The 63,322-nt window shown below is 35.0% G+C and overlaps 5 protein-coding genes across 5 annotated transcripts; 4 read left to right on the plus strand and 1 right to left on the minus strand.

Annotated features, from left to right (window-relative positions):
• The first annotated feature begins 3,557 nt into the window (after positions 1-3,557).
• LOC116019968 (putative wall-associated receptor kinase-like 16) lies at positions 3,558-7,287 on the plus strand. Its single transcript, XM_031260375.1, has 3 exons — positions 3,558-4,450; positions 4,999-5,166; positions 5,981-7,287. The coding sequence occupies exons 1-3, from the start codon at positions 3,577-3,579 to the stop codon at positions 7,183-7,185; spliced, it is 2,247 nt and encodes a 748-aa protein (XP_031116235.1). The 5' UTR covers positions 3,558-3,576; the 3' UTR covers positions 7,186-7,287.
• An 11,099-nt stretch (positions 7,288-18,386) lies between these two features.
• Positions 18,387-20,811, minus strand: LOC116019585. Its single transcript, XM_031259858.1, has 5 exons — positions 20,762-20,811; positions 20,223-20,705; positions 19,891-20,159; positions 18,855-19,689; positions 18,387-18,453 (listed from the first exon to the last, which is right to left on the minus strand). Exons 1-5 carry the CDS (start codon positions 20,809-20,811, stop codon positions 18,387-18,389), a joined length of 1,704 nt encoding a protein of 567 aa, XP_031115718.1.
• Positions 20,812-23,873: 3,062 nt separating this feature from the next.
• Positions 23,874-27,139, plus strand: LOC116019586 (putative wall-associated receptor kinase-like 16). The gene is made up of 3 exons (XM_031259859.1): positions 23,874-24,735; positions 25,580-25,798; positions 25,896-27,139. The coding sequence occupies exons 1-3, from the start codon at positions 23,874-23,876 to the stop codon at positions 27,098-27,100; spliced, it is 2,286 nt and encodes a 761-aa protein (XP_031115719.1). The 3' UTR covers positions 27,101-27,139.
• Positions 27,140-37,756: 10,617 nt separating this feature from the next.
• Positions 37,757-42,514, plus strand: LOC116021021 (wall-associated receptor kinase 2-like). The gene is made up of 3 exons (XM_031261613.1): positions 37,757-38,660; positions 40,856-41,062; positions 41,164-42,514. The coding sequence occupies exons 1-3, from the start codon at positions 37,811-37,813 to the stop codon at positions 42,369-42,371; spliced, it is 2,265 nt and encodes a 754-aa protein (XP_031117473.1). The 5' UTR covers positions 37,757-37,810; the 3' UTR covers positions 42,372-42,514.
• Positions 42,515-55,650: 13,136 nt separating this feature from the next.
• On the plus strand, positions 55,651-58,635 carry LOC116019587 (putative wall-associated receptor kinase-like 16). The gene is made up of 3 exons (XM_031259860.1): positions 55,651-56,525; positions 57,175-57,339; positions 57,434-58,635. Exons 1-3 carry the CDS (start codon positions 55,667-55,669, stop codon positions 58,633-58,635), a joined length of 2,226 nt encoding a protein of 741 aa, XP_031115720.1. The 5' UTR covers positions 55,651-55,666.
• The last annotated feature ends 4,687 nt before the right edge of the window (positions 58,636-63,322 follow it).

Genomic DNA, 63,322 nt, shown 5'->3' on the forward strand with positions numbered 1-63,322 from the left:
TATATATATATATATATATATATATATATATATATATATATATATATATATATATTTATTTATTTATTTATTTATTTATTTATTTATTTATTTATATAATATAATATATACATATAAAATTATAGTTTATTTTTAATTGAAACATGAATTTAAAATCAAACAGGTAAAATTTGAGCTCAAAACCGAACTCGAACTCGAGTTCAACCCTAATCTTGAGCTCGAATTCAAGCTCGAACTCGAGCTCGAACAATCGAGCTGCTTGAGCCGAACTCGAGCAGCTCGAAAATTGGCGAGCTCGAGCTTGAGCATCAATTCTTGAGCTCGAACTCGAGCCGAGCCTTCCTTAACGAGCTCGAGCTTGAGTCACCCTATGCTCGAGCTCGGCTCGACTCGTTTACATCCCTATCATATCTTATACACTATATATATGAATATAATCTCAGTCAAAGACTTCGACTGAGATTATATGGCTGTAATTGGGACTTCGATTGAGATTATATTCATATATACAGCGTATAAGACGAGAAATACGAGTAATAAAACACTAAACAGGTGAACGGACAATTTTACCCCTTCATTTGACCTCAACTTAACCAAAATTTGACGAAAGGACTAACATTGGAAAGAATTTAAAAGTTAAGGGACTTAAATTGTCCAAATTAAAAGTCGGAGACTAATTTTAGAAAAGAGTTTTTTCCCAAAATGGTCCCTCGACTATTGCTCATTCTCAATTTTGCATTTCGACTTTCAATTGCACCAAATATGGTCCCTCGACTTTCAAAAACTCACCCAATTTGGTCCTCAATTACATATTCCGTCAAATCAGTGTTAAAATGGAGGGCATTTTCGTCCATTTACCTATTGTTAGCCTAATAAACATTGAGAAATAGTTGAGGGACCATTTTGAGAATAGTCAAGGGACCATTTTGGGAAAAACTATTTTATTTATTTCATTTTTGTTTATTTTCATTTTTTAGACTCTATAAAATTAGAATTTCTATACATTTTTTCTTACAAATATAAATAGTTAAAATCGCGCAATCCATCCTAAATTTTTTTAACTTTTTTACAGACTTTTTTTCCTCTATCTAAATATACAAACTATTCCTATGCAGATTTACAATAAGTTTCATAAATTTCATAAATACTTATTTTTTAGGCACCGATTAAAATAATTCTTAGTCACATCCGTAGTACTAAATACATTACTTTGGATTTTTTTATAAATAAGATATAATATTATTAAACTCAGATAATTAAAAATAATGTGCCCACAGCACAAAAGATTTTATGATTGACTTAAAAAGTAACTATAAATTTTATTGTTGAATACAAATTGACAATTATTAAATATTATTTATAATAATTATTGTGTCCCGTGTAATATACTAAAATTACTAGGTAGAATTTTTATAACTAAGGTATAATTTAATTAAATCAAAATTATTAAAAATAATGTGTCCACATTACAAAATAAATTATACTTGCCTTAATAATTAATAATTAATAAAAAAAAATATGAAGAGGAAAATATATAAAAGATGTCATACAATATCTTAAATAATGTAAATTAATATAAAATTTAATAATTACTTCGAAATCAAATACAGAAAATATTGCAGGAAACATTGACGAGATTTTACTTTTCGGCTCACCTGAGAAGTTTACTAGAAAAATTTACCTTTCGATCCAATATTTTCCCTACATTTTACACTCTTTGGGTGTCTAAGCTTAAAAAAAATTATTATTTTCAATGGTAAAAGTAATATTTAATGTGGTACATAGCGATTGATTGTCTATGAACATAAAAAAATAAAAAATTAAAAATTATATGAGTATTTATAAAATTTACGGAACTTATCGTAAAACTTCATAGGAATAGTTTGTATATTTAGAGGGGAAAAGTCTGTAAAGAAAGTTAAAAATTTTGAGGTTGGATTGCACGAATTTAACTATTTATATTTGTAAGAAAAAAATGTATAGAAATTCTAATTTTATAGAGTCTAAAAAATGAAAATAAACAAAAATGAAATAAATAAAATAGTTTTTCCCAAAATGGTCTCTTGACTATTCTCAAAATAGTCCCTCAACTATTTCTCAATGCTTATTAGGCTAACAATAGGTAAATGGACGAAAATGCCCTCCATTTTAACACTGATTTGACAGAATATGTAACGGAGGACCAAATTGGGTGAGTTTTTGAAAATCGAGTGACCACATTTGGTGCAATTGAAAGTCGAAATGCAAAATTGAGAATGAGCAATAGTCGGGGGACTATTTTGGGAAAAAACTCTTTTAGAAAATCAAGATAGTCAGAGGACCATTGCTGGAATTAACTCGTATAAACTATTTAATACTTTAATAGTTAATAATAAAATATTAAATATTAACCTAAAAATCTATAATTTGAACAATTTAGGGTTATTTCGTTCAAAATGATATCGTTTTTAGTGAAATAGCCCTTTTTATAATTTTTTAAAAAAAAAGAACAATAGATAATCGACCAACTAGTTGACCTAGCCGATGCATATGAGGCCTAGGCAATCAACGCCTAAGCGGCTGAGGTGGGTGCCTAGTTGGTCGGCCGGTGCCTAGGCGGGATTTTTATAGCACTGAGTACAAAACACATTAACAATATTCACTCAGACGTTATTTAAGGTAACTTGTTAATACCTGCAACATTGCCTTCAATAAAAATCAAAGAAAAAGTCTCCTAATGTATGTGCTCTTTTGGGTGTTTGGTTGGCATTATACTCTGTACTTCAATTACAATGAAATTCAGCAAATGTGGAAACTACCGTGTTTGATCGGAGGGAATTACAATTCCTTTAACTCAATGAATTGTAATTCATACATCTCCCATATGAATTGCAATTCATTCGGGGGAGGAAAGGAAAAACAAAAGGAAAAGACCTTTTTGCCCTTAATTATTACTTAGCATTAATACACAAGAATATTTTAGTCTTTATTCCCTTATCTTCCCAATAATTTAATTCCTCTCACCAATAATCAATGTAATTTGAATTCTTACTTTATTTTCACCTTATTCTTTTCTCATCAAATTATAAATATTTACCCCTAATTTCTTCTCCACAACCAAATGCCCTGTTAAAGCTTATATATCTACTTTTCAACTTGGTCGTTTTGGGTAACTTGGTCTTTAACTTGTATTCCCATAGAAGGAAATGATATAGGGACTTCCATGGATTAAAATTCTTATCACATGTAGTAATTTTTCTAATAGAATAAAAAGTGAGTAATAAAAACTATGAGAAACTTTTTTTTTCTAGATAATTCGAACACGTCACAAAGCTTGGAGGCACCCAGCAAAGGTTGTCAGGTCCTTACTTGGTAATTACAAGATTACAAGTTCCACCCATAGTGTCAGGGATCATCTTGATTTGAACCAGTTAACCGCTATGGACAACCTAGACATTGATATTTACCCAGTAACACTTCTAGATATTTACTGCGGGTTTGATGAGCTATTCAAGATGGCAAGCCATTATATATATAGTTGCTGGAAATGAAGTTCTATATCCAACCCAATCCAATCATTTGTTATCATTTCGAAACATGAAGAGCTTCTTCCTTGTACTACTACTTGTGCTGTCGGCAATTGTAGGTTTTGCTCCTAGCGCCGCCACATCAAAGACTAACAATTCTTCTTCCTCCATAGCCAAACCCAACTGCAGTGATCGTTGCGGGAACGTAATGATCCCATTTCCCTTTGGTTTAAGAGAAGAATGTGCTCTAAACTCAAACTTCTCCATCACTTGCAACACCTCCTATCATCCTCCAAAGCCATTCATAACAAACACTACCGCCGAGGTAAAGGATATAACAGTTAAAGGGCAGTTGAGCGTCATGAAGCCCATAAACAAAATCTGTTATAACCAAACAGGTGGAGAAGTTTCCTCATTTGAATCATGGCCCACCCCGCCAACATTCTACCTTAACCAGACCGCCAATAAATTTATTACTGTCGGTTGCGACGCGCTTGCTCTTCTCATAGACTATGAGCTGCAAAACCAAATCGAAGCTTGTAGGGCTTTCTGTGACGGCTTACAGGAGGTTAAGAACGGGAGTTGCGAGACCGGAATTGGGTGTTGCGAGACCGGAACTACCAACGTGGCGAGGAACGCATTCGTTGAGGTGGGTAGCTTGCAAAAATATACTAACACAACCCATGTTGTTATTCCCTGCAGCTACGCGTTCGTGGTGCAAAAAGAGGAGTTCATCTTTTCCTCCACTATGCTTACCAGAGAATGGGGTGTGGAGAAGCTACCGGTTGTTCTGGACTGGATCATCTCGAATCAGACGTGCAATACGGCATGTCAAGGTAACACCACATGTGTCGTTGCCATCAATGATACTGCCAGTAGTGAAGGGTATCGATGTGCTTGTAAGGAGGGTTATGAAGGCAATCCATACCTCTCTGGCTGCCAAGGTATGTATAGTATATTTCTTCATGCTTGTCATCGTCCATCTGCACTTCTTATGTTTTATTTGTTAGATATAAACATAATTGAGTTAATATCGTCCTTTCTATAGTGATTTTTCTTAATTTTTAGTTCTAAATGAGTTTTTATGTTCAATTTAGTATTTTACTTTGATGGTTTTATTCAATTTAATCATTTGTTAAAATTAGGTTAGTTAACTATTAGAAATAGGGCCTTAACTGTAATTTCTCATACGGGATGATTCATTATTCTTCCAGGTTTAAGCAAAAATGTAAATTTTTGTACCAAATCAACTTTAACCATAAGTAAATAAATACAGAGTAAATAAATATTTGGGTACGAAGATTTGCATTTCTAGGTGGATCTTAATAAGGAGAAAAAAAGAAACCATCCCAAATGAGATGAAGGATGAAAAATTACCATTTGAACCCTATTTATAACTGTACACCACGCTTGTCATCTATCTACAGTTCTACACTTCCTATGTTCTATTTTCATTTAATTTACACAGCTTTCACATAAATTGGCTTTGCAGATATTGATGAGTGCGAGGATGGAGAGAAGAACAACTGCTCCCAAAATGCTATTTGCTCAAATACCAAAGGTAGTTATGAGTGCTCTTGCAACAAAGGTTACCACGGCGATGGGAAGGGTGCTTTAGGGTGCATTTCTTCTAGTCATCAACCGGTCATGCTTGTTTTGGGTAAACCAATATCATCCTTTGTTTTATCCCATAACTTAAATTATTGGTAGTACGATTACTATGCAGAGTGTAGGAAATTTTAGTAAAATCAGCATTTTGTGGTATAAATATTGCTAGGTCCACTTCTGATTTGAGTCGAGTCAAAGTGGATTCAGATTTCTTCTAAGTGAGATAAAATAAATAGTGTAAGATATATTTAATATAAATATATCTATAGTAATTGAGAGGAATTAAAGAGAAGGATTATGGATGGAAATGAATTTATTTCTATTTGCTTCTGTACGTACACTCACACACAGACCACACTTTTTTTTAACAAAGAAAGGTTTTGCTTTGCATTATTTCTTCACTCCATTACAATTCTTACGGCATTACTACAACATATATAAACTTAGCAAACAAAGATGACAAAACATAATGTCATAATCAACAACCACTAATCCATGTTTTGTGCTTTTTCCCACATCCCATAAAACATTCCATGTTTTAGGGGATATAATTATCCACTCCATACTACCATGTTTTCAAGCATTACATCCACTTGGTTTATATTAATAATAATATATTATTTATAATTATTATTACAACAAATAGATATATTGTATACTCCAAATGAATAATGGATGAATTAGAAAATTAATTCTTAAAGTGCATCCATTTGAGTTAGAGAATTAAAGATGAGAATGCTTGGAAGAAGTCTGTAAATCTCTTTTTAGAAAAGTTTGAATTGCATGTATATCATAAAATTCTCCTACACAGAGTTCGTTTCCATTATTGTAATCATCCTTTTAAGAAGCAAATGTTGTCTGTGCAGGTATTGCTTTAGGGACTATAACACTGCTGATCTTTGGTTTTTGTCTGTACTTGGCATATCTAAGGAGAAAATCAATACAGATGAAAGACAAATTCTTTATGGAAAATGGAGGATTGATTCTGGAACAAAAGATTGCCCAAGGTAGTGCATCTTCTTGCACAACAAGAATTTTCACTGCCGATGAGCTTAAAAGAGCCACTAACAACTATGATCAAATTAGAATCATTGGTCAAGGAGGTTTTGGCATTGTTTACAGAGGACACCTTTTTGATGGCCAAATAGTAGCTATTAAAAAGGCCAAGATGATGGATCCAACTCAAGTTGAGCAGTTCATCAATGAGGTAATTGTGCTCTCCCAAATAAATCATAGAAACATTGTCAAACTCTTTGGTTGTTGTTTAGAGACAGAGATTCCATTGTTGGTTTATGAGTTCATAAATAATGGAACATTGTCTGAGCATCTACATAGTAAAAACAAGGCTTCCAAAATGTCTTGGCCAATCCGTTTAAGAATAGCTACGGAAACAGCTGAGGTCCTCTCTTATTTGCACACAGCAGCTTCCCCTCCCATCATTCACAGAGATATTAAATCTGCAAATATTCTTCTTGATGATTACTACACTGCCAAGGTATCCGATTTTGGTGCATCGAGACTAGTCCCACAAGATCAAACTCAATTGACAACAATGGTGAAAGGAACATTTGGTTATCTAGATCCAGAGTACTTACAAACCAACCATTTAACAGAAAAGAGTGATGTTTACAGTTTCGGAGTTGTCCTTGTGGAGTTGCTAACAAGTAGAAGCCCTCTATCTTTTTATGGCCCAGAGAAGGAGAGACATCTATCTCAATATTTTCTTTCACTGTTGAAAGGGAATCAATTGTTCAAGATTCTTGATGATAACATTGTATGCGAGGGAAACACTAAAGAGTTACAAGAGGTTGCATTGCTTGCAAAAAGGTGTTTAAATGTGAAGGCGGATGATAGGCCGACAATGAAGGATGTAGCAATTGAACTAGGTGGATTGAGGAGGGCAGCAAAACATCAATTGACCAATAATTCAGAGACTTCCTTGGAATCACAGACTCTACATACCAAGCAACCCATGCCCATTGGATATGATGCTACTTTCAGTACTACAACAACAACTGAATATGATAGCTTAAAACATCATATCAAGTTACCAGTAACTGCCGGAAGATAGATAATTGCAATCACTTCGGCCATGTTGGTAAAATATATAGTTAGTCTATCAGCTAATTTAGCTTGTTTGATCACTATTAATTGTTTGTTAAACAATCAATAAACAATCAATATAAGTATTTTGTTAATTAATTTTTTGTAATAACTTATTGCTCCAAAAAACTAAAATTCAAAAAGTTGTTCAAAACAGTTTTTTTTGATTAATTTTTTGAAAAAGTCATTTTACATATAATCAGCTATCAGTTAATTTTTCAAACATTTTCTATAATTAGCCAATACTATCAACTAATGGAACTCACTAACTCAATCAACCAACAACTGTTTACCAAACACCCCATCTTAGCAAATTTACCATGATCAATTCTACAAATAGTATAAATAAGTCTTGTGGAGAGAACTTAGAGCAATCTTGCAACCAGTGATTGAGAGATTGATTGTAGTAGCTATTGTCTTGTTAGCTATAATACCATATCAATCCTTAGTAAAGTTATTCAAGGGCAATGACTTTGTGGTTAAGTGGCATGTAGTAGATGACCGGATTTTTGGGCGTGCAAGATGTGCAACAGCATAGGGTCCTAAAATTTTGGAGGCCCCTAGTCCAGTCTTGACCTAATAGTTAGTATATGTATTTGTGATTATATTGGTCCAAAATTAGATTTTTTGCATTTTTCTATTTTGTAATTTTTCTTCAATTGGCAGTTTATTTATACTTTGATAGGGCCTCACTTATTTACCAGCACAGGGCCACGCAAATCAAATAACTGCCCCGCTGTAGTACTCTCCCAAATGGGGTCATAAGATCGAGCTTCAATGGAGGCGGTATTGACTCTTTGTGCTTTAATAGGTTACGGAAGTACAGATGAACAGATACACTACCCGTTGAACTACTGTACATTTTCTTTCCCTTTCACATACTCCACTTATATTAATTGTCTGTTTTATTATTCAGCAAGCATATCAAATCTTTTCAAATCAAAGGCTATATAAAAAGCAAACAACCAGTGTTAAAATTGTATTTAATTACACAAAGGCAAGTGTAGAAATACAATGAGATTGAAAAGTACGAATTAAATAAAAAAAAAAAAAACAAACCTTACTTATCAAATAATATAAATAAAGCAGTAAATATTTTTTTTTTTTAAAATTATATAGGAATGGTTGGCACGTGTGGTACACTTTGGATGAAGAAAGCCTTGTGATCTGAACATAAATGATTGTTTCCAAGATGCACAATCATTTATCCACAAGTGCACAATCAGACGTTACAAGATACATAATGATAGTTCGTACATTCAAATGAAAGATGCCGTTCTTATTTAATCATGCCCTTATATATATATTTATTTATTATCGTAACGTCGTCTCCAATTATCGCGTTTGTGATTGTCCTCTTCCACTATAGCATATAGTAAAGCTCTGCAAGAAGCGCCATTAAAAGAAACTTGTAAACCACACTCAGCCAATCCAACACCGCTCAAAGATTTCGCTTTTATTTTTTCTCCTTAAATCTGCAGAAAAATCCTATCAAATTACGCCATTTGAAAGCCTAGTTAATTATAACGTTAGCTCCCATACAAAAAGATCAGAATGAACAAAATTCAACTCTTAATGAACTTTTACTGGCAATTCAAACCACATATTCCTCGCGACGGAGTGCACGGGAGCCATTAAAGAAAAGAGAAGAGAAGAAAATGGAAGCAAATTAAAAGACAAATTTGTCCTCATCAGCCATTACAAAATTTTCAGTTACTTTCCACCAACAATTTGATTAGAGAGACGGAGATTAAGAAAAATTGAATAGTTGTAAATTCAAATTGAGAATTTTAAAAATTTATAGACTCTAATTAAAAATACTTCAATAGTCATATAGGACCAAAAGTGAATTTATTTATTTATTTATTTGTCTATCCAATGCATTGTCGTACCGTACTCAATGGAGACGACTTTCCAAGTCAAGCATATGTGCAGCAATAATGTTATATGTACCATGCAACAATATATAATAAGTGTCCCCTGTCCAACACAGCTCACATATATCATGCAAAACTAACGCAATAATTGTTCTAGTGTATAAATTCACCGCGTTCCAAACTCACATGTGATATCGTCATTTGTTTTAATTCTATCGAATGCGACATAATAATAATAATAATAATAATAATAATAATAATAAAGGTTCATATGTTAATTTTTCTTGATAAGTTAAAACATGTAATATTTGTAGGGAGTAAATTAAAGAGTAATGTAAGTACGACCAACATGTGTATAGAGAGCAAAACTAAGTTACCGACTTTATGACGAGTCTTGCAAGAGTTCGTTACGTTGTAGAGGCTGGGAGGAAATAAAAAATGCTCCTAAGAATATCATGAGTGTTCTGTTTAAGCATTGTTTCGGTCCACCCAACTCGCATGGTGCCTTTGTGTGAAGCCAGTAACCCTCATGGATTGGGCTTGTCCCTCCTCTAGATCTTAAATAAATAAAAAAAAAAAATAAAAAAGTAATGTAAGTACTAAGTCCTAAGTCTAGTATAACTTTCATATAGGAGACTTCACAAGTCAAGCATATATGATGTATTAATTCTTTAAAAAAAAAAAATTTGTGTGCAATTTGTCTATCCACTTGTCTACTTGGCGGAGACTAACAAGTCAAGCACATATGATGTAGTAATAAATGTTAATAGTACCATGACTACCATCCAAAATATATAATGTAATAATTGTTAGGCTATGCACACATTTGCAATTGCAATTGCAATTTTAAGTTACTCCTAATCTCATGTTTATCACTACATCAAATGTTATAATGCATAATTTTACTTCTTTTTACTTGAATAACCGTCAGCATCACGATGATGGATGTTAAACTCAGTTTTCTAAGTCTCCTTTCAATACCAAATATATATATATATATATATATATATATATATATATATATATATATGATCAGATTTACTTTAAAAGATTACAAAAAAATGAAACTATGGTAACAAACTTGCAAATCCTACGCAGAAGGCCTCTTTGTACTTTTTTTTTTTGGGTCACACTTGTGTGAGACCGTCTCACGGATTCTTATTCGTGAGACGGGTCGGGTCGGGTCAAAGCACCATGTAAATGTCATACTTATATGTGCAAATCTAACACTTATATGCTCAAATATAACACTAATCAAAAATACAATTTTTGTTACTTATAAGAGAAAAACTAATACATTTTTCATAATAAGTAATGTTGACAAGTGCCTCTCACTTATAAGGGCAAATACAATACTTTTGAGGAAAAATGTAATACTTTTAAATCAAAATGTAAAAGTATTGTATTTTCCCTTAAAAGTATTACATTTACCCTAATAAGTAACAAAAATTTTATTCCTGATTAGTATTACAATTGAGCATATAAGTATGACATTTGTGCATATAAGTGTTATATTTGCATCTTGACCCTACCCGTCTCATGGTGAGACGGTCTCACACAAGTTTTTTCTTTTTTCTTTTTTCTTTTTTTAGTGTTGTAACAGTATGATTCAGTTTTAAACGTAGAAATAGGGGAAAATTGCATTGATGAAGATTGTCTTGTCACGATATACATTGACCCCAGTCCACACTCATATGCGAGATATTTCAAGTAGTGCATTTTGGAGTAACTTGTTAATACACGTACCGTATAAAATAAATTATTTATTCAAGATGTATGTGACTATTTAATATATGTAATATTTTATTTTTTGGGGTGAAGAGGTGAAGAGTTGTATTTTAGCGGGAGGTGGAAAGAGTGTAGGTGAATAAAACGGGAAGAAGTTCCCGAGTATCGTCTCAAGGAACGGTAAGAAAGGATTTGATAGACAAGGAATTAGGCACAAGAGTTCCTATGTTTCAAAAGCTAGTCCTAATCATAAGGTTTGTGTAGGTCATTCTAAGAATATCTCAAACACTAAAACGAAAGGTGTTGTAAACAAGTATTGGAAGGGAGGATTCGGACTAATCTAACACACATGCAACTCTTGATTTCCTAAGGTACTAGGGGTTTGAAAACGCTCAAAGGACTCACATGAGACAAGGTCACTCACACCACCGCCACTCTCGTAGTCAATGGACTCACTTCTTAGACCATAAAGTCATCCTTGTGAACTTTAGGCTAGAAGAGGCATTATGACAAACACGTTATGTGCCTCTTGCCTTCCTACTCCCTTTTCTCAAAGGTGAGAAGGAAAAGAGGTTGGTGAGGTCTCAAGCATTCCCTATTCTCATAGGTGAAAGCTTTCTACACTAACTCTCAAGTCCGATTGGCCTAATCGAAGTAGAGGTCACACAAACATCCCAAACCGCTATCAAGATATCCAAAAAGCATCATTCTACCCTAGATATGAGACATAAGAGCTCAAGAACAACATGCATGTTCAACTAGTCCAAATCCACTAGGTAACTAGCCACACATCTCTAAGCTAAGCATCATCAAAGCAATTAAACAAATCTAAGCTATAAGGATCGCAAACAAGTCACAATTCAAAGCACAAATCAAATCAACAAAGCAAATCACAACTCAATTCACAAACTAAAAATTGACGAACAAGAGAGGAAATTGAAAGATTACTTGATTGTAAATGGAATTCTTCTACAAATCTTGATCAATTGCAAGTTGATGTCCACAATCTTCTCCAAATCTAGCTACTTGAAATGAAATGTGAATGGAATTGAAGTGGAATTGGGAGGGGATGAGTGTGGTTTTCGCGGTGGATGGAAAGAAATAGATGTTAAAACGGGAAGAAGTTCCCGAGTATCGTTCTCAAAGGATGGCAAGGAGGGAATTCAAGCGGTAAGGAGATTAAGCACAAGAGTGTTTAGTGTTTGAAAGCTAACCCAAACATAGTAAGAAAGGTGCATGAAACATAATGAAAACAAGGAACAACAAAGGAAACAATCAATTGGAAAGGAGGATTTGGATCTTGCAACTCATATAGGTATCCTTGATTTCCTAATGGTATCCTTGATTTCCTAAGATATTAGGCTAGCAACACTTAGATAATGAAAATGAGATAAGGTCACCAACACTACCGCCACTCTCGTGGTCAATGGACTCACTTCTTAGACCGTAATATCATCCTTGTGATCACTAGGCTAGAAGAGGCATTTTGACAAACACGTTATGTGCCTCTTATCTTCCACTTCTCCATTTTCTCAAAGGTGAGAGGGAAATGTGCTAGGCTAGGCTAAGGAGTAACCTTACTCTCGTAAGTGAGACTCCTTCTCCAAACATCTCTCATATAGGTTGANTAACAGTATGATTCAGTTTTAAACGTAGAAATAGGGGAAAATTGCATTGATGAAGATTGTCTTGTCACGATATACATTGACCCCAGTCCACACTCATATGCGAGATATTTCAAGTAGTGCATTTTGGAGTAACTTGTTAATACACGTACCGTATAAAATAAATTATTTATTCAAGATGTATGTGACTATTTAATATATGTAATATTTTATTTTTTGGGGTGAAGAGGTGAAGAGTTGTATTTTAGCGGGAGGTGGAAAGAGTGTAGGTGAATAAAACGGGAAGAAGTTCCCGAGTATCGTCTCAAGGAACGGTAAGAAAGGATTTGATAGACAAGGAATTAGGCACAAGAGTTCCTATGTTTCAAAAGCTAGTCCTAATCATAAGGTTTGTGTAGGTCATTCTAAGAATATCTCAAACACTAAAACGAAAGGTGTTGTAAACAAGTATTGGAAGGGAGGATTCGGACTAATCTAACACACATGCAACTCTTGATTTCCTAAGGTACTAGGGGTTTGAAAACGCTCAAAGGACTCACATGAGACAAGGTCACTCACACCACCGCCACTCTCGTAGTCAATGGACTCACTTCTTAGACCATAAAGTCATCCTTGTGAACTTTAGGCTAGAAGAGGCATTATGACAAACACGTTATGTGCCTCTTGCCTTCCTACTCCCTTTTCTCAAAGGTGAGAAGGAAAAGAGGTTGGTGAGGTCTCAAGCATTCCCTATTCTCATAGGTGAAAGCTTTCTACACTAACTCTCAAGTCCGATTGGCCTAATCGAAGTAGAGGTCACACAAACATCCCAAACCGCTATCAAGATATCCAAAAAGCATCATTCTACCCTAGATATGAGACATAAGAGCTCAAGAACAACATGCATGTTCAACTAGTCCAAATCCACTAGGTAACTAGCCACACATCTCTAAGCTAAGCATCATCAAAGCAATTAAACAAATCTAAGCTATAAGGATCGCAAACAAGTCACAATTCAAAGCACAAATCAAATCAACAAAGCAAATCACAACTCAATTCACAAACTAAAAATTGACGAACAAGAGAGGAAATTGAAAGATTACTTGATTGTAAATGGAATTCTTCTACAAATCTTGATCAATTGCAAGTTGATGTCCACAATCTTCTCCAAATCTAGCTACTTGAAATGAAATGTGAATGGAATTGAAGTGGAATTGGGAGGGGATGAGTGTGGTTTTCGCGGTGGATGGAAAGAAATAGATGTTAAAACGGGAAGAAGTTCCCGAGTATCGTTCTCAAAGGATGGCAAGGAGGGAATTCAAGCGGTAAGGAGATTAAGCACAAGAGTGTTTAGTGTTTGAAAGCTAACCCAAACATAGTAAGAAAGGTGCATGAAACATAATGAAAACAAGGAACAACAAAGGAAACAATCAATTGGAAAGGAGGATTTGGATCTTGCAACTCATATAGGTATCCTTGATTTCCTAATGGTATCCTTGATTTCCTAAGATATTAGGCTAGCAACACTTAGATAATGAAAATGAGATAAGGTCACCAACACTACCGCCACTCTCGTGGTCAATGGACTCACTTCTTAGACCGTAATATCATCCTTGTGATCACTAGGCTAGAAGAGGCATTTTGACAAACACGTTATGTGCCTCTTATCTTCCACTTCTCCATTTTCTCAAAGGTGAGAGGGAAATGTGCTAGGCTAGGCTAAGGAGTAACTCTACTCTCGTAGATGAGACTCCTTCTCCAAACACCTCTCATATAGGTTGATCACCCCTACACAAGAGTCAAAGTGGATCACCACTCACACAATCAAACTCATAATCAAGCAATTGCAAAACCTAATTGATCAATTCAAAGCTCAAGAACATCCATACAAAATTGCTCAATCCAAATCCACAAAGATCTACCTAATCATACTTGGAATTGAAATAACAAAAGGTAAAAGTAATAACAAGAAATTAAAAGGAAGACTTAGCTAGGAATTGAACTTTGAATTTGAACTTGAACTTGAAATTGAACTTTAATCTTGAACTTGAATGTAGATCACAATCTTGCACCAATGGAATTCTTCTCTAATTCTAATCTAGACTAAGAATTGCAATGTGGAGTTATTTGGGAGAGTTCTCTCTAGGCTAATCCTAGAGAGAGAAAGTCTAAAATGATCTAAAACTGAAGTGTCATGGATCCCCTGCAAAAATGGCTCAATTCCCCTTTTAAACTTTGCAAAAACTGCCCACTTTCGCGATGGACGCCCTGGTGGACGCGCGTCCACGGGCGCGTCCACGGCGTTATTTTCGTCCAGACTTCAACTTCCGCAAGTGTTCTGATGGACGCCCGGGTGGACGCGCGCGTCCACTGCGCGTCCACGGCAGACCTCTGTTCTGCTGTCAAACTTCTGCAAGCATAATTTCGGACGCAGGCCTGGACGCATGGGTGGACGCATGGGTGGACGCGCGTCCACTGCAGTCCTAGCCTATTGTTTGCTCAAACTTTGGTTTGTTCTTCACTTATCTGAAATGTTGTCATTTCCTGCCCTTTTTGACATCTTTTACCTACAAAACAATTAGCCAAGCATGGAACGGGGTCTAATGACAATAACAAGCATTCTAAAGCAAATTAGGACTAAAACATTCATAAGGGCCGTGAATTATGCACTTAATGATCCACAAATAACCTTATAAAAGTGGTATTTTTTTGCACTTATCAAACTTTCCACACTTTAAACCTTGCTTGTCCTCAAGCAAGCTATCCTTAAACAAGCAAAACATAAGTGCAAAGGATGCCACAAACTTTGATATGCAAGAAAGCTTAAGACAAAAGAACGATGCACATATTTGAAATCAATACACTCTTTATGCTATCATGAAAATGTGCCTTCAAACGAACACTTAGATTCTCAACAACGAATATCCCACGAAACAAAGCCCTTAGGCTAAAACAATTCATTTCAATTAACTCTTTTTCTCACACTTTTCAAGCATGCAATCCAAACGAGGGTTCACCAACCATTTAGAACGGGCCACTAGCCGAGCCAACTAGTGGGAACGATGTGCACAAGCCAACCCTATTAGACCGCCCGTATAACCTCAAGCCCCCTAAATTCTAGCGTGATAAACAAAAAGGCGTCAAGGTTATCTACTACCCCTCAAGACCAACCATCGGGCTACCGGATCTCACATGGAGCTCCATGCTTTTTCGAGAACAGTGCAATGGGTGCCCGGTCCCAACGGGATAGATCTCTCCTTTTCTCATTCCCCAAGATAACCTCATCGGGCTACCCGACTTCACATGGATCTCCATGCTTTTTCGAAGACGGTGCAATGGGTGCCCGAATCTTAGCGGAATGGCTCTCTTCAATTTTCTCATCTCCCAAGACCTCGTATCGGGGCAACCGACTTCACGTAGAGCTCTACACTTTTTCGAAGACAGTGCGATGGTTGCCCCCAACTTGCCCTAGCGAGACGGTTCATCTTTTTCATTTCCTAAGGTGGCCACATTGGACTCTTTTGGGGTTTTGGCCTCATTGGGCTCTTTTAAACAAAATAAAGCAAAGCATCACCTTCACAACCCCNTTCACACAATCAAACTCATAATCAAAGCAATTGCAAAACCTAATTGATCAATTCAAAGCTCAAGAACATCCATACAAAATTGCTCAATCCAAATCCACAAAGATCTACCTAATCATACTTGGAATTGAAATAACAAAAGGTAAAAGTAATAACAAGAAATTAAAAGGAAGACTTAGCTAGGAATTGAACTTTGAATTTGAACTTGAACTTGAAATTGAACTTTAATCTTGAACTTGAATGTAGATCACAATCTTGCACCAATGGAATTCTTCTCTAATTCTAATCTAGACTAAGAATTGCAATGTGGAGTTATTTGGGAGAGTTCTCTCTAGGCTAATCCTAGAGAGAGAAAGTCTAAAATGATCTAAAACTGAAGTGTCATGGATCCCCTGCAAAAATGGCTCAATTCCCCTTTTAAACTTTGCAAAAACTGCCCACTTTCGCGATGGACGCCCTGGTGGACGCGCGTCCACGGGCGCGTCCACGGCGTTATTTTCGTCCAGACTTCAACTTCCGCAAGTGTTCTGATGGACGCCCGGGTGGACGCGCGCGTCCACTGCGCGTCCACGGCAGACCTCTGTTCTGCTGTCAAACTTCTGCAAGCATAATTTCGGACGCAGGCCTGGACGCATGGGTGGACGCATGGGTGGACGCGCGTCCACTGCAGTCCTAGCCTATTGTTTGCTCAAACTTTGGTTTGTTCTTCACTTATCTGAAATGTTGTCATTTCCTGCCCTTTTTGACATCTTTTACCTACAAAACAATTAGCCAAGCATGGAACGGGGTCTAATGACAATAACAAGCATTCTAAAGCAAATTAGGACTAAAACATTCATAAGGGCCGTGAATTATGCACTTAATGATCCACAAATAACCTTATAAAAGTGGTATTTTTTTGCACTTATCAAACTTTCCACACTTTAAACCTTGCTTGTCCTCAAGCAAGCTATCCTTAAACAAGCAAAACATAAGTGCAAAGGATGCCACAAACTTTGATATGCAAGAAAGCTTAAGACAAAAGAACGATGCACATATTTGAAATCAATACACTCTTTATGCTATCATGAAAATGTGCCTTCAAACGAACACTTAGATTCTCAACAACGAATATCCCACGAAACAAAGCCCTTAGGCTAAAACAATTCATTTCAATTAACTCTTTTTCTCACACTTTTCAAGCATGCAATCCAAACGAGGGTTCACCAACCATTTAGAACGGGCCACTAGCCGAGCCAACTAGTGGGAACGATGTGCACAAGCCAACCCTATTAGACCGCCCGTATAACCTCAAGCCCCCTAAATTCTAGCGTGATAAACAAAAAGGCGTCAAGGTTATCTACTACCCCTCAAGACCAACCATCGGGCTACCGGATCTCACATGGAGCTCCATGCTTTTTCGAGAACAGTGCAATGGGTGCCCGGTCCCAACGGGATAGATCTCTCCTTTTCTCATTCCCCAAGATAACCTCATCGGGCTACCCGACTTCACATGGATCTCCATGCTTTTTCGAAGACGGTGCAATGGGTGCCCGAATCTTAGCGGAATGGCTCTCTTCAATTTTCTCATCTCCCAAGACCTCGTATCGGGGCAACCGACTTCACGTAGAGCTCTACACTTTTTCGAAGACAGTGCGATGGTTGCCCCCAACTTGCCCTAGCGAGACGGTTCATCTTTTTCATTTCCTAAGGTGGCCACATTGGACTCTTTTGGGGTTTTGGCCTCATTGGGCTCTTTTAAACAAAATAAAGCAAAGCATCACCTTCACAACCCCACACGCCACCTTCGGGAGAGCAAAAACAAAGAAAATTAGGTTTATTTCCGGGCTTAGTAAACATTATATTACTAGGGTTGATAGGTGCACACTCCCACTTCGTTACCTCCTTGACCATGGTCCGGACTAAATGAGAGGTGAACATCACACAATCATGCAACAATCAACAACTTTTAAAGTGAACAAGAGTTTTCTTTCAAGGGATATTCCAAATTGAGAATCAAACCTTCCTTCAAAACACGCATTTTCTAAGATAGATTAAACAATGTATTCATTTCAAACATATACAAAATTCTACGCTAAGCATCACTTTGTAAATCAAAGTTTTTAAGCACAAAGGTGCTTCCCTTTCCACACTTTAAAACGAACATCGTCCTCGATGTTCACACTATGCACAAGGTGGGAAAGACAAAAGGTCTAAACAAAAGCAATGCCCCTTTCCACACTTTAAAAGCGTGTTATGGGCTATAAGGATCATACAAAAATGCTTTTATGAAGGATTCAAACAAATGCAATGCAATGCCATCATCTCCCGGTTTCCACACTTTAAAAGGAAAGCATATAGGTAAACACAAAAGACAAGAGAGATAAAGAGACTCCCTTATTGCTTCTCTTCAAGTATATTGCCTTTAATCATCCTCTTAGCTTTGAGCCATTTATCAATTTTCCTACATCATCAACAAACACATTGCAATACTACAAACCATATTAGAGAATTTAGCTTCCATTAATGCAAAACTTATTGAAAGCAAAAGCAAAAGTAAACAACAAAAACAAACTGCATAAAATGTAAGATAACCTCGGGTTGCCTCCCGAGGAGCGCTCCGTTTAACGTCCGTAGCCCGACGCAACTTTTAAGCCCTCATTCCAACATACTTGGACGGGGACAAGTCCTTTTGCCCCATCCACTCTTTCTTCAAGATATGCCCTCAAATGTCGGGAATTGATAAACTCCCTTAACTCTATACATAGCATACTCTCTTCCAAAGGTTTGCAACTATCTATGTCCATGAGTATGCTATTCTCTTCCACTTTACCTCTTTTTTCATTTTTCTTCTTTTCACCAAACTCCTTTTCATCATTTCTTACTTTCTCATCAACTTGCTCCCTAACACTCTCATTTCTTGTCTTTTTCTTGTCCTCAACCTCTTCTTTTACATTCTCATTTTCAACCCCTTCACTCCGATCTTTACCAATCAAATCATGAATGTATAAAGCATCATCAAGGCAATTATCAAGAAAATTCACAATCTCAACATCATTTAAATCACACAAGCTAGCATCAACATTCATATCATCATCAAAAAGCATACCATGCAAATCATCAACATTCTCATTTGACAAGGCATTATCATCGAAAGTAAAGAACTCAAAACCATCATTATCATCTAAAGAAACGAAAGAATTGTTCGCATGAGGATTGGAAGAGTTGCTATCATAAGAATTAGAGACATTATCCTCACACGACTCTATTGCATCATTCTCCGTGGAATTGAAAGAATTATTTTCACAATTATCAAAACAATTTTTATCATCATCGGAGGAGTCAAATGAATCACTATCATTAAATTCATAAGGGTTGAAACAATTTACCTCATTAGTAACCCCAAAATCATTTCCATACTTTAAGGCATTATCATGAAGATCATAAGTAGCATTCTTACAAGCATTGGACGAATTATCACAAATATCATCATCACATTTAGCATTAATATCACCCACATTCTCCAAAGGATTGGCATGCACATTATCAACAACACAATCCACATTACCAAAAACATTTTCAATATAAGCATCCCCACAATTATGATCAAAAGAATCATCATAAGGCTCATCACAAAAATTATCATGCTCTTTAACACCAATTTCATCACTAGGCATCTCAACACAAGCATTATCAACATCTTCAATTATGCAATTATTTTCACTAGTCATATCTACCACTTTTTCAACTCCATCATCAACACAATCAATATTAGCATTATCAAAATGAATAGGCACACCAATATCACCACAATCATTATTCTCATCACACATGTCGGCCCAAGATTTAGAAATTTTATCACCAATAGTAGTGCTAACACTAATAGGATCAAGTGTCTTACCACATGCAAGCTCAATAGTGTCACCACATGGTTTTTCCTCTTCCCACACTATCTCCACATCACCATCACTCTCCTTTTCCTCAACATTCTCATATTCTTGCTTCCACCCTTCCCTAATATTGGCCATTTCTTGCTTTAATTCTTCTATCTTTGCCAACATCTCGTTCTTCATGTCTTCCATGTTTTCCTCCTCATATGGTTGCATCATGTACTCCTCATTCTCATAGTGGTTGCACTCTTGATCAATTTCGTCCCTATGGTGCTTGTACCTACATTCACATGGGAAGTTAGTCTTACATTTCTTGCAATATGGGTACTTTTGGCATTGATACCTATAGTGAGGCCCTTTACAAGCATAACAAATCACTTGTCGATTCATATCTTCAAACATGTGTTCCTCAATGGTTTTGAAGCGGTCATTTGGGTCTCTTGGCTTGGGTTTCAACCAATGGTCATACATGTGCTCGATAATAGATTTCTTTTTGGGTGGAGGTGTGTTTTGAGTGTAAGATTGTGGAGAGTAGGATTGGAATGGGTAAGAGTCGTAGGATTGAGAATTAGAGAATCCTCTTTGTTGAGGGTAGTCATCATCCTCGTCATAGTGGGTAGATTGGTAAGATTTTGAATCATAGCTTTGAGGTAGTGGTGGGGCTCTTCTTGAGTAGTGGTAATCACCATATTCTCTATCATCATATTGAGTTCTTGATATTTGCCTTGGTGGTGGATCATCATACTCATCATATGCCTTATCATCATATTGAGGTCTTGATGGTTGCCTTCTTGGTTGGTATTCTTCTTGTGAAGATCCATATGTCCTTGAGTAAGGTTGTTCATAGTCCTCATAATCTCTATAACTATAGGGGTTAGAAACTTGAGCATTATAGCCTCCTCTTGGTTGCCTATATCCTCATTGGTCTTCATAGTAGTCCTCTTGTTGATATCTTGCTTGAGAATACATTATAGAGGATCAACCTATCAACACAAAGACAAGAGAGTGTTTTGCAACTAGAAGTAGTTGCAAGTGAGAGTAGTAGCAAATGAAATGACAAAAAGATTAAAATGTAAACAAAGTAAATTGCAAAAAAAAAAATAGAAAGTAAATGGGGGTTAGACTCTCTAACTTGAACACTTGCTCATGTTAATCCAAAGGCACTTACTACTCAAAAACCGATGCCATCCCCGGCAACGGCGCCATTTGATGAGTGTGGTTTTCGCGGTGGATGGAAATAAATAGATGTTAAAATGGGAAGAAGTTCTCGAGTATCGTTCTCAAAGGATGGCAAGGAGGGAATTCAAGCGGTAAGGAGATTAAGCACAAGAGTGTTTAGTGTTTGAAAGCTAACCCAAACATAGTAAGAAAGGTGCATGAAACATAATGAAAACAACGAACAACAAAGAAACAATCAATTGGAAAGGAGGATTTGGATCTTGCAACTCATATAGGTATCCTTGATTTCCTAATGGTATCCTTGATTTCCTAAGATATTAGGCTAGCAACACTTAGATAATGAAAATGAGATAAGGTCACCAACACCACCGCCACTCTCGTGGTCAATGGACTCACTTCTTAGACCGTAATGTCATCCTTGTGATCACTAGGCTAGAAGAGACATTTTGACAAACACGTTATGTGCCTCTTATCTTCCACTTCTCCATTTTCTCAAAGGTGAGAGGGAAATGTGCTAGGCTAGGCTAAGGAGTAACCTTACTCTCGTAAGTGAGACTCCTTCTCCAAACATCTCTCATATAGGTTGATCATTCCCACACAAAAGTCAAAGAAGATCACCATTCACACAATCAAACTCATAATCAAAGCAATTGCAAAACCTAATTGATCAATTCAAAGCTCAAGAACATCCATACAAAATTGCTCAATCCAAATCCACAAAGATCTACCTAATCATACTTGGAATTGAAATAACAAAAGGTAAAAGTAATAACAAGAAATTAAAAGGAAGACTTAGCTAGGAATTGAACTTTGAATTTGAACTTGAACTTGAAATTGAACTTTAATCTTGAACTTGAATGTAGATCACAATCTTGCACCAATGGAATTCTTCTCTAATTCTAATCTAGACTAAGAATTGCAATGTGGAGTGGTTTGGGAGAGTTCTCTCTAGGCTAATCCTAGAGAGAGAAAGTCTAAAATGATCTAAAACTGAAGTGTCATGGATCCTCTGCAAAAATGGCTCAATTCCCCTTTTAAACTTTGCAAAAACTGCCCACTTTCGCGATGGACGCCCTGGTGGACGCGCATCCACGGGCGCGTCCACGGCGTTATTTTCGTCCAGACTTCAACTTCTGCAAGTGTTCTGATGGACGCCCGGGTGGACGCGCACGTCCACTGCGCGTCCACGGCAGACCTCTGTTCTGCTGTCAAACTTCTGCAAGCATAATTTCGGACGCAGGCCTGGACGCATGGGTGGACGCATGGGTGGACGTGCGTCCACCGCGCGTCCACTGCGCGTCCACTGCAGTCCTGGCCTATTGTTTGCTCCAACTTTGGTTTGTTCTTCACTTATCTGAAATGTTGTCATTTCCTGCCCTTTTTGCACATCTTTTACCTACAAAACAATTAGCCAAGCGTGGAACGGGGTCTAATGACAATAACAAGCATTCTAAAGCAAATTAGGACTAAAACATTCATAAGGGCCGTGAATTATGCACTTAATGATCCACAAATAACCTTATAAAAGTGGTATCTTTTGCACTTATCAGGAGGGAATTTCAACCTAATTCTAGAGAGAGAAATTTTAGACTAGACTAATATGGAAAAATGAATGGGATCCCCCTGAAAAATGCCCCAAATCTCTATTTAAATCGCGCCAAACCACCAAATTGTTATGCTGTGGACGCCCGACTGGACGCGCGTCCGCTGCGCGTCCAGCGGGATTCTGTGCGCGGCTTCGAAACTTCGGAGAGATCTCGGAATCGAACGCGGGCATTCGGCCCGCGTCCACTGTGCGTCCTAAGCAGACATTGCAACTTCAGAGAGGTGATTTTCGGACGTGGGGCGTCCGGTCCGCGTCCTTTCCGCGTCCAAAGCAGACATCTCAAACTTCTGCAAGCCAATTTTCGGGTGCGGGCGTCCGGGTTGCGTCCACCAGGCGTCCGCAAGGGGCTACTTCGAACCTTGATGATCTGGGACGTGGACGCCTGGACGGACGCGCGTCCAAGGCGCGTCCGGTCCCTTCCTTTGCTTCAAACTTCACTCGTGAATCATTCTTTGAAATCCATGCCTTTTTCACCTTTTTGCACAACGTTTTACCTACAAAATGATCAAACACGTGGGGACTAGGGTCCAATGGCACTAGTCAAGCATTTTAACGCAATTCATGCTCAAATCAATCACAAAAGCTAGCAAGTACGTGCAATGTGACCCGAGAACGACCCTATAAGTGTAGATCTTTTGCACTTATCAAGAGAGAAATCGGCATCTATTATCCGAGGGTGTGCATGAGTTACTTTAAATAAAAAATATATAAGGAAGAAGAAAAAGAAAAATATTGTGTGAACTCCCATTTTTTACTGCATCCTCGAATTTTGTGAACACTTTTCTTTGGGACGCAAATGATAAAAATAGTCTATCCTTCTCCCACAAGATTGAATCCCTAACTCCAAGAGTGCCCTTAATTCGGTCTGATTGAGCATTTGGAAGGATGTAAATCACCAATAACTCAATGACTTAGCCGACAGAACCAAATTTCCATGTGCACAAGGGATCTACCCATTTTGAAAAAATAGTCTATCCTTGTTTGTCATGTGGAGAAGTAAAAATGATATATTAGAATTTGAGAGTATATATATTGGTAGAACCGGAAGAAAAGTCTCCTTGCGTGTTCTTTGGACTAGGTCTAGGTGACTTGGTCTTTGGTTTGTATCCCCTCAAGAGTGCAAGGATATGATTTGCATATATAGTAGCTGGAAAGCAAGTTACACATCCAACACAGAGCAAACTAACGTTTGTAGTATTGTCTAACAACATGAACTTCCTTGTAGTAGTTGTTGTGTTGTGGGCAGTACTATTAAGTTTTGCTCCTACCGCCACATCAAAAAGTAATTATTATCCCATAGCCAAACCCAACTGTGTTGATCATTGTGGGAACGTAAGCATCCCATTTCCCTTTGGTTTGACCAAATATTGTTCTCTAAACTCATACTTCTTCATCACTTGCAATACCTCCTATTATCCTCCTCAACCTTTTTTATGGAAAAGTAATATACCGGTAAAAAGGATATCAGTTGAAGGGCAGTTGACCATCATGAAACTCATTGCTCAAACTTGCGAGGAAGATGATCAATCCACCTGGTCAAAGATCACACTATCAAAATTCTTCGTCAACCAGACCGCCAATAAGTTCGTAGCCGTGGGTTGCAACACTATTGCAACTATCTCCGGACAGGAGAATAGAAAGTCGTACCAAACAGGCTGCATATCATCCTGTAACCGCTTCGAAGATGTCGTGGACGGAGCTTGCAATGGAATCGGGTGTTGTCAAACCACAGACATTCCTATGTTGACGAGTAACGTGAAGTTTACGTTGGAAAACATGACGACCACAAATAATCAGTATACGGATGGCAATATTACTCATTGCAGCTACGCGTTTGTGGTGAAAAAGGATGAGTTCCACTTCTCCTCCGATATGCTTACCCAACAATGGGAAGTCAGGAGAATGCCAATGGTAATTGACTGGGTCATCTTCAACGATACGTGCAGAAACTCTAGCAGCACATGCCAAGGTAACACCATATGTGTCCCTTTTGAAGGTCCGGATGGGGGATACAGATGCGCTTGTGGGAAGGGTTATGAAGGCAATCCATATCTCCATCCAGGTTGCCTAGGTAAGTATTCTCTACTCTACACTTTATATGTACAATTTCATTACTTTTTTTTTTTTTACAGCCAGATAACAGTCTTAGTGTTAAGATGCCACCTTGATAAAATAAGAGAAAACATATGATTTATAAAGCCATAGAGGTTAGATTAAGTAATTGGTTGGATTCAATCTTTTAGTGTGGTTTGACCACTGATTCAAAATGGTCTGGTTAAAATAAGTGTTGTAAAAATTGGTCTACTGTAAGTTTTAAACTTTAAAACTTTAATTTCTTTCATTAGTTAATCCAATCTATAATCCAATTTATTAATTAATACTCCGTAATTATTATTACCCGATCCTTACACACCAATAGTACACAATTCACAAATGATTCACAAAGATGCATAAATAAAATATGAACCCAAATTTTATTAGTCAAAGCTGAAATAGATACGATCATGCGAGATTCATAATGATTTATTAGTTATTTTTAATAGTTTGCTACGTTGAATCTTTGGATGATTGAAGTATTTGAGTATTTTTATTTTTTAATATTGCCATGATGTTATGACTTATAAATTATCATTATTTCATTTATTTAATTGGATGTGTTATTTGATTGAATGTTGAAAATAATCTCATTAAAATTGTTAAACTGCAAGTCTATCATTGTTTTTTTTGTGCCCGCGTGCTATCCGGGCGTCCGACTAGCGCCTAGATAACACCCACTGCAACCATGGTTAAAATAAGAGAGTGTGATTTTGTAATACTTAGTTCGTCAAACCAGTTAACCTAATAAGATATTAGTTATTAACTAACTCAATCAATCAGCAAACAACTAATATTTTGTTATTATATTGCCTATGCAGATATTGATGAATGTGCAGATGATGGACAGAACGACTGCTCCTCCAAAAACGCCATTTGTTTGAATACACTAGGCGGTTACAATTGCACTTGCAAGGAAGGTTACATTGACGATGGGAAAGGTACGGGTGGCTGCCAATTACCTATTAAAGATGAATGCAAAGTTAATGGAAAAGGATGTCATTCATCTAACAGAGTAGTAGTGGACTTCATAGTTGTGGGTAAACATCTTTTTCTATTCAGGAACTCTTCACCTGATTTGATATTGCCATCAACACATGGTTTAAGAAATAATCAAGAAATGTTGATTGAATGCAGGTGTCTCTTTAGGCATGATAGTGCTGCTGATCGCTGGTTTTTCTCTGTACTTGGCACATCGGCGGAGGAAATCAGCACAAATGAAGGAGAAATTCTTTAGGGAGAATGGAGGATTGATTCTGCAACAGAGGATTTCCCAAGGTAGTGCATCTTCTGGTACAACAAGAATTTTCACTGCCAAGGAGCTTGAAAAAGCCACCAACAACTATGACCAAACAAAAATCATTGGTCAAGGAGGTTTTGGCATTGTTTACAAAGGACACCTTCTTGATGGTCGGGTAGTAGCTGTTAAAAGGTCCAAAATAATGGACCCAAACCAAGTCGAGCAGTTCATCAATGAGGTAATTGTGCTCTCTCAAATCAATCACAAAAACATAGTCAAACTCTTTGGCTGTTGTTTAGAGACAGAAGTTCCATTGCTGGTTTATGAATTCATAAGTAATGGAACGTTGTCAGAGCATATCCACAACAAAGACAAAGCATCTGCTCTACCTTGGTCGAGTCGTTTAAGAATAGCTACCGAAACAGCTGAGGTACTCTCTTATTTGCACTCTGCAGCCTCTCCTCCCATCATCCACAGAGATGTTAAATCTGTGAATATTCTCCTCGATAATGATTATATTGCCAAGGTATCCGATTTCGGTGCATCAAGATTAGTCCCTCAAGATCAAACTCAACTGACAACAATGGTGCAAGGAACATTTGGTTACCTAGATCCCGAGTACATGCAAACCCACCATTTGACAGAAAAGAGTGATGTTTATAGCTTTGGAGTTGTCCTCGTGGAATTGCTAACGAGCAAGGGGGCTATATCTTTTGACGGCCCAGAGTTAGAGAGAAATCTATCTCAACATTTTCTTTCATCATTGAAAGAAAATAAGTTGTTCAAGATTCTTGATGGCAACATTTTATGCGAAGGAAGCACTACTGAGGAGTTGCAAGAGGTTGCCTTACTTGCAAAAAGATGTTTGAATTTCAAGGGGGAGGATAGGCCGACAATGAAAGAAGTAGCAATGGAACTAAGTGGATTGAGGAGAGCAATAAAACATCCATGGGCTAATAATTCAGCGAATTCCATGGAATCACAGGCTTTAGTTAGGGAATCATCAATTCCCTTGGGATATGATCCTAATTTTAGTGTATCAACAATTGGATATGATAGCATAAAAGATGATATGGAGTTACCACTATCTGCGGGAAGATAATTGTAATTAGTTCATCTCAATAAATTAGCTTTTCTTTTATATATTTTTTGTGACGAAGGAAATTTGCACTCACAATAAGAATTTTACAAATAATATAATGTAATTGTATTGTATTATATATATATTGTTCTAGTTATTGTTCAAATATCATATATAACTAGCCATTGTTATAAATTTTTAGTTTATGACCATTATCCAACTCCTCCCTATATTTATAATTTACATGTACAGTTATTCCCAGTTATACATATATGAACAGTTATTAGTGAAAAACTTGTTCTGACCGTTTTATCCACTCTACTTTTTCTGCTATCTTCACAATATTATATTGGCGTACAATCATATATATATATATTTTCAAAAAAAAAATAATATATATATATACATTATTTTTGAGAATTGAGTTAAGACTGACTGAAATTACAACAACCATAAAAATTTAGTTTAAAAAGTTATTCACAACCGAACAAAAAGACTAGACCTTTGCTTGTTACGCACAAGGAGCCTCTCACTTAGGTTGCTCCCACATTGCTGCTAGTAAGATTCCATTCCTAATCTTTCTGTGAGCATAAATATAATATGTGCAGTCCAACTATCAACTTAGAGTTTTAGTTGAGATGGAGCACATGCTTTAATTCTTTCTTTTCAAACTTCATTCATGTAACCATTTGAGTTGTCCAAGTGAATCATATTTTGTCATCTTTATCTAACGCGTTGTGGACTTGGCGGAGACTAGAATATTAATTGGTATATGTACCATGCAAAAGTAGCGTAATAATTGTTACAGAGCATCAGACAGCTCATGACTTTTTAAGATATTTAGTTTAGCTATTATCTAACGTTAAAAAATTACTACCGACATTCACAAAGTACACAAGCAAATGAGTGCACTCTTCTACAGTACTTTATACCGGTATTTATAAAAATAGAATTGGAAAAAAGAGACAACTTCGGTTTAATTAACCTGACAATTAACTTAATAGCTACCTAGTTTCAAATGCTTTTAGTTTGAACTAGATAGTTATGATTTGTCCACTAAAAACTTCTATGGAGAGAGAGATCTGTAGCTTGAGTGACTTATCCTATATTGACTCCAAATGACTCATTTTTATGGTCAACGAAGTAAGTCGTGGCCCGTCGGTATTGTTAATATGAAATGCAGAATATCCACGAATAAACACTATATTTAACTAGGGAAATAGGCAAGAGACAATTACTCCTGATAATACTCCTAATAGATATAATGTAAAAATATGAACGCACCAAATAAGTACACCAATCATTTAATAACGCAGTTCGGAGAACACTCCTAATCTGCGGGGCCACGCCCAAAATTTTCCACTAGATCAACCCGCTGGTTTTTACAAGTACAAGGTTCAATCGATTTACAAAACTAGGCCTACCACCTATTTTAACGCCAACCTTATACAAAACTCAGTAAGAAAATTTTAAATACAATTTGAGCTAATCTATCAATTACACAAATTGTATGCCAACCTGGATTTCGACACAAGGTGTACTAGTACTGCGCGGAGCTGCTTCTCCAAATTTAGTACTCTTTTCTAGACCCTAACATTTGAAGTTTCTTTTGTGTAGTCAATGACTCTTGAATTGTTACTCCCTGAAACTTCACTTTGATTTCATTACATGACTCCCCTTTTATAGTGTTTTGTAGACCCTTGTTTTTAGGAAGTCCATCCCATGATCAGGCATGTTGCATGGATGTGAGAAAGAGAATTAATCTTGATCACATATTTTTTCAAGACTAATTCATTAAATGCCACTTGCTGACTTTTCTTTAAAAGCACCTCCACATTTTGTGCCACACTTCATATTCCTCATTTTACTCCACACATCATATTTTGCTCCACACATCATATTTTGCATTCATAATTCCTTTAGTATATGCTTCTTAATATTGTTTGATTTTATATGCCAATACACATAACATATGCCAATTAATTTGTACCAACAATGTCCCCCTTTGGCATATGTTGATCAAACAAACTCCAAATAACTTAACTCCCCCTTACTTTGTACTCCCCCTTTGTATGCTCCCCCTGACTTGCTTGCTTTGACTCCCCTTACGTATACTCCCCCTTTTGATAAACAAGTGCCAAAGGCAACTCAAGCATAGTATTAGTGAAGTAATAAAGTCGGAATTCAATCAAGAGCAATATATAAGCAATAAGTGGATAGAAGGGAGTGTAACATTGTTTTCAAGGGCTTTTGGCAGTTTAGCACCGATAGGATAGGTTGTCTATGAAGCCTATGTGTAGACACGGATAGCATAAATGAGGTCGCTTAAAAAGAATCACATTAGACAGCTTTCACACCGGACTCTTCTCATGTTCTTTTTGAACCATATTAAGTACGGGTAGCCCTCTTCTAAGTGAAACGTACACTAGATAGCTTTCACACCGTACTCTTCTCAGGTTCTTTTTGAACCATATTAAGTGCGGGTAGCCCTCTTCTAGGTACACCTCAAGAAATGTAGCATGTCACATAGGTAAGACAACATTGATCAAGAATATGGATTTTGTTTGCGCATATAGTAAGAAGAACAACAAAGAAAGCAACATCAATCTCAATCAAAAGGTGCAATGCATTTCTATTTCTGAGCACGTAGAACAATGTAGGATTTGAAGGCTTGAATTTGGTGATGGATAAATCAAGTCATGTGATCGAGGAAAAAGTTTCTGATACAGGTTCTATCCACCAACTACTGATATACTACTTCATGAAAAAAAACAACATTATTAAATTCACTAAGACCAAAAATTGAGAGAAGTTACCCATGGACTATTCATCAAAAAGACGAGGAAGCCGGTGAGTCATCATCAGAGGACGAAGCCGAAGATGACGCAACCTCGGAAGGAACATCTATATTCTCTATTTCTTCATGACGAAGCTTTGCCAGAATATTATCAATCTTCACTTTACAATGAACTTCTCTTCATCTGGTGTACAAGGTCTGATTTTTTTTTTTTTTTAAACAAGTGTATAATTGAATCTGCAAAACAAACTAACATGATGAAAGTTAAATAATTAAAAAAAAGAAAACAAAAAATAAATTAAGCATTTTTAATTTTTTTTTTTTTTTTTTTTTACCAGACCAAAAAAATCATTTTATCATCAAGCAAGTTTGCTTGGGTCGCNTTTTTTTTTTTTTTTAAACAAGTGTATAATTGAATCTGCAAAACAAACTAACATGATGAAAGTTAAATAATTAAAAAAAAGAAAACAAAAAATAAATTAAGCATTTTTAATTTTTTTTTTTTTTTTTTTTTACCAGACCAAAAAAATCATTTTATCATCAAGCAAGTTTGCTTGGGTCGCCACACTTGCCGTGGTTTGATTTGTCCGCAGCTTCTCCAACCATGTCCTTTCATGGTGCATCTGAAACATCTTTTGTTAAGAAATCTGTTTATGTACCTTATGCCTTCTGTGTTTCTCCTGGACTTCATTTCGGGCATCCATGCGGTTTTATGATTTCCTTGCCTGCTTGTGAATCCTAGACCTGCTTTGTTATGGTTGTTCCCTTGGGACTGAAGAATTTCATTTAGACTATTGGTCCCTGTGTTCAACATTCTAACACGTTTTTTGAAACTTTCCAATTCCTTGTGCAGATATAGTTCATTTGAAACTTTTGCATCTAAATTAGTCTTAAGTTTTTCTACTGATGATTTCAGTGCTGAGTTTTCTTTTTGCAGGTGTTGTTCATTTGAAACCTTTGTATCTAAATCAATCTTAAGTTCTTCTACAGAGGTCTTTAGGGCTGAATTTTCCAATTCTAGAGACTCAACATTCTTAATTAACTTAAGATTCAGCTTACTTACCTTGTACCAGTTTTTGTATAGCCCTTCATAAGCTTCTGCAAGGTCAACATCCTCATCGTCGGTCTGTATCTCCTCAGCTACCTCTTGTGTGATAGGCTGCACCTGATTTGAGTCTCTTGTTACTTCACTGTAGTCTACAAAATCTGGGATTTTGAAGAACTTCTCGTAGTTTGCACGCTCTTCAACGTCATCAGGGTGGTACATATTTCCATGGAATGCAACAAAGTTTCCTGTCTGTGGTTCTGCTGGTTCACCATTGTCAGAATCGTCAGAATCACTCCAGGTAAGTGTGTACGATTTCTTACCTTTGTTGTTTCCACAATCTGCAGCAATATGGCCATAACCACCACATTCATAACACTGAACGCCCTTGGACTTGAAATCTTGATTTTGACCTCTTGGTCTTTGAGTATTTCCAGTTCCAGGTCCTTTGGTATTTGGTTTCAGCTTCCCTTGTCCTTTAGCTTTTCTGAGCATTTTTCCAAACTTCTTAGACAACATGACCATGACATCATTCATTTCTGTATCGGAGTCAGCTCTTGCAGGTACCATAGCGTCAAATGCAACCCCTTTGTTGTCCTTGTTCAGGTACCTATCTTCCTCCTCCATTTCCAATTCAAAAGTCTGCAAATTTCCCATTAAAGCATCTAACGTTAGAGTTTTTAGATCTGTTGATTGCTTTATAGCAACAGCTTGCATCTTGAACCTCGGGGGTAGGGATCTCAAAACTTTTCGAACCACTTTTTCTTCCTCAAATGGTTCACCCAAGTTTTGTGCGTTGTTTACCAGGTTTTTTACCCTAGCACTGAACTCAGATACTGTTTCAATTTCTTCCATCCTCAGATTTTCATACTTAGTCATGAGCAATTGTAACTTTGAGACTTTGACGGGTCCTGTACCTTCGTAATGATTCATCAGTGCATCCCAAGCAACTTTTGCAACATCTGTGGCTGAGATAAGCACAAATTGATCTGCTCCAAGTGCATTGTGAATAGCATTCATGGCCCTATTGTTTGCTGACGACTGTTTCTTCTCGTTTACAGTCCATTGGCTGACGGGTTTCTTCCTTTCTTCATTCTCGACTGTTATCATGGGTGGAGTCCATGCATTTTCAACGGCATCCCAACACTCCTCGTCCAAAGATTTTATAAAGGCTTTCATCCTAGCCTTCCAGTAGGCATAATTACTGACTCCCTTTAACAGTGGAGGTCGTGTAATGGATGCACCTTCTTCCATCCTGCAAAACAATTTCTCGAGGATCCCTAGGATCTCGCTAGCAAATTAAGCGACACACGCTCTGATACCAATTGTTAATATGAAATGCAGAATATCCACGAATAAACACTATATTTAACTAGGGAAATAGGCAAGAGACAATTACTCCTGATAATACTCCTAATAGATATAATGTAAAAATATGAACGCACCAAATAAGTACACCAATCATTTAATAACGCAGTTCGGAGAACACTCCTAATCTGCGGGGCCACGCCCAAAATTTTCCACTAGATCAACCCGCTGGTTTTTACAAGTACAAGGTTCAATCGATTTACAAAACTAGGCCTACCACCTATTTTAACGCCAACCTTATACAAAACTCAGTAAGAAAATTTTAAATACAATTTGAGCTAATCTATCAATTACACAAATTGTATGCCAACCTGGATTTCGACACAAGGTGTACTAGTACTGCGCGGAGCTGCTTCTCCAAATTTAGTACTCTTTTCTAGACCCTAACATTTGAAGTTTCTTTTGTGTAGTCAATGACTCTTGAATTGTTACTCCCTGAAACTTCACTTTGATCTCATTACATGACTCCCCTTTTATAGTGTTTTGTAGACCCTTGTTTTTAGGAAGTCCATCCCATGATAAGGCATGTTGCATGGATGTGAGAAAGAGAATTAATCTTGATCACATATTTTTTTCAAGACTAATTCATTAAATGCCACTTGCTGACTTTTCTTTAAAAGCACCTCCACATTTTGTGCCACACTTCATATTCCTCATTTTACTCCACACATCATATTTTGCTCCACACATCATATTTTGCATTCATAATTCCTTTAGTATATGCTTCTTAATATTGTTTGATTTTATATGCCAATACACATAACATATGCCAATTAATTTGTACCAACAGGTAATATCGTAACCAACAAACTGAATTAGAGGAATTTTCAAATAAAGCACATCAATGCTTGTGTCGTGTTATAAAGGATATTATCATTGCAAGTTGTGCATCTTAAAAGCCACTCATAAATGAAGGAAAAATATGTGTATGAAATGTCAGTTGTTGATATTAAGTAGCCTTCAATAAGAGTTATTGAAAAGTCTCCCAATACATGCATGTATATATTCCCATTGGACTTGGTCTTCGTTTATGACTTGGTCTTTTGTTTATGTTATCTTCTTTGAATTAAGTGGAGATTGAAAGTTGCAGCCACTACTTGAAGATGCACATTGAATAAATTTTGGTAAATTATATTGTGGAGAACAAATAAATGTTCATTTTTAATATACTAGATTCATTTTTAGATGTATACCAAATAATGAGCATTTAATACACAAATTAAAAATTGAACATTTCAATGTAGTAAAAGTGAACCTTCAATATACCAAAAATGAATCTTATGTTAACAGTTCACCCTACACGATGAATCATGTGTATAGGGTACTTGTAACCTTAGTGGACAAAAGACCACTAGGACGTAAACTAACTTAAGTTGCTCATAACTGACCAGCTCAAATCAAGAAAGTTGATAACTCCCACTATGAGTCAAACTTATAACCTTGTATTTATAGTAGGACAAACATGGCTCGGGTTATCCTTTTTGTCTGTATTATGATTCCCATATTAGAGGCCAACCCATTCCTACATTACATATATAGCAAATTACATTATACCATGGACTAGGGTCTACCTTGCGTTATAGACACTGGTCCAAAAATAGCCTTAAGATTTTGTTCATGTAGTTCACACATTTTGTATATGTAGTTAATCGTTTCTGTATCTCAAAACAAATTGGAGTCACATCACATGGTAATTACAGACACATAACATAATAACTATAGACACAAATTGTCAATTACATGTACATGATATGTTAACTATAGACACATAACATTTTAACCAACATCTTCTGTGTGTGCAGGTAACATATTGTGTACCTGCACTTAACAATTAATGTGTATGTAATTGTTATGTTATGTGTATGTAATCATGTTATGTGCCTTTAATTTATTTACAAGTACAAATATTATTAACTGCGGCAAATACAAAAAGTGTTACCTGTAACACATAATTATTGGACCAGACTGCTGGGCTTACAATACAATATTAACACTGGTATAACAATTGTACATATATAGAATATAGTATAGTAGCTGGAAACCAAGTTACACGCATCGAACACAAACCCAGGCCAATCGTTCGTTATCATTCCCAAACAATATGAGCTTCCTCGTACTACTACTCGTCTTGTCGGCGGTACTAGGCTCCGCTCCCACCGCCACATCAAAAACCAATTCCTCCATAGCCAAATCCAACTGCAGCGACCGTTGCGGCAACGTAATGATCCCTTATCCCTTTGGGCAGACAGAAGAGTGTTCCCTAAACTCAAACTTCTCCATAGTTAAATATTGATAATTTTGTTTTTATTAATAGTATAGATTATGTTGTAATAAATATATATACGGTATTACTACGACTATTAATTTTAATCTATAATTGTATTAAGTAGAGAATAATATATTTTACTAGAAATTGTATAATCATATTATTTTATTACATAATTGTAGTACGAATAGGAATTGTATTACCATATTTTACAATATTACAAAAAACTTAATAGTATATGAGTATTTTGAGCAAAAAGTTAAAATTGACAATTTTGTTTTTTTTTAATAGTATAGATTATGTTGCAGAAAATATATGTACTGTATTATTACGATTATTAACTTTAATCTAGAATTGTATTACGAATATAAAAATATGGAAGAATATATTTTATTAAAAATTGTAATATCATATTTGAATATACAATTGTAGTACAAATAAAAATTATATTACCATATTTTACAATAATATTATAGAAACCTTAATAGTATAGGAGTGTTTTGGGTGGAAAGTTAAAATTGAGGATTTTGTTTTTATTAATAGTATATATTTATGTATATACTTCAATGAATATAATGTATTATATAAATGCATATATTTAATTAATTCAATTTTTCATATATATATATATATATATGCTTAAATGTGGTCGCGCCTTCCTGTGCGGTATACACCACTATGTATACAAATATACACCACTCAATGTTAGAAAATACACTACAATGAAAATAGTCAAAATACACAAAAACACCAAAGAGCACAAAACACACCTAAAATAATGCACCATAACTCCCATGTCCCTAATTGTGCATTTCCGAATATTATGTGGTGTATATTTGCATACCTAGTGGTGTGTTTTTTGTTGATCCGTACCTAATGATTCATATTTGTGTTGTGTATTTTCTAGCATTGAGTGGTGTATATTTGTAAACATAGTGGTACGGCCACACTGACCGTACGTTAAGGCACGATCGCACCTGAACTCTACTATATATATATATATATATATATATATATATATATATATATATATATATATATATATATATATATATATATATATATACATATATAGGGTCATGATCAGGTGTGGCCACCCCTTAACGTGCAGTCAGTGCGGCCGCATCACTATGTATACAAATATACACCACTCAATGTTAGAAAATGCACCACACAAATGTGCATCATTAGATACGCATCATCATAAAACACACCACTATGTATGTAAATGTACACCACACAGTGTTAGCAAATGCACCATTAGAGGCGGGGGAGTTATGGTGAATTATTTTGGGTGTGTGGTGTGTTTTATGGTGTTTTTGTGTATTTTCATTGTGGTGCATTTTCTAACATTGAGTGGTGTGAACCGCACCGACCGCACAGGAAGGTGCGACCACATTTGAACAGATTTCTCTCTCTCTTTCTCTATATATATATACATACATACATACATATATATATATATATATATATATATATATATAATGGTTAATAATACAAAATGATATTTTCAGTATTATAGTATAAAAGCTATTCCCAAATATTTGAGAATAACTAATACCAGGGAGTCCCTAGAAATGACTATTCCCCCCTGCAAAGGGAATAGCTCATTCCCGCGAATTCTATCCTAAAAAATAAAAGGACAAAATAAACGATGGAATAAGTATATTTCTGGGAATGATATTCCATTCCCGACCTATTCAATGAACCAAACACATTGTAAATGAAATTATGAAAATCAGAACAACTCTACCCTAGTTAGATTGTCAGTAGATTTGATAGTTTTATAGTTTCAAAGTCTTTTTATATTGGTCGATCAATTATGATTTGTCTACTGAAAACTTCTATTAAAAAAGGAGTCGGTAGTTTGAGTGACTTATCCTATATTGACCCCAAATGACACATTTCTATTGTCAACGTAACGAAGTAAGTCGTGGGCAATATCATAATCCAACAAACCGAAAAGCACATTAATACTTGGCAAAAACTTGTGTGAGACCGTCTTACCATGAGACGAGTCGGGTCGGGTCGGGTCAAGATGCAAATGTAACACTTATATGCACAAATGCGATACTTATATGCTCAAATGTAATACTAATTAATCAGGAATAAATTTTTTGTTACTTATTAGGGTAAATGTAATACTTTTAAGGGAAAATACAATACTTTTACATTTCGATTTAACAGTATTACATTTTTTCCTCAAAAGTATTATATTTGCCCTTATAAGTGAGGGGCATTTGTCAACATTACTTATTATTAAAAATGTATTACTTTTTCTCTTATAAGTAACAAAATTTGTATTTTTGATTAGTGTTATATTTGAGCATATAAGTATGAGATTTGCACATATAAGTATGACATTTGCATGGTGCTTTGACCCGACCCGACCCGTCTCACGTATAAGGATCCGTGAGACGGTCTCACACAAGTGTGACCCTTAATACTTTGTGTCTTGTTATAAACAATGTTACTATTGCAAGTTGTGCATCTTAAAAGGTATTCATAAATGCAAAAATATTGTGTATGAAATGTTAGTTGTTGATATTAATTAGCCTTCAACAAGAGTCATTGAAAAGTCTGCCAATACATGCTCGTATATATTCCCATTGGACTTGGTCTTGAATTATGACTTGGTCTTTTTTTTATATTATTATTTTTTATACATTAGATTTCTAGCTTATTCCAGACTAATTCTAAATCTTAAGAACTCCTACTTAAGAATCGCTAAAAGAAATAAATTGTAAGTTATCCCTATATATTCGTCTATGGGTGTACACTCTGCACACAAGTGATCTTAATTTCCTCGATTAGTCAAAATCTCCCAAAAAAAACCTCTACACTTTTGAAGTAAGACATTACAGGTATTGGTCAAGCTAGTTGACTAATTGAACTAGCCAGGCAGAGGCCTTTTCTATATAAGAAAATTGTTCAAAACTTCAAATTACCCACCAAATAACACGCAAAATATTACACATGGACTTTTCAGTGTGTAATTCGGTTACTAATTTGAATGTTTTTTTTTTTTAGTTCTTTATATTATTCTTTTAACGAGGTTTTTCTCCTCACCTTGTGACTCTAGCTGGCAAAGGACCACAAGAAATAAACCAGGCTAAGTTACTCATAGCTCACGGGCAAAGGACCATAAGAGGGCAGCCCATTACTACATATATAGTATATGTGTATATAGTAGCTCGAAACCAAGCTACACACCTCCAACACAAACCCAATCATTTGTTATCATTCCAAAACAATATGAGCTTCCTCGTACTACTACTACTTGTATTGTCGGCTGTACTAGGTTCCGCTCTCTCAAAAACCAATTCCTCCATTTCCATAGCCAAATCCAAGTGCAGAGACAGTTGCGGCAACGTGATGATCCCGTATCCCTTTGGGCTGACAGAAGATTATTGTTCCCTAAACTCAAACTTCTTCATCGCCTGCAACTCCTCCTTCGATCCTCCCAAGCCATATTTACCAAACAGTAACATAGAGATAAGTGATATATCAGTTGATGGGCAGTTGACCGTTATGAAGTACATAGCTCGAATTTGTTATTCCAAAACGGGTGAAGCAGTTCCCCCATCGGACTCATGGCTGAAAACCTCAAACTTCTACGTCAACCAGACCGCCAACAAATTCGTCGCTGTCGGCTGCGACGCTGTCGCTACTGTCTCAGGCTCCGACCGGTCCACTAAGATGGAAGGTTGCAGGGCATCCTGCGACGGCATAGGAGAGGTTAAAAACGGGACGTGTAGTGGGATTGGGTGTTGCGAGACCGCCATTCCTAATATGGCCAAGAACGTGTACTTCACAGTGGGGAGTATTTTTTCCTATAACCAAACCACCGGTGTTGTTCCCTGCAACTACGCGTTCGTGGTGAAGAACGGTGGGTTCGACTTTTCGTCGACTATGCTTACCAAAGAATGGGATGTTGTGGAGTTTCCCATGGTTCTTGACTGGTTTATCTCGAGTGAAACGTGTAATACTGCGTGTCAAGGGAATACGTCATGTGTTCCTGTAAATGGTACTGTTAATGGTGAGGGGTATCGTTGCGCTTGTAAGGAGGGTTATGAAGGCAATCCTTATCTCTCCGGTTGCAAAGGTATGCATGGCACCATTTATATATGTCATTGTATATTTGTATGTGTTGGTTGTCTACACTTAGGTTTTGTTTTACGTTAGTGCTGCAAGAAAATTTGAAATGGGTGAGCTGACCTTATGATATAATTGCATGAAATAACTATCTCAAATGGAAATGTTGTTTTTAATGTCTTTAAAAATTCATTAGTTCTTATTTAATTTTAATTTAACCATGGGTAGGGATAACAACTTCTCCCCTACTTTGCAAGATTCTCTATCCCCGGCCACTTTAATGGGGTGGATGGGGACTGAGACCAAAACTTTTTTTTTTTGTTTCCCAACAAATATAGAGAAGGGATTGAGAGTTTTATAAGGTCGTAGGGACCGGGATGGAGACAAGGAATATATTCCCTGTCCTCATCTTGTCTAGCTGTCTTCCCGAGTGATTGATAACATGAATTTGAGGGAATAACATCATATTACAACTAATTTCTAGAAGAAAAACTAAGAACTAATCTTAGATGTCCTGATGTCCATCTAGTTAGATCTAGTGCTTCGAGAGCAAAAAGGAAAATTATGCGGTCACATTTTTTGTAAATAACTCAAATTTTGCACTTTGTAACACTATATAATGCATTGAACACTACTCAACACTCCAATGTTCCGAAAACCAAACGTCCCCGCAATGTTATGTGAAAGTGTACTTTGTAGTGTTGCAAAGTGCATCATGTAATGTTACGCAGTGCATTTTAAAGTTTGTTTAAAAAATATGTATTATGTAGTGTTGCTAAGTGCATTTTTAAAATTCATGTGAAATTGCATTTAGTAACACCATAGAGTGCACTTTAAAGTTGTAGAAAATTACTAAACTATCATCACATTTTTTTTCTCTTATTATTTCAGATCTGATAGATTTTTTTTTAATGAACTATTGAAATAAGTACACATATGAGGACATGAAGCAGTTATATATATTATATACAATTCAAATAACATCAATAGTGTTTGTTTCAAATATTTAAATAAAAAATGTTAAATCACTACCTTACCTTAGTATATATGATTAAGGATGACAAAGTTACCGTCTCAATCTTAATAATTAATTATTTTTTATAAGGAGTAAAAACACAATTTCGTTTTCTTAAAAATTTGTGTGCAATTTGTCTATCCAACACCTTGTGGTACTTGGCGGAGACTTAACAAGTCATACTTGCATGATGTAACAATAAATGTTATATGTACCATGCAAAAATAATATAACAATAATAATTATTAGAGTACGTGCATACATTAATCCCCGTTGTCCCACAACTACTTGCATATGTCGCGCAACTCGATCAAGATATCTTTTCCACCAACCTTGTGGTTGAAAAGTAAGTTTAAATTGGGTAAACTCCTAATTAAATTGATCGAAAAGTTAGTTTAATTTGATTAATATAAAATTGTAAGTTCGACTCCTTATTAGAACTACGTATTGATCTTCTTAGTTTAAGCTTGTCAATTATGTGCCATCTAAATTGATTTATTTAATTGCCGCTTTAAGTTTTTGCACCGGTTAACCGTATTCTTGATCTTCTATTCTTCACATCTATATACTTCTTTTAGCTCTTTCAACTAACCTTATTGACAGTCAAAATTTTACAAACAAAGTGGACAAGAATTACGATTTTTACTGAAGTTGACCACCCTTCAAGGTTGGTCAAAAATACGAAAGTTACCAACCACCTTTGATAGGTGGTACTTGATAAATATCTTAAATCTCTACTCACTTTTAAGGTGATCCGAAAAATTGATTGGAACTTGACCGAATTAAGCACTTACAACTGTGCTAAAAAATTATAATTAGTAACAAAGATGCAACTTTAATTTTGTGCCACGATTTTTTATGGTAAGATGTTGGGCTCCGCTCTCCGAGTTGCTGTCTAACAATCCCCTCTCAACACCTGTTAACTTCGACTGCATAGCATACTTTCAATGGAATTCATGTGACTTGCTCTAATATTAATTGTCATAGTACGCTTATCACTACGTTAAAAGTTATAGCTCACTAGTAGGGAATGTGCAACTTTATTTTCCTTATACTTATGTAATTGTCCGAGCTACGTTTCAATGACATAATGCTAAACTCGGCTCTGCGAGCTGTCGTCCAAAACAGAAGTGATTTTCTAATCATGCTTCATTTTTTATTTCATTTACTCATTTGAATTGACTTTGCAGATATCGATGAATGTGTAAATGGACAGAACAACTGCTCCATAAACTCTATTTGCTCAAACATCGAAGGTAGTTATGAGTGCCATTGCGAGGAAGGTTACCATGGCGATGGGAAGGGGGAATTGGGCTGCCAATTACCTAAGGATGATTGCAAAGATAATGGGAAAGGGTGCACTTCTTCTAAACGGATGATTATTGAACATTTTATTGGTAAACCTTTGCTTTCATTGTTGGTAGCTAATTTTATTTAGGGTTGGTTTCTATTATTTTGTCATTGTCATTACTGCATATATGTATATATATGCATGCAGGTATTGCTTTATGCACTGTGCTGTTGATAAGTGGGTTTTGTCTGTACTTGGGATATCGAAGGAAGAAATCAACACAAATCAGAGAGAAATTCTTTAGAGAAAATGGAGGATTGATTTTGAAGCAAAAGATTGCTCAAGGCACTACGTCTTCATGCACAACAAGAATTTTCACTGCTCAAGGGCTTAGAAAAGCGACCAACAACTATGACCAAACTAGAATCATTGGTCAAGGAGGTTTTGGGGTTGTTTATAAAGGGCACCTTCTTGATGGTCGAACAGTAGCCGTTAAGAAACCCAAAATGTTGGACCCAACCCAAGTCGAGCAGTTCATCAATGAGGTTATTGTGCTCTCTCAAATCAATCACAGAAACATAGTCAAACTCTTTGGTTGTTGTTTAGAAACAGAAATTCCGTTACTCGTTTATGAATTCATAAACAACGGAACATTATGTGAGCATCTAAACGACAAAAACAAGGCGTCCACATTAGCTTGGCCGGTCCGCTTAAGAATAGCTACTGAAACAGCTGAGGTGCTATCTTATTTGCATTCTGCAGCTTCTCCTCCTATAATCCACAGAGATGTTAAACCCGCAAATATTCTCCTGGATAATGAGTGCACAGCCAAAGTATCTGATTTTGGAGCATCAAGGTTGGTTCTACAAGATCAAACTCAATTGATAACTATGGTGCAAGGAACATTTGGTTATCTCGATCCAGAATACATGCAGACCCACCAATTAACAGAAAAGAGTGATGTTTATAGCTTTGGAGTTGTCCTGATGGAATTGTTAACAGGTAGAAGGGCAGTAATTTACGATGGTCCAATGGAAGAGAGGAGTCTTTATGAACATTTCCTTTCATCATTGAAAACCAATCAATTGTTCAAGATTCTTGACGACAACATTGTCTGTGAGGGAAACACTGAAGAGTTACAAGAGGTTGCTTTACTTGCAAGAAGGTGTTTAAATGTGAAGGGGGAGGAAAGACCAACAATGAAGGAAGTTGCAGTGGAGCTAAGTGGATTGAGGAGAGCAGCAAAACATTCATGGGTTAATAATTCAGACACTTCCATAAAATCACATGCTCTATTTACTGATGATCAGCCACCGCTAATCTCCTCCGGATATATTGATGCCACTTTTAGTATAACAAGTGAATATGATAGCTTAAAACATCATATGGAGTTACCAATGACTACTGCAAGATAATTGTAGCACGGCTGTCGATTGCATGGGTAGTTCAGTTGGTCACAATGGTAAAGTTTATGAACAATGATTCGAGTTGAGTCTCATCAGTAACAATGTGATGCAATCTCTCAAAGTGAGTAGCTCATGATTTATATCATTCCAAATGCTCTGATGTTTTGAATTTCAGTTGTGGTTCATCTCATATTCAATTTTGCAAAGAATATAAATAATGTTTTGCTTCTATTTTTCCTTGTGACGTAAATTTACAATAATATTGAACTCTATATTTGTTTTGAACTTCAGATATGGTTATATTTTCCTTCTTTTTATTATTATTATTATTTTTTGAGTAATTATTACTCCGTATTATTATTATTATTATTATTATTATTATTAATTCTATAGGTGCAATAATGATATTACAAGCTTTTCTTATCTGCAAATTCGATCAACCAGTAAATCTTCTTTTTTTTGAGTACCCGGTAAATCTTCTTAATTATACACCAATAAAAATCAACTACGATTATTTACTACGGAGTATTACTTTACAATTAGTTGTAAAGTCGATCGAAAATAAATCTTACCAATATATGATTCAACTAAATCTACAGTGGCTTGCCAAACGCCTTGTGGTCAAGCGGCATCCAGTGTACACTCCTATGTGGAAAGGAGTGGGTTCGAGACTCAGTGGCTCAATCAACTTAAGAATAAAAGTTTTAAAGTCTACTAGTGTACTATGTTAATTTACATAGTCAACCTTTTACTGATGTCCTTTTGCATGATGTTTACATCAGTAATAAGTTTTCTTATAAAAAAGACATTTGTCTTGATCATCGAATATATAATTCTCGTAAGATAGATATTGACCTTATACTAATAATTTATAAATGTCTATATTTTATGCATTAGACATTTAATTTATATGTGAGCTTTTAGAATGAGTAATGTTATATTTTCTTCAAAATTTATCTTCTGATATTCACCATGGGATGGGACATTATTTGATTATCGACTTTTACTGCCTTTTAAATACTTTTTCATAGAGTTTATTGATATTTATTATTTTGTACAATAATTCACCCTTTATTTTAGTTATTTTTTATTTTAGTTATTTTGATGCTTATTTTCTTTATCCTAGTGAAATTGAGAATTGTTTGTGTGTTATATTGTACCAAGGGTTGAATTATCTACAAGGAGCAGCAAAAAAGAATTTTGAAACATTTTGGACAAGTTTTGGAAGAAAAGAAAATTACCTAAGGAAAGAAAAGAAACAAGAATAAGAATTAGAAAAGAATTGGAAGTTGCCTTTGCCTCATGGGCCAAGGCCCATCTATCTCCTATATATTCTACATATTCTCTACAATTTAAGTAGTTCCCAACCCTAGTTAGTTTTAGTTTATTTTTCTTCTTCTCTTTATATTTTCTTAGCATAGTTTAGATTAGTTTTACATTAGATTATTTAATTTCAAGCTTGGAATCTCGGATTGAAGTTGGATTTGTTCTTCATCATTAGTAAAGTTCTCTTTTCCCTTTATTTACATTCTTTTCAGATTTCTTGCAATGTTTATGGTTATTTATTATTGATTTGCTTTGTTTATTTTTATGATACATGAGTAGTTAGCTTTTGGGTTTGGATTAGGGTTCTATTGCTATTCTTGATGCTAGGTTTATGATTTTTGCATAAAGGGGATAATTTATTAACCTAGGGTTTTATGTTTGAATTGGATTATAAATTCTTCTTATTGATAATTGATGCATAGCTTTTATTGATTTGCTTTGGAGATGATTTCATCACAACAAAAGTTGGGTGAAAGACTCAGCCTTACCAATTTCAACCCAATTTTTCCTACTATTCTCGGTAATTTGGGGGCTTATAATGCTTTGGTTAAGATTGATGCATCATGAAAGTGGGGTAATCCTAGCCTAATTCTAGTTTATTGATTACGAAAGTAGCTGAACTGAATTCTTGAGTGCATTGCCAATAAATTCATTGGTTAATTGTTTTTCCCTAGTCCTAAGTTTGTTAGAGTATCAAGATTGCAATACCCCGGCCCTAATCTGACCCATTCTTTTATCATATAATTTATCCCTTATTTAATTTGTATTTTTTATTTTATTTTCATTCATTAATCTTAATTTGCTTGGATTCTAGTGAATTCTAATACTTTAGTGACTAGAATTCTACATATCATACAAGTACGTGTCATAGTCCCAATATTCAACGGAACGACATTTACACCATATTTTTACTATCACCATTTTACTCATCATTGATTTGACATGATGCCAGATTCTAAAAATAGGGTCATAGTTATTTATTACAATGTGATGTCCAGTTCCAGTTCCAGTAAAACTCTAGTTAACAAGAAGTGTTACAAAAATGTGTAGTATTTAATGGCCAGTTGGTGGACAAGTATTTAATTGTTGATTTTAACCATGAAGAAAAATGTACATTTGAGCTAGGGGTACTTCTCTTGCGTCAGTTTCTAAAATTATTTGACAAATTATTACCTACTGATGCACGAACCCACTCCTTTCCATATGTGAGTTTACACCAGGTGCCGCTTGACCACAATGTCTTTGGCAAATTGAATAATTCCAAAATTGTATTTAATAAAGTTTGGATCCCATATGCCAACCCTAAGTCTAACAAACTATATTTATTGTTTCCTTAGCTTTCATGTTCAAGAACGTAACCCAAAATTCCCAAATTTTATAATCCGCAATTCTGCTCCTCCAATCTCTTAGTTTTCTCGGTATGGAGCTGATTCCCGGTCTTCCCAACCACATAGCTCTGGAATGTCTTATTCGGATTTCGTTTGATCAGTTTCCCAAGGCTGCATCTGTCTGTAGAGCATGGAATGTTATGATTAAGCATCCCAACTTCATCCAGCGCTGGAAAGCTTTCGCAGGTATTTTTTCATTGCCACTAACAGATTTCTATTAAGAAGATGAGACTTCTTTATTCAAGAAAGACAATTTCATGTTCAACTTCAGATCAAAATCAAATTCATTACCAGCCTCAAGTGCTTAATCAACCTACATATATTGTCACTCACAGGTTGGCAAATTGCTGTCCACTATAAGAGAAGAGTTTATAGGTTTCAAATGCACAGTCCATCGTTGGAATACTTACGAAACCAAATCAAAACACGATTGCCAGACATAGACATCAATGATTTGGAGATCACTTATAGAGATTGGAATGGCAGAAACGTAATCGTTGCTTGTGACGGAGACCTGGCCTACCGTTTCCAGTGCTTAGGTGCAGTTCGACAATATCACATAGAGCTAACACTAATTAAAAAGGTGCCCTCTTCCTATAACTTCCCCTCAAAGCTTTCTCAAATTAAAATATTCACTCTACATCTCTACATATAGCTAACATTCAGTATGTATGTTCTGTATCTGCAGAAAAAGTAACAGCCTGATCCAAGCATGGTTATTGTTACAGGCCGGAAAGTCTGGGATCACATCACAACCTAGATTTTCCTATGTTTGTAATAGAATTAGGAAAAATATTTGACTTAAGACTTTGTGGTGTGTTTGCTTGAGACTTTTAGCTTATGAAACTTTAATCTTGGATCGTGGTGTATTTAATTTTATGAATAATGTTTATAGTTTATTAATATTGTATAAAATTGAGGCTTAAGCCTCGCCTTAGCATTACAAAAAGCCCCGAGCCATGCCTTTGCCTTTTTAAGCTTTGGTTAGAGCAGAAGATAACAACAACCATTCAACAAAAAGGGTTAACCAAGCTATTGTGGTTAAACTATACCATTCATTTGGCAGAATAATATTGGCATAATACCAATTATCACTCCTCCCTAAAGTGTTCTCCCTTTTAGGCTTTATATGACTATGCCCCTCCTATGTTGAATATGGGAAACCAGAGGAATGGTGAACATGATTGGCTGGTCTCCTCTCCAACCGGAAACAAATGAGACAAAGGACTTTCAAAGATTCGGTTGTAACTTTTTTGAGTTGGATGGTCTAATTGCGATTTAATGTATAATTCAATAGCCTACTTTACCTTATTTCTAAAAATTATCATCACATTTTTTCTTTCATTGGTTTGATGGTCGTAAATTGTAATTCATTCCTAGTTCTCTCATTCTTAACAGATTCATATTTGATCCGAACCATATATATGTGTGTAAGTTGCATCTAGTAACAATTATATCTGAACCTTTAAGAATGAATAATTTCATATCAAAACTTTATGTTTTGTGATAATTATATCATCAAATGATTTTATAATGAAGATGACATTCCAGACTTATGTAAACATTTCTAATTTCTTAATCAACAATATCCGTTAAAAACAGGAAAAAGTAATCTTAGCTGTGAGAGTGCAGAAGCAGTGAGGGATTTGGAGATAAACTTGACAACTTCTTCATTCTGAACCAGTGGGAAAACAGTACACACGTTTAGCTGCTCATCTTCAGCTGTAAATGAAGCCCCATTCATTTACTAACACATTTTCAAAGCATTCAACCAACCCTCCCATATAAAATTGTGGCTCCTTTTTATTTTAACTGACCACCATGTCTTAATTTAAGAGTGAGCTAGTATTTTCGCCCATGCGTTGCACGGAATTGATTTGTTATAATATTTTAAGAATATTTTGATCGATTTATTAATTATATAAATTATAACATCGAATATTATATAGGGCAATTGATGAAATTGGTTGGATCAATTATATTTTCTGAAGTTTTTTTGCTTGAATTAGAGCAAATAATTGTCCAATTACTCGTGTGATGCACATATAACTTTTTTATTATATATTTAGTAATTTAGATAATAAAAATACGAATTACAATCATATGAGACAACACCTTCCCGTGAGACAGATATGCGACAACGTGAGTGCACACAGTTTACTACGCAGATGCACACAGCCTAAAGTGTGTGCACTTAGCTTACATGAGTACACACAGTTTAGTATGTGTGCATTCGTGAAGTAGACTATGTGCACTCACGTTGTCGCACTGTCTCACGGGAAGGTGTTGTCTCATATGAAGTCAACCCATAAAAATACTGCCATATTCTTATCACAAAGGATTGTCCAACTGAGCGATTACTAGCACCCTAGTAACCATCATACTGCCATATTCTTTATTTCAATTACTCGTGTGATGCTGGTTGTGTTCTTTAAAAATGTCTCAATCTTAAACAACATTTTGATTCTGTGTCGTTTAGTTTTATTCTTAGATCAGTGAATAAGTTGGCTCACGCTTTAGCTAGAGCTACTAATTCTCAGTCTAGTCCTCGTTTATGGTTTAATTCTATTCCTGATTGTATTCGACATTTGATTAATGATTAATTTGTCTTGGTTTGTTTTTAAAAAAAAAAAAAGATAATAAAAATAAACATGAGATTATTAAAAAAAATTCTAATTTTGAGCATGTACATTTATTTGATTATAAGATTAGTTCAAAAGTATTACTCAATTAATTAAATAATATATGACTTGTTTGTCTACAATTATCTTAAAAAGATAAATATGTAATTAATATAACTTATGTAATTATATTATTACTAAAATAAATATGGAAATAATGAAAAATAATTTAATTATAATTATTATAAAAATAAATTCAATGATCAATGTTTAGCTTAATTACCATAATAATTATTAGATAATTATTATTAGTCAATTACACTAATATATGTGCAATTATACTTTTATACCTTAAGTATAACCATTTTTCACCGTATCGCATTTATTTTAATTGACCACCATGTCTTAATTTAAGAGTGAATGAATTGCTAACAGTTGATGTTTAACATAAGAGAATGAAGGAAATTAGTTACAAGATTATTAGCACAAAGAAATAAGATACTAATATCACTTTCCTAAAGAAAACTACTGTTATAATCACAAAACAATCAAATAAGGAAATATCATCCAGGTGAAGTTTAGGAATCATAGGTTAATCTAGAGTCCCTTTTTCAGTGAGATATGGTCCCCATTTTATCACCTCAAGCATTTGAAAATAACATTACCACAAACAAATATAAATTTTTTTTCAAAAGACACCATTAAATAACATTTCAAAAGAAACAACCGGTTCTCATTATTTCACCTCAAGAACAAAAAGACACACCGCAATGTAGATTAAGCTTTCAGCCTCACGACATTACTATAAATAAACTTTTATTTATTTATTTATTTGAAGAATGATATATTTTATTGAATAAAATGATTTTTCTTCACAACCAACTACAAAGTGTTTTAATCTTAATAGACTTAAACTATTTAAAAGCCTGAATCAAATATCACATTCCAAATCAAATAGTTATTTACTTTCTAAATTTGTTTAGAAACTATTACCATTTGTAAAAGTTCGAATCCAATAATTCCAAAATTGCATGTAATAAAGTTTATAAAAGTTTGGATCCCATATGCCAACCCTAAGTCTAACAAAGGTAATAAAGACGCTATATTTATTGTTTCCTTAGCTTTCATCTTCAAGAACCCAAAATTCTCAAATTTAATAATCCAAATTCTTCTCCTCCGATCCCTTACTTTTCTCTGTATGGAGCTGATTCCGGGTCTTCCCAACCACATAGCTCTGGAATGTCTTATTCGGATTTCGTTTGATCAGTTTCCCAAGGCTGCATCTGTCTGTAGAGCATGGAACATTCTGATTAAGCATCCCAACTTCATCCAGCGCTGGAAAGCTTTCGCAGGTATTTTTTCATTGCCACTAACAGATTTCTATTAAGAAGAGGAGACTTCTTTATTCAAGAAAAGACAATTGCATGTTCAACTTCAGATCAAAATCAAATTCTTAATCAAACTACATTGTCACTCACAGGTTGGCAAATTTCTGTCCACTATAAAACAAGAGTTTATAGGTTTCAAATGCACAGTCCATCGGTGGAATACTTACGAAACCAAATCAAAACACTACTGCCAGACATAGACATCAATGATTTCGATATCACTTTTAGTGATTGGGATGGCAGAAACGTAATCGCTGCTTGTGACGAAGACCTGGCCTACTGTTTCCAGTGCTTAGGTGCAGATGGATATCACATAGAACTAACACTAAAAAGGTGCCCTCTTCCTACAACTTCCCCTCAAACCTCTTCTCAAATTAAAATATTCACTCTACACCTCTACACATGGCTAACATTCAGTATGTATGTTCTGTATCTGCAGAAAAAGTATCAGCCTGATCCAAGTGTGGTTATTGTTACAGGCCGGGAAGTCTGGGAACACATCACAACCTAGATTTTCCTATGTTTGTAATAGAATTAGAAAATTTATTTTTTGTGGTGTGTTTGCTTGAGGCTTTTATAGCTTATGAAACTTTAATCTTGGATCATGGTGTATTTTATGAATAATGTTTGTAGTTTATTAATATATTTTGTATAAAACTAAGGCTTACGCCTCAGTGTGCTTTGAGACTTACGCCTCGTCTCAACATTACAAAACGCCTCGAGGCATGCCTCCGATCCACCTTTTTAAACTTTGGTTAGAGCAGAAGATAACAACAACCATTCAACAAAAAAGGTTAACCAAGCTGTTGTGGTTAAACTATACCATTTAGTACAAAAATGGCAGTGAGAATTGTATAGCAAATGCCCTGTCCAAAAAAGAGACGAGTAATGAACCTGAATTGAATGCTATCTCTACTATTAAGCCACAATGGACAAAGAACGAAAATAAAAGAAATGGGTGTGTGCATGGAAATTATGTACGTGGGACTTGCTGCGAGAACATGCCGTGAATGCTACATTATAAATAGAGCTTGGTGTAAGAGTTTAAAGAGGTGGAGTTTAAGGGATTATAAGTGTAAAGAAAAATATTCAAACTCCATATTCAAGGTGTTATATTGCCGGAACCGTCGTTATACTGTGAACCATGGTTTAAAAACAATACCGTTTCTTTAAGTAAAGAAACAATTATTGTTAACTCTTAACAGTTCCCGTATTTTTTGTGTGTTCATAACTAAATGAATTCATAGTGTATTTAAAATGAAATTGTCTCACACATTGTGTTTATATTATCAAATGAAAATGTAATTGAAATGAAATGATACTTTAGTTGTGCATGTTGAAATGAAACTGCAGGATGTATAAAATGAAAATGAATAATATGTCTTACATATTGAGTGTATATTGTCCAATGGAACTGTAGTCGTATCGAAATGATATTGTAGTTGTGTCGTAATGAAACTACACTAGCTAGTTTATATATAAAATGAAACTGAATAACAGTTTTACATATTTGGGTGTATATTGTCCAATGAAACCGTAGTTGAATTAGAATTATAATTTAATGGTGTTGTAATCACACTACAATGTGTATAAAATGAAATTCAATAGCATGTCTTATTGTAATAAGACTATCGTATGTATAGCGTTGAATGAAACTATAGTTGGAACAAAATGAAACCGTAGTTGTGCTGAAATGAAACTACAATGTATATAAATTGAAACTGAATATGTTATACAAGTGATCTGTAGTTGTGCGGAATGGAATGGTACCATTTCTTTTCATTAAAAGAGACAACACCGTTTTGGATCATTGTCCACAATACTCTGTGGACCATGGCCTATGGTATAATTTGCCTTGCCAGGAGAACTCAGCTCCAACAAATTTTTAAGTACAAATTGTGTTGATTGATCAGGTATGTGCATTTTGTATAATTGTCAGATTAGTACAAAAGTGAAACTTGTAAATTTTTTCATAAAGTTGTTATATTAAATTGATGTATGAATAGGTGGTAAACCTAGTTCAGTAAATCATTTGAATTTTGTATTTGTAAAAAAAAAAAAAAAAAAAAAAAAAAAAAAGTAGTTGATCTTTAATGAAAAATTTTTAGGTCTGACCCTACAGATTAAGGGGTATTCTCCAACTACGATATCAATTGAATATTCTTGTTTATTATTTCTCATTCATATTGATCTCCTAACATTTATAATTCTCCTAAAGCAATTGTCTCACAATTGTTTTAGGGGTCATTACTTCCTGCATTATATTAATGCAAAAATAAAATTAAAGAAGGCCTGCTGCATGCAACAATAAAACGCAAATATCTATCAATTTTGCTACGTACGCCATCTCCTTTGTTGTGCTGATCTGAGGTTTTGCCTATGCTAATGAAAGGAAAGAGATCTACAAAACTGTCACATCATTTGTCATCAAATTACCATAATACTTAACTAAATTACCATAATACATAACTAGATTAGTTGGCATGACTGACCATCCACTCTCATCCTTTAAAAGATGAGGTAAGGAGTAGTTCAAAAACTCTCATATGAAAAAATTAACCTAACAATACTTTACCTTTTAATTGGGCTCACCCCATGCATGTGAACGAGGATTAGTCTGAGCCACACAGCAATCAACTTCGTCTTCCGGAACTACTCTGCGACCCGACTTAACGATAGATGACAACAAATTATACCATGGACCATGGTCCACAAAATGGTGTCGTTTCTTTTAATAAAAAGTTAAAAGAAACAGTAATAACAGTTTCACATATTTGAGTGTATATTGTCCAATGAAATTGTAGTTATATCGAAATGATATTGTGATTGTGTTGTAATGAAACTATAGTGTATATAAAATGAAACTGAAAAATAGTTTCACATATTTGGGTGCATATATATTGTCCAATGAAACTGTAGTTGAACTAAAATTATAATTTAATGGTTTTGTAATCAGACTACCGTGCGTATAAAATGGAATTCAATAACATGTCTCACTATAATAATAATACTATTGTATGTATAATATCAAATGAAACTATAGTTTTGGAACAAAATAAAACTGTAGTTGTGCTGAAATGAAACTACAATGTATATAAAATGGAACTATTATACAAGTGAAGCTCCTACGCGGAACATATTGCCGGAAGCATGTTGAAGATGTAGTGATAGTCCACGTTGATGCATTTTGTGCTACCGTAGATTGAGCAGGTGTTCTTTGGAGTGATAGTGCAAGCAAGTAATGAGGAGTTATTTGGGGCAAAAAATGGACCAATCAAATGTATGAATGATCTTTANTAAAAAAAAAAAAAAAAAAAAAAAAAAAAGTAGTTGATCTTTAATGAAAAATTTTTAGGTCTGACCCTACAGATTAAGGGGTATTCTCCAACTACGATATCAATTGAATATTCTTGTTTATTATTTCTCATTCATATTGATCTCCTAACATTTATAATTCTCCTAAAGCAATTGTCTCACAATTGTTTTAGGGGTCATTACTTCCTGCATTATATTAATGCAAAAATAAAATTAAAGAAGGCCTGCTGCATGCAACAATAAAACGCAAATATCTATCAATTTTGCTACGTACGCCATCTCCTTTGTTGTGCTGATCTGAGGTTTTGCCTATGCTAATGAAAGGAAAGAGATCTACAAAACTGTCACATCATTTGTCATCAAATTACCATAATACTTAACTAAATTACCATAATACATAACTAGATTAGTTGGCATGACTGACCATCCACTCTCATCCTTTAAAAGATGAGGTAAGGAGTAGTTCAAAAACTCTCATATGAAAAAATTAACCTAACAATACTTTACCTTTTAATTGGGCTCACCCCATGCATGTGAACGAGGATTAGTCTGAGCCACACAGCAATCAACTTCGTCTTCCGGAACTACTCTGCGACCCGACTTAACGATAGATGACAACAAATTATACCATGGACCATGGTCCACAAAATGGTGTCGTTTCTTTTAATAAAAAGTTAAAAGAAACAGTAATAACAGTTTCACATATTTGAGTGTATATTGTCCAATGAAATTGTAGTTATATCGAAATGATATTGTGATTGTGTTGTAATGAAACTATAGTGTATATAAAATGAAACTGAAAAATAGTTTCACATATTTGGGTGCATATATATTGTCCAATGAAACTGTAGTTGAACTAAAATTATAATTTAATGGTTTTGTAATCAGACTACCGTGCGTATAAAATGGAATTCAATAACATGTCTCACTATAATAATAATACTATTGTATGTATAATATCAAATGAAACTATAGTTTTGGAACAAAATAAAACTGTAGTTGTGCTGAAATGAAACTACAATGTATATAAAATGGAACTATTATACAAGTGAAGCTCCTACGCGGAACATATTGCCGGAAGCATGTTGAAGATGTAGTGATAGTCCACGTTGATGCATTTTGTGCTACCGTAGATTGAGCAGGTGTTCTTTGGAGTGATAGTGCAAGCAAGTAATGAGGAGTTATTTGGGGCAAAAAATGGACCAATCAAATGTATGAATGATCTTTAGCGGAAGCCATTGCGATTAAAGAAGCATTATTATGGACTATGGAGAGGGGTTGGGTGAAGGTTGTTATCCATTCAAACTGTCAATTGGTTTGCAAAAGGTTGGGACGGAGTTACTGCGCTCTTCTTATGCAGGTTGTGTCATGAAGAAGTGTCGCAATCTTAAAAGATTTAAAATCAATGTCCATTCAATTTTTCATAAATAAATGAATAAGTTCGCTCATGCTTTTACTAGAGCGGCAAGTTCTCACTCTGGCATTTCTATATATCTTTTTTTGTATTCTAGTTTCACTGTATTGAATGATTGTTTTTTGAAGCTTAATTTGAGTTTTTCTTTGAAAAATAAAATATAGGAATTTATTCATATATTATAGTCATAGCGGCTAGTAGAAGCATTTCATTATGATATAAACAGAGACCAAACACGAACCATGCATTTTAATTAGAGTACCGAGTGTCCCGAGCAAGTTTGTACCAGGCTGACCTAATTAAGGGATAATGTGTTAATTAGATTGATTTTTTCATAAACGAAAATGCTGAAATTTCGAACACCCAACGACTTCACTTAAGGGATGAGAATGCACCACCACTCACACCTACACAACTAGTTAACTTTCTTTGAAATTTAATTCTTGACATTGAACTAATCTTCCATTTATCCGTTACCATAAAAATCTAATTTCATCAAGATGTAACCAGTTATTCTAAGAAATAAAAATTATTTAATCAAGCAATTTAGAAATTATTCAAAAAGCTCTACCAGACTTATTTATCCAACGCGTGGTCGTGTTTGGCGGAGATTTAACAACTCCTGCATGTTGTAAATAATTAATAATATTAAATTGTGTACCATATGTACTAAAAAAAAAATTGTGTACCATATATGCAAAAAATAATGTAAATTGGTTAGCGAGAATCTGACAACGTTGACCAAACTTGTCGTTGTGACTTTTTGAGAAATTAGTTATCTTTACTTGAAGAGGCATGCATTTGATAAACCCCATATTATAATCCTATCCTAAGAAAGAGTTTTTTCCACTTTTAGTCCTATGACTTTAGTGTTTCCGTCAATTTAGGTACATGACTTTCATTTTGCCACTTTTAGTCCTTGACTTTAATTTTTTTGCCACTTTTAGTCCTTGACTTTGATTTTTTTTCCACTTTTAATCCTTTCGGCCATCTTAGCGACGAAAGTTATAGTTGAGAAATTAGTTTTCTTATTTTGAATGACGAGAAAAACCTGCATCCACAACTTGAGGGTACGCACTGAATAAACTCAGCTTATGAACCTAGTTAACAAAAGACTACAAAAAATTAAAGTAAACTCACCTAGGTTGCACATAACTAACTATCTTATAAACCAATAAAGTCAAATAAGTTTCTCTTACTAAGTGTCGAACTTGTAACCTTATAATTATCCCGTCAACAACATGACTAACTTAATTAAGTGGGATTGCCTGCTAGTTTTGTTATTTTGTAACCTTAGAAAATGTTCGAAATGTTAAAACTTAATTATTTGAAAAAAAAAAAGTCAATTAACTTTATTATTAAAAAAAGAAATTAATCACAAATTAAAAATTTATTTAATTGTCCATTTACTACTATAAGGCTGTAATAAATATATAAGATAGGAACAACCCTAATTAAATTGGTCAAGGCAGTTGACTTGGCCTATGGTCCTTTACCAACTAGTGTCACAATGTGAAATTTATTCAATACACATCTTCAAGTAGTAGTAGTTGGAATAAGCTAGTTAATATATGAATATCCAATGTGAGAATATTAATGCAACTTGTGCATATTGCAAAGAAAAAAAACACATTAGTGTTCATACATATTGATTTAACTGGCCTAGTGGATGGTCTTCAATAAAAGTCAAAGAAGAAGAGTCTCCCAGTACATATATATGCATTTAAATATTACTTTTGGACTTGGTCTTTTTTTGTTTGTATTCCCATAAGAGGGCACGCAGTCCTTCACAGATCAGATCAACAAGTACAAGCCAAAATCACTGTATAGTAGAGCAAGATCGAAAACAAGAATGAAGATGATGAGGTTCCTTGTACTACTTGTGTTGTGGGCAATACTAGGTTGTTTTGCTCCTACCGCCACATCAAAAACTAATTCTTCTTCCATAGCCAAACCAAACTGCAATGATCATTGTGGGAATGTAAGCATTCCATTTCCCTTTGGTTTGACAAAAAAATGTGCCCTAAACTCAAACTTCTCCATCACTTGCAACACCTCCTATAATCCTCCAAAGCCATTTCTAACAAATAGTACCGTGGAGGTTAGGGATATATCCGTTGAAGGGCAATTGAGGGTCATGAAGCGCGTATCTAAATATTGTTACAACAAGGGCAAAGAGGTTTCCCCATCCAGATCATGGTATACTTCGAAAAAGTTCTTCATCAACCAGACCGCCAATAAATTCGTTGCTGTCGGGTGCGACACATTCGCTAACGTTTACGCCTACGGCGATGACCAGTCATACAGAACAGGGAGTAACTGTATGGCCACCTGTAACTCCACACAGGATGTTACAAACGGGACTTGTTCCGGGTTCGGGTGTTGCGAGACGGAAATTCCTAACGTGGCCAGGAACGTTTACTATTCAGTGGATAGTTTGAATTACTATAATGAAACTACCGATGATGTTAATAACTGCAGCTACGCATTTGTGGTGCAAAAGGAGGAGTTCAGGTTTTCCTCCACTATGCTTACCAGAACTTGGGATGTGAAGAAAGTGCCCATGGTTCTTGACTGGACAATTTCGAACGAGACGTGTCTTACGGCGTGCCAAGGTAATACCACATGTGTTGCCGTCAATGGTGAGGGGTATCGTTGCGGTTGTAAGGAGGGTTATGAAGGCAATCCTTATCTCTCTCCAGGTTGCCAAGGTAATTAATGTTATATATCATTCATTCATGTGTCTGCACTTTTTATGTTCTGTTTCCATTTACTCTGCTTTCTTGTTATTGTTTAAATTTTTAGCAATAATGGCATTTAGATGGGTTTTTTTTGGTATAAATATTTGTGGGTCTACTCTTAATTTTGGTAGGGTAAAAGTTAGATTTGAGTTCTCCTAAGATGACAATGAAATCGATATATAGTGCACAAAAATAATGAGTGAATGAGGTATTGAATTAGAAATACTTGTAAGCAACCTTTGTCTTGAAAAAGGAGGTGCAAATCAAATCTCTGAAAATGAGCAAAAACTTGATTTTCCTGCTAACACATTTCTAAAAAATCAAATGTTATATCCTTGATTCTTGTTTGCTGGCGAGTGCTGAGATTATAGTTCGAGTGTTATCAATTGTTCCACATTGTTCTTTGTTGGTAACATTATAGTTTGAGTGCTCAACTATTTTATTTTCAATTTGTGCATTTGTAAACTTAAGTTACAACGCTCCTAGCACTTGGGAGATAAGGAATAAGGTTTTAAAGGCAATGCAGGACTACACAGGACACAATTTGTTTTACCTTGATAGTTCATTCATTGATTTTACTTGTATTTCAAAAATTATCGACAATTAATTGGTTGTGCAGATATTGATGAATGTGCAAATGGACAGCACAACTGCTCCCAGAACGCTATTTGCTCAAATACCAAAGGTGGCTATGAGTGTTCTTGCAAGAAAGGCTACCATGGCGATGGAAAGGGTGCTTTAGGATGCACTTCTTCTAATCATCGACTCATCATGCTTGTTTTGGGTAAACCAATTACTTCCATTTTTGGTACTACTATACTATGCAGAGTTGGTATCCATTTTGAGAAAGAAATGTTGATTGCATATATTCTATGCAGGTATTGCTGTAGGCACTATAACGTTGTTGATCAGCTGTTTTTGTCTGTATTTGGTATATCGACGGAGGAAATCAATACAGATGAAAGAAAAATTCTTTAGGGAAAATGGAGGATTGATTCTGCAACAAAAGATTGCCCAAGGTACTGCATCTTCTGGCACAACAAGAATTTTTACAGCAGAGGAGCTTAGAAAAGCAACTAACAACTATGACCAAACCAGAATCATTGGTCAAGGAGGTTTTGGCATTGTCTACAAAGGGCACCTTCTTGATGGTCAAACAATAGCTGTTAAAAAATCCAAAGTGATGGACCAAACCCAGGTCGAGCAATTCATCAATGAGCTAATTGTGCTCTCCCAAATCAATCACAGAAACATAGTCAAACTCTTTGGTTGTTGTTTAGAGACAGAAACTCCGTTGTTGGTTTATGAGTTCATAAGCAATGGAACATTGTCTGAACATCTATACAGCAAAGACAAGGCATCCACAATACCATGGCCAATCCGTTTAAGAATTGCTACTGAAACAGCTGAGGTGCTATCTTATTTGCACTCTGCAGCTTCTCCTCCCATCATCCACAGAGATGTTAAACCCGCAAACATTCTCCTGGATAATAACTACACTACTAAGGTATCCGATTTTGGTGCTTCAAGATTAGTCCTACAGGATGAGACTGCATTGATGACTATGGTGCAAGGAACATTTGGTTATCTTGACCCAGAATACATGCAAACTCACCAATTAACAGAAAAGAGTGACATTTATAGCTTCGGGGTTGTCCTATTGGAGTTGTTGACAGGTAGAAGGGCAGTATTTTACAATGGGCCAGTCGAAGAGAGGAGTCTATCTGAGCATTTTCTTTCATCATTGAAAACAAATCAATTGTTCAAGATTCTTGATGTCAACATTGTATGCGAGGGTAACACTGATGAGTTACAAGAGATTGCTTTGCTTGCAAAGAGGTGTTTAAATGTGAAGGGGGAAGATAGGCCAACAATGAAGGAAGTTGCAATGGAACTAGGTGGATTTAGAAGAGCAACTAAACATCCCTGGACAAATAATTCACATACTTCAATGGAATCACAGGCTTTACTTACTGACCCACCAAACGCCTTTGGATACGATGCGACTTTTAGTATAACAACAACGGAGTATGATAGCTTAAAACATCATATGGAGTTACCGGTAACTGCCGGAAGATAATTGTAACCACTTTATCTCATAGTTATGTTTTGCAAATGATATAAATAATGTTTTGTTTCTATTTTTCCATGCTATATAATTGAAATAGTTACTCTCTTTCAAATAAAATATTATGATTTTTTACTTATTTGAACTTTATATATATTCTGATATTCGTGTTTCATATATATTTTTTAAATAGTAAATCATAGAAGCTCCAAAAAGAAAATTGGTAAAACACTTGCAATTTGGGGACAATTCAATTAAGTTGATCAGTTGACTTACTAATCCCAAAATTAAAAGTTATATTCTCAACGAAAGCGGCCTATTGACTTTTTTTGTTTGAACCGTTTTTTTTTTTTTTTTTTTTTGTGGTTCCGGACCCCCGACTAGAGTTACAAGACCGTATGAATTTTATCTAATATATATTTTCGAATGATGGATACGAGGTTTTCTTGTAAAATAAAAAAATAAAAACAAAAAAAACCACACACTTGCAATTTGATCCCTAATTGGGTTATGATATTCTCCATTCTGATATTCGTGTTTCATATTTTTTTTTAAATAGTAAATCATAGAAGCTCCAAAAAAAAAAATTTGGTAAAACACTTGCAATTGGGGACAATTCAACTAAGTTGATTAGTTGACTTACTAATCCCAAAATTACAAGTTATATTCTCAACGAGAGCGGCCTATTGACTTTCTTTGTTTGAACCGTTTCTTCTTTTTTTTTTGTGGTTTCAGACCCCCGACTAGAGTTACAAGACCGTATGATTTTTATCTAATATATATTTTCGAATGATGGATACGAGGTTTTCTTGTAAAATAAAAAAATAAAAACAAAAAAAAACCACACACTTGCAATTTGATCCCTAATTGGGTTATGATATTCTCCATAAGTTGTGCCTGAATAGTAGAAAATTGTTGGAGTCAGGCGGGCCTATTGCTCTTAAATAAAAGTTCCAGATGGATTGTGGGCCCAAATCATGTGAATCCCATTAAAGCTAGCCTTTTGGGTTAACTTAATGGAAATATAATTAATAGTTAATTTAGTCGTCGACTACAGTAATTTTTATCTTTTTAATCTTAAATATTTTTTGGGCAAATTATGTTATGGATTCGGGTCTACTTTGTAAGGTCGACGCATTTTCATGTTTACAATTTAAAAACTCTATGATTGTCACAATTTTAGAATTCTATGTTTACAATTTTGAAACTCTATTCACAATTTTAAATCTCAAAATACAAAATTACATTGCTCAATATTCACAATTTTTGAACTTTATATTCACAATTTTGTTATATAGATTCAAAAATCGTGTTATACTATTGAATATAGAGTTACGAAATTGTAACTATAGAGTTATGAAATTGTGAACATAGAGTTCTAAAATTGTGAACATGGGCATAGGTCCACCTTGCAAGGTGGATCTGGGTCCATGGCATAACAATCTTTTTTTTTTTTTTGCTTAATCGAGGACTAAATCAAGAAAAATCACTATAGTTGATGACTAAATTAGGTAAAATTATTATAGTCCAGGACTAAATTAGGTATGAGTCACACTTGTGTGAGATCGTCTCATAGATCCTTATCTGTAAGACGGGTAGGGGGGGGGGGGGTTGAATCTATATGAAAATGTAATATACTAATTAGAAATAAAATTTCCTTTATAAATAATGTTGACTTACAAGTGTTTAATTTGTTACTTATAAGGGAAAATATAAATGTAATACTTTTATATCAAAAAAATAAAAGTTTTATATTTTTCTTCAAAAGTATTAAACTTTATTTCTCATATAAATAATAAACATTTTATTTCTTATTAGTATTATGTTTTTCAATATAAGTATTACATTTTATCTTGACCCGACCCGTCTCACAGATCAGGTCTCACAAAAGTTTTTGCCATTAGGTATTAATAGAGGAAAAGTTACCAAGCTATCATTGATTCTAAGAACCAACCGACGGGAGGCATAACACAAGACTAAATTAGGTAAAATCATCGGAGTTCAAGACTCAATTAAACACAAAAATACATTTAATACTATAGTCGAGGACTAAATGTGTATTAACTCTTTTATATTTTGACAAACTAAATAGTATATGTGAGAGTAAGCATTCAAAATAAAATAAAAAAATCACTATAAATTGTAATAATAATGAATTTCTCCTATATAATCTTGCATTGGTATACTTTGAATTATTTATTTAAAAATACAAACATTGACATTAAATTTGTCGTGCAATGCGCGTGTAAAAACAAAATTTTTGAGCTTTTAAATCACTTAACCATAGCTAATCATCTTGTAATAAGTTAGTATCTTTGTGACTCTTCTTGAAAAAAGGTGATCACAGGAATGACAGTACCAAATCTTTGGTGGTGAGGTATTACCTTTTGAAAAAACACCTAAAAGATAATGATATCACCTAACCATAGATATTATAGGAGAAGTACGAAAGCTCCACGTAAACTTTTCTTTTTGGGACCAAATTAAATGAATATTCAAAATAAAATACTAAAAATTTAATTTGGACCAAATTAAATGAATATTCATTAAATAAAACATGTACGTGTATTACTTGGCCTCAGCTTCAACTATAATAATAAATTACTTGACCTCTTCTCTGCTTGACGAAGCCTGATGAAGGTTGGGTTGCTAGCAATATATGTTGATGGAATCCGGAAGAGACGAATGAGCAAACAGGTTGCAGGGAGTCTTAAGACACCATCATGGTAATTGGATGGTAGATTTTCAGAAGAATTTAGGGTATTGTAACGCGGACATGGCTGAGGCCTCAGCCATCCTTCTTGGACTTAGGATTGTTTGGAGAATTTATGGGATGTACATTATTTGATAGTTATATAAAATAATGTACTTTCAGTACTTAAATAATATATTTTCAAATAATATACTTTACATATAAAAATAATGTACTTTTAGTATATTAAAATGTACTTATGTTTTTTGTTCATACAATTGTGTGAATCATGGTCCATGTAATAATATAATGATCGTAGACCAATGATGCAAATATGGTTCAATGATCCCAACTTCTGTTCTGAAAACGGTAGCCCTCTGATTAACATTATTAGAGTGCCGAATTTGGATGAAGAAGAACTAGAATGCGGTGTGCTGCCATGTCCTCCGTGAACAGAACTAGGTTGCTGACTGGTTGGCTAGAAACTACAATTACGGGGTGGATCTCAAGCTTTTGTCTTCTTGCCCTCCTGGAAATATTGTTGTGCATGCATATCTAGGAGATGTGGCGGGGTGCCAAGTGCTAGGGGAGATTAATCTTTTTGTTTTGTTTTCTCGAGCTCAGTCCTTCCCTTTGTTTCAAAAGAAAAAAAAAAACAGAAGCAAACATTTTTGTGAGGCCCTCTTAAGGATTCATATCCGTAAACGAATCTGGTCAAGATGAAAATGTAATATTTATAAAGAAAAATATAATATTAATTAAGAATAGAGCATTTGTTACTTATAATTAGAAATTTTAATACAGAGTACTTTTGAAGAAAATGTAATACTTTTATATTTTGTTTTAAAAGTATTAATCTGTACATTTTTGTTCAAAAGTATCAAACTTTTCCTTATATAACAAACACTTTATTTACATATTTCCTAAGTAGTATTACATTTTTCAATATAATATTTTATCTCGACCCAGTCCGTCTCACCAATAAGTATCCAATCTCATAGGAGAATCGCTCCTCAACGAAAATATATAGAGAAAAGTCTCCTAGCTAATACATTCATGTATATTACCTTTGGACTTTCTCTTGGGTGACTTGGTCTACCTTTTGTTTGTATTACCATAAGTGAACATCCACGCCATTATATTAATATAATATATATTAGTAGAAAACTAGAAACCAAGTTACAGATCAAACACAAGCCTGCTAACACAATTAGTTAACAAGTATTTATCAAATACCCCTATACGTCTTCAATTTATTGTTCAATTTTTTTTGCCAAGGACCTTGTGATCCAGTGGCACCAAGTTACTCCATTATATGGGAGGGTATGGATTTGAGCAATAATTATGAACAGATATTACATTGTAATAGAGTCAGTAGTATTCAAAAAAAATTTTATGAGTTCATTGGTTGAATAGCTTTGTTTGCAATTTAATTATTTACTTTGATCTAATTTTCAACTTATCATTTAGCCACACAAATTTAAAGTGATAATTTCATCTTTGGTCTTAGATTTAAAGGTAACAGTCCATTTTTTAATCATTCTTTTTTAGAGCATCCTCATTTGATCCTAGTATTATTGTGACATGATCATTTTTTGTCATCTGTCAACAAAATAATTAAAATGTCGTTAAATACAATGATATTTTGATTTTTTTTTATACAAAATGGATTGGCCAGTTATATTTTTATCACTGTTGCAAAAATCGGCCGCCTAGGCGCTAGGTACCCCTACGTCGAGGCAAATTGCTCCCTAGGCGTCCATCCGCCTAGGCGGCCGGCCACCTAGCGCCTAACTCAATCGAGTTGGACGAGTTGGCGGCCGAGTTTACTCGCCCAACTCGACAGAGTTAGCCAAGTTAACTCTGGCGAGTCGGCTTTGTTAATTTTTTTATTATATTTATATATATTTAAATTTATTCATATATATAAATAAGAGAAGTAAGATATATATATATATATATATATATATATATATATATATATATATATATATATATATATATATA

This window comes from Ipomoea triloba, chromosome 5 (assembly GCF_003576645.1).
Source record: "Ipomoea triloba cultivar NCNSP0323 chromosome 5, ASM357664v1".
Taxonomy (NCBI): domain Eukaryota; kingdom Viridiplantae; phylum Streptophyta; class Magnoliopsida; order Solanales; family Convolvulaceae; genus Ipomoea; species Ipomoea triloba.

What these genes read in the sequence shown, in the direction of transcription:
- LOC116019968 (XM_031260375.1), top strand. Translation starts at nt 3,577, where the DNA reads ATGAAGAGCTTCTTCCTTGTACTACTACTTGTGCTGTCGGCAATTGTA. An exon ending in ATACCTCTCTGGCTGCCAAG is followed by an intron (nt 4,451 to 4,998) that starts GTATGTATAGTA and finishes TTGGCTTTGCAG; the next exon opens with ATATTGATGAGTGCGAGGAT. An exon ending in ACCGGTCATGCTTGTTTTGG is followed by an intron (nt 5,167 to 5,980) that starts GTAAACCAATAT and finishes TTGTCTGTGCAG; the next exon opens with GTATTGCTTTAGGGACTATA.
- LOC116019585 (XM_031259858.1), bottom strand. Translation starts at nt 20,811, where the DNA reads ATGAAGACCAATGAGGATATAGGCAACCAAGAGGAGGCTATAATGCTC. An exon ending in GAGGAGGCTATAATGCTCAA is followed by an intron (nt 20,706 to 20,761) that starts GTTTCTAACCCC and finishes ACCTTACTCAAG; the next exon opens with GACATATGGATCTTCACAAG. An exon ending in CACTATTGAGCTTGCATGTG is followed by an intron (nt 19,690 to 19,890) that starts GTAAGACACTTG and finishes GCATAATTGAAG; the next exon opens with ATGTTGATAATGCTTGTGTT.
- LOC116019586 (XM_031259859.1), top strand. Translation starts at nt 23,874, where the DNA reads ATGAACTTCCTTGTAGTAGTTGTTGTGTTGTGGGCAGTACTATTAAGT. An exon ending in TCTCCATCCAGGTTGCCTAG is followed by an intron (nt 24,736 to 25,579) that starts GTAAGTATTCTC and finishes TTGCCTATGCAG; the next exon opens with ATATTGATGAATGTGCAGAT. An exon ending in AGTGGACTTCATAGTTGTGG is followed by an intron (nt 25,799 to 25,895) that starts GTAAACATCTTT and finishes GATTGAATGCAG; the next exon opens with GTGTCTCTTTAGGCATGATA.
- LOC116021021 (XM_031261613.1), top strand. Translation starts at nt 37,811, where the DNA reads ATGAGCTTCCTCGTACTACTACTACTTGTATTGTCGGCTGTACTAGGT. An exon ending in TTATCTCTCCGGTTGCAAAG is followed by an intron (nt 38,661 to 40,855) that starts GTATGCATGGCA and finishes TTGACTTTGCAG; the next exon opens with ATATCGATGAATGTGTAAAT. An exon ending in GATTATTGAACATTTTATTG is followed by an intron (nt 41,063 to 41,163) that starts GTAAACCTTTGC and finishes ATATGCATGCAG; the next exon opens with GTATTGCTTTATGCACTGTG.
- LOC116019587 (XM_031259860.1), top strand. Translation starts at nt 55,667, where the DNA reads ATGAAGATGATGAGGTTCCTTGTACTACTTGTGTTGTGGGCAATACTA. An exon ending in TCTCTCTCCAGGTTGCCAAG is followed by an intron (nt 56,526 to 57,174) that starts GTAATTAATGTT and finishes TTGGTTGTGCAG; the next exon opens with ATATTGATGAATGTGCAAAT. An exon ending in ACTCATCATGCTTGTTTTGG is followed by an intron (nt 57,340 to 57,433) that starts GTAAACCAATTA and finishes TATTCTATGCAG; the next exon opens with GTATTGCTGTAGGCACTATA.